The sequence below is a fragment of the Oryzias latipes genome, chromosome 2, assembly GCF_053564925.1.
Source record: "Oryzias latipes strain Hd-rR chromosome 2, Olatipes_Hd-rR_3.1".
Classification (NCBI taxonomy): Eukaryota; Metazoa; Chordata; class Actinopteri; order Beloniformes; family Adrianichthyidae; genus Oryzias; species Oryzias latipes.
Genome location: NC_136238.1, coordinates 42,351,078 through 42,423,166, shown reverse-complemented (window position 1 = coordinate 42,423,166; position 72,089 = coordinate 42,351,078). Strand labels below are relative to the sequence as shown.

The 72,089-nt window shown below is 41.9% G+C and overlaps 2 protein-coding genes across 3 annotated transcripts; both read left to right on the top strand.

Annotated features, from left to right (window-relative positions):
• Nucleotides 1-31,196: 31,196 nt before the first annotated feature.
• Nucleotides 31,197-57,158, top strand: runx1 (RUNX family transcription factor 1). Of its 2 annotated transcripts, none has more exons than XM_078944007.1 (8): nucleotides 31,197-31,302; nucleotides 39,388-39,536; nucleotides 39,611-39,721; nucleotides 43,129-43,285; nucleotides 50,082-50,186; nucleotides 50,641-50,859; nucleotides 56,073-56,219; nucleotides 56,311-57,158. In XM_078944007.1, the coding sequence occupies exons 1-8, from the start codon at nucleotides 31,212-31,214 to the stop codon at nucleotides 56,856-56,858; spliced, it is 1,527 nt and encodes a 508-aa protein (XP_078800133.1). In that variant the 5' UTR covers nucleotides 31,197-31,211; the 3' UTR covers nucleotides 56,859-57,158. The 2 variants fall into 2 exon arrangements, with proteins under 2 accessions (XP_078800133.1, XP_004086077.4); XM_004086029.5 differs by lacking the exon at nucleotides 31,197-31,302 and adding an exon at nucleotides 36,072-36,306.
• Nucleotides 57,159-61,081: 3,923 nt separating this feature from the next.
• donson (DNA replication fork stabilization factor DONSON) lies at nucleotides 61,082-71,508 on the top strand. The gene is made up of 12 exons (XM_011494495.4): nucleotides 61,082-61,641; nucleotides 63,135-63,200; nucleotides 63,279-63,479; nucleotides 63,552-63,730; nucleotides 63,815-63,890; nucleotides 63,960-64,062; nucleotides 64,147-64,231; nucleotides 65,932-66,063; nucleotides 67,267-67,465; nucleotides 68,421-68,490; nucleotides 68,606-68,736; nucleotides 70,760-71,508. Exons 1-12 carry the CDS (start codon nucleotides 61,207-61,209, stop codon nucleotides 70,892-70,894), a joined length of 1,812 nt encoding a protein of 603 aa, XP_011492797.1. The 5' UTR covers nucleotides 61,082-61,206; the 3' UTR covers nucleotides 70,895-71,508.
• Nucleotides 71,509-72,089: the final 581 nt, after the last annotated feature.

The window sequence follows — 72,089 nt, the reverse complement described above, 5'->3', positions numbered from 1 at the left end:
AGGATCATCAATGAACAACTGTTTTGGGTGGAGACTTTTATTTTGTAAGTGGCCCTGCTGCTTCCTGTTAGTTTGCGCCATTCCTGTAGCAGGCATTGCTTTCGACAGTTTGGAGTAAAAACTCCTCATAAAGTTCCAAATAGGACTAGAAATGTTATGTTAGTACGCTAAAATGCCCCTCCCCATCATTACTGCTTTTGCTAATCGTCTAAAATACATTTTAAAATCCAAATACGGTACTTGGAAACAAGCTAGCTAGCTTTAGCAGGCACTTGGGCTAGCATACAAGGTAACTAAAGTGTTAAGTTTAGCACTAATTCCTTGTGTCATTTGACTATATTTTTCATCTCTCATCTTTATGTTTATCACTATCAGGTAAACAATATTGAACAACAAGCAAAGACCCAATGATTTAGCTAGAAACCACACATTTGAGATTTGGACTAGATCAATGTTGAAGGCTCAAGGAGAATTCCTTAAATGCAGTGTGGCTGATCGGGAAAGTGCAGGCAGCTGTGACTGCTCCTCAGGGTCCATGGAAGAATGGGCGGAGTCACAGCCAGCGAAGAAGCTAACTGGTATAAAGTCCCATTCCTATAATGTTCTACTTCAGTTATCATGGTTTCCATTCTATAAGGCACAATATCTATGGAAATCTGAGCCCACCAGTAGTTCATCCCAAAGAAAAATAGAGGAAAAATAGAGGAAGGCGAGGCGTCCATTATGTGAGAGATGACACCCAACGAGGAATCCATTAAGTAAGGAAAAATGCTGGACAAAGTGTTCATTATTTAATGAATGATGCCCGATGAGGTGTCCGTGATCAGAAATTAATGGATGATGCAAGCATTGTCCTACTTATACCATGGTCACTTACGGAAGAAAGAAATAATAAATACATAATAAACACTTTTATAGTGCTATTCTTTTTCACGTTTACTTTGTTTTTCACAAGAAGCTAACTATTTGATTGACACGTCCTGCATTGCAAAGACTGAATCTTAAGAAAGAAGAAAAATTGTCTTGCAACCAATAAATTATCGTATTAATAAATTCATTCATTCGTCATCTTCTAAATCAGTTTTGTCCCAATCGGGGTCACGGGGCTGCTGGAGCCTATCCCGGCCACTCGTGGGCAAAGGCAGGGGACATCCTGGACAGGTCGCCAGTCTGTCGCAAGGCCACAAATCACACACCCATTGACACGTTAGATTAACCAATTAACCAATGGAGCATGTTTTTGGACAGTGGGAGAAAACCCACGCATGCTTGGGGAGAACATGCAAACTCCCCACAGAAGGGTCCTCCATTGGTGTTCTGTTTCAGGTCCCCCAGCTGGGACTTGAACCGGGGGCCGTCTTGCTGTGAGGCAAGAGCGCTAACCACTGGACTTCTTCAATTACTTTTTTAAATTTTTTTATTTTTGGAATTTTTTACTTATTTTTGAGGAGGTCTGTTTTTGCATTGAGGTATAGTCCAACAAGCACTGACCTTTGCTATGCAGCAGAGGAGGGAAGTGGAATATATGCCAAACATCATAATAAGTGAAAGTTACTGCTTATTTTTGTCCACATGATGAAGCACAAGTTTGTTTCAAAGAAACAAAGTCCACTGTTTGTAGGTGTCTATCAACACTTTTTAATGGACACCTTGCAGCAGATCAGAATCGAGTGTTCGTGGTATAAAAGTAGAGATTTTTGGGTTTCCTTTTAGTTTTTGATGTCTGTGGACCAGAAAAAGCTACAGAGAGCGGCGTGGGACAATAAACCACAAAGACATTCAAAGAAAAATGATCATAAAACTGTTCAGGGAGATAATGAATGGGGGAGTAAAGGGTTGTTGCTTTTTAGTGGTGGTTAAAAGACGATCAGCCAGGCTATGGACGGCCTATAGTTTGAATGCAAACACACTAGATCTTTACATTTTATTCTGTGTGTGTGTGTGTGTGTGCGCGTGCTCGCAGTGCAAGTTTGAGATAAATGTCTCCTGAAGCTTTAACCTCCCGTCTCCGTCATCCATTTCTCAGCCTCCTCCTCCTCCTCCTCTTCTCTGTGTTTGTGTCCTTTGCCCACTGCCGTGGTCTCCGGTTACCCTAATGGTTCCCAAGATGCACTGTGGCTTTGTGGGAGCGGTAAGCCAAAAGGATGTGTGTGCGCGTGTGGTCAGCAGTAGGAGGTGATGCTGTCATTCTGACACATGAGAGGTGTTCCATCAGCAGCTACAATCTGAAGGAGCCACTTCAAAGGGCACTCACACACAGAGTTTAGCCCCGCCCCCAGAAACTGCTGCCCGCCTTGGTGTGGACACAGACAGTTTGACATCACCCTAGGAACCTCCTCATAATTGCTCGTGTTTTGTGACTAAAAGAAGCTCTTGATGCAGAAAGTTGAAGTGTTGACTTTGGTTTTTCATGTTTTTTCTGCTTGAATGTAAAGTTTTTTAAAAAGGACAAATTATGAAGCCTTTAAGGCACAGAACTTTAGGTCCACCCGTTGCCCAGTGGGATCCAATTAATAACCAGTTTAATAGATTGTATGGAGTCTTTAGAGATCAATAACCCAAAGCTTTTTCCCTCCAAACGCAGAACCCAGGATGAGTGGGCTTCGTGGGGGAACTGAAGACTTTACAGCAGGTTCTGACCGGGGCAGTGCAGTGAAACCAAAGCCACAGATTCACCCACAGAGGGCAGCTGTGGTGCAGTGGTAGACCTCCGACTGGTAAATTGCAGGTTTGGTTCTTGCTTTTGACACCAATACCCACATTGCTCCCAGAGGTTATGAGGTGGTTATCAGAGCTGCCATCAATATACGCATTAAACACACGTTAGTGAACGCGCTTTAAGCATTCGGCGTTCACACTTCACTGTCGCTACCCCATAGTAACGCATGTCCGGCACCTATGATGCAAATTTTGCTCCAGCTTTTTTCCTTCACATCTCTATTCCAAAATTCAAAAAATTTGGTGCACAAAATGATCACTTTTCAAACGGTTGGTGATTCCAAGTTATGGAAGGGACGCTACTCAAATGTCACAACCAAATCCAAAGCCCTGAATGGTCAACTGGTTTAACTTTAAACAGCTAAAGCTACTTTAATGGCAGCATGATTTGTACGTAAACAGTCTTAGAAAATTGCTCACCGAAGCGTGAACACCAGGCTCTTGAACGTGGAAACCCAAACCCTGCAAACAAGTGTATCTACATAGACTTTTCAGTGTAAGTGATCACTTAAACGGGCGTTTCCAAGCGCTGTGTTTACATAGCATGAAACTAAACCCAAAACCTTGGGCCTTGAAGCAAAGTAGAAAAGTACTACACAAGTATACGCCATTTAACATCAATGTTTGCTTTTACGGTACTACCCGTCTCGTGATGCACCAGGGCTCCGTAATTTGTTTCAAAGTGGGCGGGGCTTGGCATAATCAGTTTACCCAACTCTGCAAACGTCACGTTTTGGCGCACTAGTGTTTGGCAAAATGCTGTATATATAAAAACGGTGTCAGGTAGGGCAGCTTTTTTGCGTAATGGAGTAATCTCATTAGTTTTTTTTTTTTTTAGGACCAAACCCTGAAGACTGGTGAAGGATCTTATAAGAGCGGTTCACGAGATGAGTGCGCTCCTTTGGTAGAAGTTCATTCATGTTTCGGGGTCGGGCTGTGAGCGGAGGAAATCCTCAGGATTGTGTGATGTTTGAGAGCGCAGCTGGGTTCATTGTGTCTCACATTCCTAGATGTGGCGGTGCGTTTTCCACGTCAGCTGCAGAAGGATTGTTGAGGAGTAAAAACCTAATAATTTAGGAACACGGCAGTAGAGAGCCTATCTTTCGTAATCTGGCAGCTCGAATCGTGGGTCACGGTTTCGTTGTGCGTGCTGATGAAGGGGTTGTCGTTGCAATGCACTCACAGGGAATTGTACTCGCGTCTTATAATCTGGTTCACCCCATAGTGCAGACAATTTTAATAATTACTACAATTATATCAAAGTAAATGGCTAATTTACTAATTTCTGTAGACAAAATCCACATTTTGACGTAAACCCAAGTAGTTACGTTCTTTTGGAAATAGTAACTTTTTATTTTAGAGAAATTCTAAAATAAAAGTTACTTTTCGTAAAATGTATTCAAGGTCTTTCAGCACAAGAATTGAGAAAACTAGCTGTGTTTCCATTGACTATGAAATTGTACAGTTCAAACGTATATTCAAGTGGGGGTTTTGTGGCTGTATGAGACCTTCTGAGACGTTGGCAACCCTCCTTTAACAACAAAATTAGCAAAGTTAAAGTCCAAAAAATAAAGTTGGCAAAGCAAATCAATACTAAATAAAATCAATCTTTGTGCACAAATAAAAATATGACAAAAAAAATAAGATTAAACGAGAGAAATGTTAGGAGAAAGCTTGTTAAGTTGCTTTTCGAAATCCCTTTTTAAGTCATTATTTTGGTAAAAGACTAAAATTAAACTATAGATTAGCCTCTCACTTACACTCTGCTGTATTTATTTAATAATCCAAACTTGTATTTCGTTTGAAACGGCAGCCATGCTCTGCTTAAGGCCTATCTGAGCCCTTTCGGTGCTTTTATTTTGACAGCCGAGAGCTCAGACTGCAGCACATTAGCTTTCCGTCGATTCTCGTCCGTCAAAGCTTTACGGCGTTGATGTTTATGAAAATTATGCCAAATCAGCATGATTGCAGCTTACTGATACGCTGTTTTGGGTGTGTGCATGTTTGGGGGGGGGGGAGCTGTTCGATATGTTTGGCCAAACTAATTACAAACGGGAGGGGGGCCGTGGCATCGATGGATGAGTTTTTAATAAGGTGAGCTGCAGTGAATATGCAAAGCAGAGCCGGAGCCGAGGCAGTTTGATTACAGCATCGATTTTTGATCTAACCTGCCATCAAATATGAATAAATATTCACATATTAGTATTCGGGGGGGGGGGGGGGGGGCACTGAAGAGACGCGCGGTGAAGATCTATCCGGTTTCTGAAACTTTGCTGGATTTCATAATTGTGTTTATTTTTTCCTTAAAACCAAGTTTTTAGTGAACCTTGGAACATCTGGGCGGCCGTGGTGCAGTTGTAGGGCGGTTGACCTCTGATCGGGAGAGTGTCCTTGGGCAAGACGCTAAACCCCACCTTGCCTCTGGTGTGAATGGGTGAATGGGCCTGTGACTGTAGAGCCCCTCCGACCTTTGAGGAAGGTAGAAAAGCACTATATAAGTATACGCCATTTACCATTTATCATCTAGAACTGTATTAATAATTGGCTAAGTCCCAAAAGTTCTTACAGGTGCATCAGAGCTGTTTTTGGGGGGAAAAATGGTCAAACCTTTACGAGTCACCCAGAAGGCTCACAGAAGCCACAGTCCTGTCCCCCCAACCGAAGACGAAGGGACGTGACCCTCTCGTCCAGCAGAGGACGAATCCGTAAAATAAAATAAAACCGCGTATCTGTTAAATGATCAAATGTCAGGAGTTCAGCTCAGGAGTTAGACCACACTGATTACAAACCTGATCAGAATAAAAACGATTCACATAAACACACCATTAGAAAGACTCTGATCCGATCAGATAACATTTCGTTCCGATCAGGTTGGGTTATGCTGACGGTGTGTATGCGCTGGAGGTGGCTTTTGAATGTAGAAAAACGCTGCTATGCGCTCCAAACAGTCCAGATAAACCGCGGCTACAATCGTGGGAATTCATGTTACTAATCGTGTCCAGAAAAAAAAATGGCTGATGTTGTTCGCGCGTAATTCTTGCGGCCAAGTTGCACATTGCTGCATGTATTTTAAGTGACTCCCAAGCTAAATGTTGTTGCTGGTTACACGTGTTAACCTAACCCTAGCCCTTCCTCCGGGTCCGTGCGGCCAAGGAAAAATGTTCTGCACTGGCCGCACATATTTCGAAAATTATGTGCGATTAGTCACTTTCATTAAAAAAATATAGATGTACGCCGATGACGCCAATCCAGGCACCTAGAACCTGTCTGCCATTGGAGGGGGCTCCTGGGATCACTCAAGCCCTTAAACCCCTCCCCCACATTAACGTGGCAGGTTCGAGGAGGGGACCAATCTTCACAATAGGGGCATTTTTTTCCCAATTTAAAAAAAAAATTGTATTTGTTTTTATGCAGTCTCCTTTTCAATCTGCTGAGTAATAACTAATAAAGCTTGCTTTGGTGTTGATTGTTTTTGTGCCAACCTTTGTGGAACCCGAATGAATGACAGTTGTTCCCTCCAGACTGTAGTTTTTGCCTGTGGACCGGTTCCTGAGCCGTACCCACTCCCACATCCCCCCCTCGGTAAATGTCTCTGAGTTTTCCAGTTCCAGGACTGTGAATTAAGTGACCTTCTGCAGCGTCCACCGCAAACATTTAATCTGTAAGTAAAACTGATGTGTCAACAAGTACGCGGCCCCTCTGTTTGGCCTCTCTCCCCTCCCCCTCCCCCGTTCCGCCTGGTAATCCGATGCTGAAATATGTATCTGAGGATATTTAATAAATTATGTATCTGTTATTTACTAATGGCCCCATCGACCACAGGGACCCTGCATGATAGGGTAACAGAGAGAGGGAGAGATGGGGGTAGCAGAGAGGACAGGAAGATGATGAAGGGACAAAGAAGGAGAGCCTAAAAGGGTTTCAGTCATCTCTGGAGGAGAACGATGCTATCAGTGTCTTTTTTCCCCTCTCTAGCCTTCCTTCATTCAGTGCTTCATGATGTCGATTTGTCATGTGAACAGTAGTGAATATGTGTTATTTTATGCACAATGCTAGTTAAGGGGAGGAGCTACAACAGCGTCTGATGAGAGTAGGCCACCCCTGAGCAGAACTGTTCTTAAAGAAGTGTTTCTGCACTATGTGTGCCACTTACCTTCTTAGTGAAATGTACCAGCTCTTACACATAATCAATAATGCTGACTTTGCACTTTTTTGTTTGTTTTTGTTGTGGTGAATCCAAGAGTATCAGGGCAGCCTGTGCCTTTCTCCCTTCTTCTCCAGTGTCATGAAATGCTTCTTGATGTGTTTTGTGTATATTTTAGTCAGGCAGCTGTGATTTCTCCTGGATGTCTTCCCCTCCCCCGAGGTTTCTAAGAGAGTCACAGCTGTCCTCAATATCTCATTAGGCTACTATATAAAGGTGTGATCTTTGGGAATTCTGTTTTTGAGCATCCTTATGACTGAGTTTTGGGTTCGTTTAGTTCTGGTCCTGAGGTTTATTAAACCCGAGATATTTTGAGAATCTGTGTTACGTCCTTCCTACATCTGTGTTAACTGTGTTGGCTTGCCGTGACATTCAGTAACCTGTGTTCTAGACTTCACTGGAGGAATGTTGGGTGTCTAGAGAACAAAGGATGGTCCTAGACCAGGAATGGGCATCTTCTGCTCAAAGCCCAATGTGTTTGCACAATTTCCAGATATTCTACTCATGACTGATTAACTGGTTCCGGTGTGTCCAGCCAATTAGAACATGCCAGAGCAGGTGTGTTAGAAAACATGCAGGGACGCGGTCCTCGAGGCCTGGGGTTGCCCTTCCCTTTTCTAGAAGTTTTCTCCAATCAGGGCCTCATAGATTGTCCGGACAATACAGGAAGATCATGGACTAAATTACAAATAATGGGAGAGCTATGTCTGGTAAAACTGTCCACGTTTGTAGACTTGTCAAAGTTGGAGTCACACGTAGGACTTCAAGCGCCCTAAACCACCTGACAACTCCAGACTTAGCTTCCTGCGACATCGTCCTTTAAGACGCCAGAAGGAAACCAACACAACAAAATTCTCCATCATTGACGCTTTTTTTTTTGACTCCCACAATTTGACTTTTAAAAAAGCTCAATGTTTGCACAGGAATAGTGATGTCACGTGTAAAGGGGGTTAGTATCTGCTAAAGATTTCTTGTTTGAATGCGCATGTGTAGCAATTAGTATTTGTTTTCATATTTTTCTGGTTGGATTAAGTTGTTTATTGGCTTTATTTAATGGGAAACAAAAGTAATGCTACGTTCACACCGGGTTAGGAAAAGCGTGTTCGAGTGACCACTTCCAATAAAAAATCCATGTAAACATGTGTTCAAACTCTAGCGTTGACGTGTTGCTTTGCAAGTATTTAAGTCTGTTTTTGGGTTCTAGCTACAAAAATTTGGGTTTGGTAGTGACATATGGACAGCATTCTTTTTAAATCACAAAAGTGTCAACAGGTTAAATACAGACCATGATAGAGAAATTAGTAATTCCAGCAGGAATTCTATCATACCAATTTTTTTTGCGGTTACCAATCCTGCAGTTAAATAAAATCCCTTAAAATCCCAGCAAATTATTTTTCTTTTGTTCTGTTGTTTTGTTATTGACTTGTTTATTGGCTTTATGAAGTAGAAAAGATGGGTAACTTATTAAAACAGGTTTAGGTTTTAAACAAAATTGCAGCTTCTCATTGAAAGTTTCTTCTGAACCTCTATACTTCCAGTTCCAGTTACTTCAGCAGACTTTAAACTTACTTTAGTAGTTTATCCAGCTTTTTCCCCAAAGAAATTTAAGCTCCTTCAGGTAGAAGTTATGCATATTAAGCCATTGCAGCTACAACCTTCAGCAATTAAGCAATCAAGCAAACGTCAACAGGAAATGCAGTTTATCTATAATTTCAGCTCTGCTGTTATTAAATGCTTCAGCCTTCCAAGTCGATCCCCCTCATGTCCTAAAATAACGCCTGCAGTTTATTTTACACCCACACCAGGAATTTTTAAGATTCTAAACCAAATGTTTGAACGACTAGAAGCAGAAGATGACTCGTTACTGCTGTATCTGGCTTGGTTGTGGCCCACAGCCGTCGTGAGTTTTATTACTATGGTATCTACTTCACTCAAACAGGACAATTTAGCAAACCACTCTCACCAGAACAACATCCACAGTCTGACTGGAATGACAGAATGTATTTCTGTCACAACGTTATAAAAATGTTATAAGAAGAACCGTATCGTTATTCTACACTTACTTAAAACACTCAACCATCCGATGTAAAGTCTGTTAACTCCTGATAAAGGACACCTCAAAGGGCATTATCGCGCTTATACCATGGTCACTCACAAAAGAAATGTGTATTCAATTAATTTTTCATACTTTCATTGAGTTATTTTTGAGGTTCAAATAGTTTTTTCTATGTGCACTATTTGATAGGTGGTGCAACACTTTGTCATAACCGCCTTGACTGTGGCGGCAAAGGAAAGCAATATAAATGTTGATGGTCATGATAGGTTAAATAAATCATCAGTTCAGAGAGAAGGTTCACCTTTTTACCGCTTGATTTAGTCCAGATGATGAAGCTAAAGTCTGTTTCAAAGAAACAAAGTCTAAATCATGGGTGTCAAACTCCAGGCCTTGAGGGCCTCCTGCTGGTTTTCTAGAGTCCCTGCCTTATTTGCTGCTGATTACCTGCATCAGGTGTGTTTGGCCAATAATAATGGCAGGTTTTTGAGTACTTGAACTTCTTTTTTTTGGTGTACATTATCACTGTGGTATATCACTTTTTAATCCAAACCCTGCAGCCAGAATCAGAATCAAGAAATTGAAACAAAACATAGTATAAGTTTGTGTTACTTTTTGGACCAATACAATTTTTTTGGTAGTTTCATTTTAACCTGATGTATGTATTGTATTATGTGTACGCATTGACAATACTGACATATTCATATATATATGTAGATCTTTATAGATATAGATTCAGGCCTATTGTATGCCAACTGTTTAACAGGTTTAAATTTCGTTGATGCTTATAGCTCACTGGGCTCCGATAGAATAGAATAGAATAGAATAGAATAGAATAGAATAGAATAGAATAGAATAGAATAGAATAGAATAGAATAGAATAGAATAGAATAGAATAGAATAGAATATACTTTATTGTACTTGTCAGCAGGAGTTAAATTGTGGGAAGCTACAGACCTCCTCTTATGGCGTTTTCTCTCAATGGTAAAAAAGAAAATCCCAAGTTTAGCTCCGGTACAAATAAAGAAAGAAGTTACTGTCAAAAAAGTAAAATAAACAAACAAACAAAATGCTAACGGAGAGACACAGACGTATACACTTGGGACCAATTATGGGATGTACCGTGCTCTGTTTGCTAAACTGCAGCCCTGGCTGATAGTCATGCTCTGAATGTGCAGACAGTCCTCTCATTAGAGGGCATGGAGCTCCTATTGTTCAGTGTCACAACAAAATGCTGCTCTCACTGAAGGCTGCTGCGTTTTTCTCATCAATAAAACTGACTTGACACCTTCCAGCCTTCGTCGCTTTAATCGGGATCGACTATTACCGGTTTTGTGATGTGTTATTGTGCTCTCATCTCCTCACTTTAGTGAAGATCTTGTTTTTATTGGGCCCTAGTTCTCCGCTTATTTAGATAAAACCCTTGTACGTCTTCTTGTCTTAAGGCTCATTTATTTTCTGCCACTACTCATTTCTATTTACCAGATTTTCCGCACTATAAGGTGCACTAAAAAGCCATAAATGTTTTTTTTAAAACTACAATGCGCCATAAAATTCAGAGCGCTTTAAATATGGATTAATGAGGTTCAGATTTCTGATGTTGAAACGAGTTTGAGAGGCACACGGCGCTCTGTCAAAATGTTTTGTTACATTGTTATTGTGAGTACGCTAACATAGCTAGCGTGTAGCTAAGTCAGACTGTGTTTATTTACGTCAGTCACAGTAAAATCAGTCTGTTTTTTTCATGTGTTGCAGACAAGGTTGGGAGTTGATATAGTTAGAGTAACCTTTGTGTTGACGGAATCTGTTTTTGTATGTGTTGCAAATAAGGTTGGGAATTACAGGTGTTGTGAGGACACTAATTGCAGCTAATGTGGCTAATGTGGCTAATGCTTCTAATGCGGCTGACATGTTGCGGTGTTGGACTGTTTTCTTACTATATGTGTTATGTTTATACAAGGTTGAGAGTTAGGGTTGTCACAGTAACATTTGTTTTAGCAATATTAGTCTGTTTTTTATACATGTTGCAAACAAGGTTGAAAGTTACAGGTATTCTGAATGCGCTAACTTGGCTAATGTGTAGCAGACTTTTTTTTTTTTGCTCTGATTTGTGTTGACAATGGTAATCTCTCTGACCGTAAATTTTTTTTAAATAATCACCAATGAGCAGGTACTGCATGTCTGTAACGTTGCTTCAACCCATTGACTGTGTATAAGAGGAGAGAGCATGACGTTATCCGTAAAAAATAAGTCCCTCCCGGTTCTAACCAAGTAAAGCCAATTCACAGAAGTCGCCGTGTTGGAACTAGAAACCATCAGTGAGCAGTGATTGGTCTGAGTCATCGTTTCTATGGTAACCACTCTCGTTAAGAGGAAGCTTGTTAGAAGGCCACACCCCTACCACTTTAATCTGTCAGTCAAATGTTTTGAACGTTCGATGTGAAACCACTTGCTTTTATTGAGGCATCTGAATGGTCAGTTTAAAACTTAAATAACTCACGATAAAGAAAAAATACAATGAAAATTAGAATTAGTAAGAACATTAAAAAAAAATGATATCAGATCAAGAAAGGTTCTTCTGACCAATAGAATGACTGATTAACAGCACTTTGTTTCTCTATAGACGTCTCTGAGATTTTGGCTTCTTGGAACTAGAAGGTACTTCCTGTTTGAAACACCAGGGAGGGAGGGGCCATTTAGGCAAAATTCTGACTTGGAACACACACAAAAATGATCTCCAATGTCAAAGAAGGAACTTGATTTGGGATCAAAAACAGAATAAAAACTTCTCAGATGTCATCCGACATTGCAGTAAAGAGGAAAACAGAAGCACTTGACACTTGTTGCAGGGATTTGTTGGAACAAGAGTAGTAGCGTCTATGTCGTGGTTTTGTTTGTTGGTGGACTCATAGGCTAAATGTATATTTTTGCAGCTGTTGAATCACACAGACTTGAGCAGATGTGGTGGGTTCTGATGTCGTGGGAGCTCTGTGGGGGGTAGGCAGAATGAGACGGCATGGAAAAATGCAAACAAAGGGAATCAGCTGTTGGAGACTTTCATCCAGGCTTTTTATTTTTGTCCAACTCTTGTTGTAGCTTCTGTTCTGCAATTTCAAAAGAATCGCCCCAGTTGGATCCCCTCAGTTCTGTGGGACTGGGCTGGTTCAGATGTGTGTGGTCTTCACTTTTCCCTCTTTTAAAATCTTTTTTATTAGCAGTCAGCTGATAGTCCTTTCATGGTCTTAAAGGAGACTCCTCTACACAGATGATCCCTGCGTTTTATATCGATCTTACGCAAAACCAAAACACAAACTGTTATACTGTTCTTCATTTTGAAAAAAAAAAATCTATTCTATGTATTTATTTATTTGTACTTTAATGAACACAAAATCACTAAAAACGACATGGCTACAACTGCCCCCACAGAGACGGATCTGCCCAGGATCCGGTTGGGTCAGCTGATCAAGTGCCTCCCACTCCTTTCTCCCAGGATGCTGGGTCAAAGGTTGACTATTGGTTTCTAGTTTTTTTTCTGTTTGCTAAAAAAATAATAATAACAACTTGTGGTGGCTAACTAACCAAGTACATTGGAGAAAATGAGTATTTGATCCCCTGGAAGAGTTCTGGGTCACCCGACTCTCCTAATTAACCTGTCACCTGAATTGCAGACACCTTTTTGAATTAATCATCTGCAGAAAGACATCTGTCAACATGGGAAAGTTTAAGAAGCTTACAGTGGATTTATGGCGGAAGAATGTAAACCTGAACAAGACTGGAATGGACTACAAAACCATCAGCGAGAAGCTGGAGGTTAAGGTGATAAATGTTGGTGCCAAAATACAAGAACATGACCTTTAATCCACCCTTAGGCCTGGGGTTCCAAACCAGATCTGACCTGGTGGGGTTTCCATCATCATGAGAACAGAGGGAAATCAGCCGAAAACAACACGGCAGGAGTTAGTTGATGATCTCAAAGCAGCTGGAACCCCAGTCACTAAGAAAACCATTGCTGAGACGTTAAACCACAAAGTATCTGTGTACGTACATAAGGCCCAGTTTATACTTTATTTTTAAAGTATAGTTGTTGAGGCTTTTAAACTACAAAAAATACCTGATGTACCTCTTACCACATCATGCCTACACCATTTATTAAACACAAAAGTATTAATATAGATGTAAACATTTTCAGAAAAACTTTGCACATGAATAGAAAACAGCTTTATAGACATATAAAAGAGAATCTCACAGATCCCTGTATGTGATGGTATAATATACCAAACCACTGAAATGATGGAGACTATGGTGTCATCAGATTTGAAAAGAATGAACGGCACTCAGAAGTTCGTCGCAAGCAAAACCGGACAACTTTATTATGACCTAGACCGCACGACTGCAGTAGGGACGCGATGGCCGATCGCTATAAAGTATAAACCAGCCTCAAGGCTTCAACTGTTTGTTTAGAACTAACATTTCAAAGTAGAAAATCGACTGGCAGGTAAATTGAGAGCATCGTCTTCTGACTCATCTCTTTTGGCCACAGAGGAGTTTCAGTGGAAAACAAACCCGACTCACCGTCAGCTATGAGAGCAGAGCTCCCGCTATGTTTGTTTAGACATCAAGTAGACCCAACCGTACTTTCAGAGCATTATCCATTACATTTTCAGAGAAATGTGGTTAAATTCCTTCTTCTTGTGTCTAAATAAAACACGTTGAGGGGATCCAGCACCGAACTGCGTTTCTATCACACATGTGCAACAGTTTCTAGAAATTCTAGAAATGTCAACAATTAAATTAATTTTGCAATAACGCAGTTTGCATGAAATCATAATTATGTGAATAAACACAAACCGAAAAGTCATTCAAAAAAAATGGCGACAGATGTGAACAATACTTTGATTGACAGCACATCCGATCACATTTCTGCCACGGCACTAGCGCTCATCATCATCTATCAAAAGAGACATCTGCCTCTTATTCAGGCCATGGAGTGGCGAGCTCCTTACACGTGGGAGCGACTACGGTTTAAGCCATTTTGGGAAATGGTGGTTGGTGGTTTTACAAAGGAGCTGTAGATCCAACAATTCCACATGACACGATGAACTTTTGATGAGCTGTATGAGGCTATGTGATGCTGTGGGACCTTTGGTGGGGCCTGCTGTGCAGCGACCAGGCAGCCAGTTCCTTCCAAGAAGTGCATTGCCATCTGGTTGTTGGTAAAATGTCTCGTTTAATTGGAAAACGTGTTTCCATTGCAGTTTTTTTTTTTTTTTTTTTTAATAACTTGTCCTGTCCAACAGATAGACAGATGAGAGCTGAGGGCCTCTTGTGTTGGACATATTTTACTTTAACAAGAGGGGTTATTAATCTTCAGACAAACCAAAGGTATGTCTGAATAAACCCCTTTTGTAATTGAGGCAAAACTTTATTAATTTCAATCATGTTTGAAAATCTTTGGTGTTGGACTGGACGGGGGGGGGGGGGGGGGGTAGGAGGGTGATAATAGGAGGGGAAGGGGGGTAAGACCATGAAGCAGCATAAAGCAACAAGTTTACTGGTTGTTAATCATTATGGTAAGGTTCAAATGTAGTACAAAAAGGGCGGGGCCTATCCACACACACACTCAAATGTTATAAACACACCTGCTAGCTGCAAAAATGTCCACCTGTCGACATGTACACAAAACAGATAGTGTTCACACGCATACTTATGCCCTACAACCAACTAGTGTGAAATATTTCAGTCATTCAATCATGCAAACTGTTAGTGCAAAGGTGAGCTAACACCTGTGCTCAGGTGAGGTTTTATGTTCTTCTAAAATGGATGGTGGAACATGACAAGAAGGAGGGAGAGTGCCCAGCCATCCCCACCCCAAGACCCCCACCGCAGCAGCAGCGGCAGCCGGAATCCCCCCAACGCCACACGGGAACCGGCAGGGAACAACTGCCGCCCGGGCGACCAAGCCCGCCACCCAGGCCAGGGCCAGCAGGACCGCCGCAAGGCCCCCAGAGCCAGAGAGCAGGGAGGCACGGAGGGAATGAGAGCGCCGCCCCAGCCCAACCAGGAGAGCAGCCCCCCCGCCGCGCCGGGAGCGCCCAACGCAGGGCCCCACCGGAGAAGGACGCCCACAGCCCCAGACGAGCACCCCACCACCACCCAGGAGTTCCGGGCATCCCCCCGCCCCCACCCCAGGTACGAGCCAGGACCCCCCAAGGGAGACCCGCTCCGCACTCCAGGCAGCCATCCGCCCGGCCCACGGTTGGTCCAGGGAGGAGCAAGGCAGGGGCCCGCCGCCCCCGCCCAGGAGGGGGAACCCCGGGGAAAAAAGAGGGCCCACAAGGGTGTTCCATTGCGGTGTCGGTGTTCCATTGCAGTTTTGACAAATTTGTTCATATCGATACGCCTCAAAAACCACCTCCTCCAAGCACAAAAACGTTTTTGCGATAAACGTGTGTTTTCCAAAATTACATTGTGATTTATTATCGCAAACCCAATTTTATAGTCAATGGAAGCACAGCTACTGACAGAAATATTTTTTAAAAGTTCCCTTACAGTAAACATGCATATGAAAATGAAAGGGCATTTTCGACTGACTATTAAGCTGCGTTCAAGGCGCCCTCGGCTAGGTACGTTCAAGCGACCACTTCCAATGAAAAGTCAGTGATTCCGGGCTTCCGTGTTCAAAACTCTCATGTTCACACGTAGCTCTCGTGTACGTGAAGCCAATTTTGGGCTTTACGTAGACGAGAGCCCGAACATTGAGTCCCAATTAAACCAAGTCTAGCGTTTACCAATTGGGGATTTTGATTCGGTAGTCCCGAATGAATGATGTCCCTATTAATTTTCGAAAAGGGGCCAATCGTTTGAAAAAAGTCAGATCATGGAGGACAAGCAGCCTGACAACGTTTGTTGATCAAATACAGATAAATCAAGGCTTTTGACATTATGGTAATCCATGTCTGCTATTGCAAGGACGCTAGCAATGAACCCAACCGTTTTGCGCTCAAACTCCACATTTCACACCAAGAATCATCGGACTGTGGGTGGTGAACATGCGCTAGTAAACAGCAGCAGAAGAAGAAGCCCCTCCCTGGTTGTCCAGTGTGAACACTGGGCTAAATGAGCTAAATGCACATTTATTGCATTTACCTAGCTTTATGCGACTGATCCCCAACAGTTATTAATTGACCAATTTTTTTTATTTTAACCAGTAAACTCCATTGTTGTAAAATGTGGTACTTGTTTAAAATTTAGACTATTTTTTACAGAATCTGCTTGAATACAAAAAATGGAGAAAGAGAATATTTGGTGGGATACACTCAATATTTCCCACTGTGACCTGTATTGTAAAAACTCGTCAAAAAGTATACAGTTTAGGCGCTAATAATAACATGTAGTTTTCAGTGTATGCCACCACAAAAACAATGACAGATCTGTCGGTGGCTAACCCACAGGGCATCTTCTGGCTATGACGGCCAAAACTGTTAGTTTGGCAAATGGTGGAGTGCAGTCTGGCTCATGTGGTCTCACACAAACACTCACTGCTGTTGTTGTGTGGAGCTCCCAGAGTTTGATGCTTGAACACACAAACCACAAACACACCCAACGCCGTCTCCGCCGGTCTCATTCAGTCTGGCTGCACTTCCTTCAGCGGTGTAAACAAATGGTTTGAGGTGCTTAACACAAACACACACACAGTTTAAAGCCACAACACAAGATGAAGACAAACCCGACCAAGTCTTCCACCTGGACATGACCGGCACAAATGCTGCAAAGCCACCGGTGTAACTTGAACCGAACGACCACAAAGGAAATGAGAGTGGAGCATGACAAACGGCACAATTTATGAAAGGTCCATCACATGAAGAAATTGAAAAATATTTTTTGGATGCCTCACACTCATGCACATTTGGTTTTTGGATGAATTTTCAGAATTACCCAAAAAGGAACTATGACATTTCACACTATCAGTGGTCCCCAATCCATGGTAGTGAAAAAAACCGAACCCACAATTTTTGTTTTATTTTGTTTTATTTAAAATCTGATTCTGAAGGAAGTCTTATTTTGAAAAACTACTGGATTCTGCCCACCACATCTGACTCATTCTTCACGCTTGGTGACGTATGGAAAATCCATCCGCTCCTTTCATAAAGTTGCAAAGTTAACAGAAGACAAATGTGTTTGGAAAATTTCTTTATGCAAAAAAGAGTCAAAGAGCCCTTTCACTTCAAAAATGAAAGCTGCATTTACCTGACAAAAACCAGGAGTCTTTTTTTCCAAATATGGATACATTGTGACAGTCGTTCCCACAGACCATAATGATAATACAGAATATTCAGTAACTGGCTGTCAAATGTTACAAGGATGCTGCTAATAAAGTTGTTTACAGTTTTTCTCAGTCGCTTTAGTACAATTCTCAGATCAGAATGAAATTCCCCAAACTATTTGTTCAATCTTCACATCATGATGTCACTTGTGCACATCATATAAGCAGTTTCTCACTTCTTTGAACAAATTGCAGTTGCTTTGGTACATCCATGCAAATGATTATGTACTATTCTCTGCTCTTTGCTACATTATCAATTGTTTATGTCATGTTGATCAAAATGTATTATACAGTTCACTCTGCAATAGTCTTACTCCTCAAAACACCTAGCCATTAGTTCATCGTATAAGTCATTAACTGCAAAATGGTTGACCAAGTTGTCATAATGTGACAAACATATTTTGCTGCATTGCAAGAGAGGATATTCGCTGTGATGTGGATGAGAATTTGTGTCCTAACATACAGGAACGACAAGAGGTGTAGGAAGACCACACCAATTCCTACTGCACTGCCTGTACTGTTGGACAGAATATTGTCCTATCTTTTTTTCCCTTTGTGTAACTGTTTGCAGTGAGTTTTTTCTATGTTGGTATGACATGGTCTGTCAACAAATTACAATATGAACAATAAAAGTGTAAATGGGAATCTTGTCCAGTCTCTTGCAATCAAACAAAAAAGGTGTAACTTACATTTTACAATAATTGTCATCCAAACTTTAGCCATAGTTTACATCAGAACCTCCCTCTAAAGTACACAGTTATATTGACAACATGACTAAGTCATTTGACTATCTTATTCGTAGACAATGACACAAGGACTTGACATTCTGATGGCACTGACATGTTCAATGACATAAAGACTTAGTTTGGAGAGATGAACCAAAGATTTTGAGCAAGTTATAGGCTTTTGCAAGGAATCCATAGTGTTTTGCTGTTTGTACAAATTGTTTTGAGAAATGCACACACGTATTTGGAAACTTCAATTCTGATCTGAGAATTGTACTAAAGCGACTGAGAAAAACTGTAAACGGTGGATTCATGTTTATTATTTTATTCGGAAAATACCAGATGTGTGCTGTGGACCGCAAAAGTCAGATGAGACTAAAGTTGGTGTCTGATTTTTTAGCTTCCGCTGTAACAGCTCATCACCCAAACCCGCCATATATGGACGCATGGGTCAGGACCCCCTTTTGCGTCACATATTGATGCTTTGGGTTAGACAGATAGATAGATAGATAGATAGATAGATAGATAGATAGATAGATAGATAGATAGATAGATAGATAGATAGATAGATAGATAGATAGATAGATAGATAGATAGATAGATAGATAGATAGATAGATAGATAGATAGATAGATAGATAGATAGATAGATAGATAGATAGATAGATAGATAGTTGGATAGATAGATAGATAGATAGATAGATAGATAGATAGATAGATAGATAGATAGATAGATAGATAGATAGATAGATAGATAGATAGATAGATAGATAGATAGATAGATAGATAGATAGATAGATAGATAGATAGATAGATAGATAGATAGATAGATAGATAGATAGATAGATAGGTCACCAGCAGACTTTGGTTGATGTTATTTATCCTTAGGATCCTCAGGAAAAACAGGGAATACAGTCTCTGTTGGGCAGTCTCTTTTTCAGCAGCTCACTGGTGTTCATACTCTAGGTCAGGCTCTCCTCCTTATAGACTCCCAGGAAGCAGAGGTCTGCCCCCCTCTCTACGCAGTCCCCGCTGATGAATAGTGGCAGTCTGTCTGTCTTCTTCTTCCTGTTTTCTATTATAATCTCTTTGGACTTTGATGTGTTGAGGAGGAGGTTGTTGGTTGAACACCACATTGACAGTCGTTCTACCTCATCTCTGTCGTAGATTCGTCCCCATCAGAGATGAGCAATCCAGGGCTTCTGGTTGGGGTAGACCCGGATCTGTTTGTCCACCGTGACTGTGTCTATGCAGTTCTTAATGTAGTACAGCAGGCTGTCCGAGAGCTCTTCCAGGTCCTGGTGTGAACGCACCTCCCAGTCTGTCCTCTCTAAGCAGTCCCGCAGCCACTGGGAGGCATCTTCTGCCCACGTGGAAACAGTCTATGTGATGGTGGGAGTTTTTTTCCTGAGTGGGATGTATGCAGGAATCAAAAGCAAGGAAAGATGGTCAGACTGGCCCAGGTGAGGTAGAGGCCTGGCCCTGAAGCCCATTTTGATGTTGGAATAGACCTTATCCAGGGTGTTGTTTCCTCTTTTAGGACATTTAACATGCTGTTGGAATTTAGGCAGAGCTGTCTTCAAGTCTGCAAGGGTAAAATCCCCAGCAATGATCTGCAGGGCATTGGGATATTTGGTTGCTAATGCTGGCATGAAGAAGTTCAATAGCTGAGTTAGCATTAGCATCTGGTGGGAGGTACACGGCTGTAACCAGGACTGCAGTAAACTCCCTATGGGAGATTCAACAGTCAACATTCAAGCACCAGGCTGCTGCAACATGTTTTTTTCTTTTGGGAAGAGTGCTGCATTCAATAAACAGTAGTAAATATTACCTTAAAATATATGGCGTCTGAGGTGGCTTATTCAAAGATTTGAGCAGTTACTATTCCAGTTTGAATGACATATAACTGATGATTATGAGTCTATTGTGGCTACTTAGTTCACAACGACCACTTGAATAGTCGGAGTTTTCATTTTCTGGTAGTAATGCACCAAATGCCCCGAGCCTGAAGTCCCCACCCTCATCATTCTGATTGGTCCTTCACCTGAGCCCCACCCCCAGGCGCCAGAAAAGGGACCTAACCTTGAGCCAAGAGTCAAAACTTAAGATTTTTTATGTGAAACTGAAAAATAGGTGAAAATTTGCTTTCAACTTAAAAACAGTTAATTAGAAAAACAAGATAATATATTTGATTTGCAGATAACAACATTTACCTTTTAAAGTCTATTCATTTTTTTTTTTTTTTGCGTTTCAACACCAGTTTAGTTTTCAGTTTGAACTTGTTGAAACGTTTGACCCCATTTTGGCTCCACACAGTAGAGGTGGCCAATGGTATCACATTATGTACGTAGATTTTGCAGCTGCAGTGCACACAAACCTACTTTTCTATCTATTTTCCTCAGCCTATCAGATGGTTAAAAAGTTAATAATAACGAGATGATGTCGTCAAAAATCCAAACTGCTTCCTTTGGCGATTCGGCGCCATTGGGAGCAAAAGCCGCCGTTCTGCATCCATCTTGGCTTTCACCTCCTCTCAGCTTCGCTACAGTTCCCCGCTGACTGTAAGCTCCTCCGAAGTCTTGAGAAACCGCCAACAGCCATCTGACGATCGATGATCATCTGGAGCTTTTTAGGCGTCCCCAATCCCCTCCTTCATTTATTTTTTTCCCCCAAACCGCACAGCCTCCTCTTCCTCCTTAATGGGTCGAGCGTTCCACGCACGCCTCTGAAGCCCGGTGTGACATACGTCCTGAGCCAGGCGAGGCCGGGTCCCCTCAGCGCTGCGGTTGACAAAAAAAGTCATGGAAAGTGTTGCCTCCCCCTTTTCCTCACTCCTCCTCACCCGCGCTCTTCCCTCCTTCACCATTTGTCACCACATTGTGGTTAACAAGTGAATGCAAAGTGTTGTCTCCGCGCGGCCTGTACCCATTAGCGACCGTCTGTTCCGTACGCTGAATTCCAGCCGACGACGAAGCCCTCTGATTTATTCATCGTTCGTTTGGGACCCGTCGTGTGGTCGGGATCCGGGGTTCACGCCGCCCTGCTCCTGCGCCGTCCTGTAATTGTAATGAAACATTTGTGTTCTGCAGATTCTTCTGGGCTGCTTACCATGCAGGCACTAATGCGAGCAAGATTAGAGCCTGAGGGGTGTGAATGACTAATAAAGTTTCCTCGTCTGACTGTCGTGTAGCAGGAAAATGACCATTGATCAACGTGACCCCCCCTTCTTGGCCGTGTCACCCTATCACTATGTACATTCTGCTCATATTGCACCGATGAAAATTGGTCATACGTGAATTTACGTGGAAAAAGTGAGAAAAGTAGTGGTAGTATGAATAAACCAGAGAAAGAATCGGCGTAAAAGCCAAAATTCATTAGTGATTTGTGCATTAATTACGTAGTTTGATCATGATATGTGCGCCGTGTACACGATATAGAAGTTAGACGTTGGTGGTACACGCATAAAAAGTCTGTTAGACATACGTGGAACGATCACGGAAAGAGAGAAATTTGTGTATGCATCTGGCCAAAATCACAGTTGTGTAAAATTTTCGTAATAATTTCGTAAAAACAACATAAAATATGCGTAAACTAAGTTATTCTCAACTGACCAAAAATTTGGAACAGCTCAAAACCAAAATCACCAGTCACCAATCACAAATGACGAGCGCAAGAAACACCTAGGTATTATGTATATCACGCATGGATCACGGAAGACCGACTTTTAAACCGAGTCAATTGTCCGCATTAAACAGCATAGTTTCCTTCTTGCTGCTCTTGTTTAGTGCCTGTTTGTTGGTGCCAGTGTGGGAGAACATATAGTGACAGGAACAGGTGATGTTGGTGTGTTGTTTTTTGAGCGGTGGTGTCCTCCTTGAACATCTCCCCTGAAGTCCACTTTGGCTGAAACAGTCATGGATGGTCTAATTTAAAACAGAGGATCTTCAACCTCCGACGTTCTCGAAGGAGTTTCTGGACATTTGTATGTAATTTAGTTTGTCATCTTCTTTTTCTGCCAAGTCAAGGATGGTTGACCACTGTCCTTTGGCGTTAAGTTTAAAAATAAAATGTGCAACTGTGTACACAGGACTGCCAATCTGCTTGGAGTTGGTGTTATCGCCTTTACCTTTACCCTGCTTGTCCAGTAGTTCATGTTCAAAAGCGATTTTGTACAAGTTTTTACATGGTCAGAGAGATTTGGCAAGCCAAATCGCTTAAAAAGGGGAGTGGCTTGAGTGGGCGTCTTTATCCAGAGAGTGGAACAATTAAAAAACAGCAAACACTGGAAGGTTGTGGGTGTGAATACAACTGTACACAATCACCAATGGCCATAAGGTCACCGATCACTCTTTGAATTATCGCAAGGATCCAAACCATTCAGAATAATTGTTAACTTGTCCTGTTCGGACACAAATAGTTCCTTCAGATTTCTATCCGTCTTGTATTCTCTTCGGTTTTCTGTCAGAACAAATTTCTTGACTCCCTTACAACTTTTATTAGCAAAGTAATTCTTCATCATTTAGTATTTTGCTTGGTGACAAAAATACTACAGCGCTTGTGACAGACCTCTGGTCCTGCTGGAACCTGCATCATTAAAAAAACAGTCATGCTGATTTAGTCACTGAATAGGAGTCCACCCTTCAGCTGATGCTTCAGGCTGAAGGACTGGGGAAAAACCTTTAACATGGAAGGCAGCATAGCTTTTAAAGCACTCTGTCTCCAATTACACAGACCTTTGACCTTCTTTGGACATGTCCTGGTCATAAACCTGGATGCCGTCGTTTACTCTGAATTTCTACATAAAGTGACAGTGTGGACAGAAACAAAGGTGCAGGTTCTTAAATTATCAGTTAAAGGTCCTGCAAACCAACTCAATGGTCTTGTGGAGGAGCGTCCAACCCAAGTCTGGAAGGTGAAACTGATGGGACTTGAACTTTTAATTGGGAGTATGTACCATAATGTTAATAAATCCCATGCTTCAAAAATAGGTCATGGTGGACTTTTGGATTAAATGAATCACCATCTAGCTCAGTGGTCTGCAACCTTTAACACTAAAAGAGCCCACAAAGTCCCACATCACCATATAGATCACATGTGTAAAACTCAAGGCCTGGGGGCCAAAAGAGGCCCCCCATGTTATTTGAGAAAATTTTCTTAAGTTGATTACATATTACATAATTATTTGTAGCTGCAGTTATTCAATGTTTCCAGGTCTTAAATGTGTGAATGCTGAGAAATTGTTGTCATCAAACCATCAGTTGGATGCAAAGCTGTGTGCAGCCTTTTAGGGGAAAATGTTACAGCTCAGCTTTCTAGCTCAGTTTTATGGTATTTTTCTTTATTCACTTGGACAATTTGATCATGGGTTTTAATAAGCGGACAAAATCTAAAAGGAATTATGCTAGAGTAACAAGCAAACATATGTTTTCTGTGTAACTGAAATTGTCATTTAAATGTTATAATAAATAAATAATGAGTTATCTAACATTAAGGAGTAGTTACAGAAATCAGAAATCAGAAAAAGCTTTGTTGCCAGGTTCTGTAGAGCGCACTTTACAGAGCGAGGAATATGACTTGGTGTTGGCAGGTGGTGCAAGAAAAAAGTGCAATTTATTTTTTTATTACATTTAGTTACATGTAGAAGTTTTATCTTGCTCTTTGAGGACAGCCGCTATGCTGATGTGGCCCTCAGTGAAAAGGAGTTTGACAGCCCTGATATAGATGAAGCAGTAAAAAAGCCTCATGTGCCTCAGGTTGCAGACCCCATGATCTAGCTTCAACTATCGTGGACTACATTCGATTCGCTAGCTCCTTCCTCTGAGAGCACTCCAGTTCCATCCTGGACCTGTACTTCACAGCTGCATTGTGGGTATTATTGGCATCTCTACTTGTTGATTGGACTGTATTATCAATCAATCAGCCAACCAACCAAATAACTGATTGGTCTGTTGGTCTATCAATCAGTTCATTGAAGAATACATTTCATCAACACGAGTGCTTGAAATAAAAGAGATATATTAACAGGATAAAACAATAAGACGTTACTAAAAACAAGTGACTAAAGCAACAACAATCAAAAGACAGAAAAGAGATGGTGGGAAACTCTAACAGTGGCTGATAGTTTAAGGAGGCAATGAATCTATAAAGAGATATAAAGATGGAAAGTAGGAGTATGACGATCTGAGGAAAGTTGTTAATGGAATCGACCTCCACAAATATAAAATGAAATACATCGATGATGATTAATCTGGAAAAATACTGTTTGGTTTAAGAAACAGTAGGTTTGGGTAGGTTTAATTGTTTGTTTGGACACATATTTTGTTTATTGATTATCTTAAGGAAATAGAAGGAATCTGGAAAACTTCACTAATGACTAAGAATCATATCATAAACCACAAATTATTATATGAATTGAATCGTTAGTAGAAAGGGTAAAAAATGTACAAATAATACACCATAAAAATTATGACATTTTTATTACAGCCTCTACCAGTTTTCAGGTCATTACTTTATCTTCTAAGTCTCCTCTCTTGGCATGGTAAGGCGGAACAGTTGAACGCTAAAACTGGTCATACTTCACATTAAAAAAAACAACAACTTTTGTCAAACGCACAATAAAATGTACAGAGACATCACGCCATCAGTATTTGGGTGCTGCTGAGAGTTTTGACGTAAAACATAAAATATCGTTCTTGTCTTGTGGCCGTGCACGGACATGTCTTTACTGTGTGTGTGTGCGCGCGCACGTCCATGCCCGAGTGTTAAAGGTTTCTGCTCTAATGCACCTGCTTATCCATTCATACTGCACTAAACAGCGCCAGAGGCACTTCTATCTCTGTCAGATTCTCGCTGACTCTCTGCTCCTGCATTTTATTTCCATTTCTCCACTGAAAGAACAAACATTTAACTAACTCTGACAGGGTGCATGATTGAATAGGTAAGCTCTCCATCCACCTCCCACCCTTCCTTTCTCCCTCCCTCCTTCATTTCTTCTGTCAGAAAATCAATTTTTAGTTTAGCAAGAATAAGACGGACTTCTCTCATCACAGAGGCCAAACTGAATAATTTAACACCAGCTCACACAAATAAAAACATGGCTTGGACGGACACAATGGGGCCATTTTAATGAGGCTTTTCACAGATCTACCTGAAATTTTAATTTTCGTCAGGACCCTTTGAAACTCTTTTATGGTCACTTTGGGTTGATCAGTAGGTGGTCCACATTTAAACACCTCCTCTGATGACCCAGATTGACCAAACTGTGTCATTTATTCATTTTTATTTAACTACACAAACTCTCAGAAGGCTGTTAAATTTGGAAGATGACGAAACTTTTTTTAATGTTTCTGTGACAGATCTGCATGAAATTGATTTAGTCTTGCCAAATCCGTCAAGCTCTACTGTGAGGTGGATCTTCCAAAGCTCCACCAGGAGAGCCTCGTTGGGTTTCTACAGAGTGTAGCAAAAAAAGTGTACATTTAGTGCCTGGGAAGCAACCAGCACAAAGAGGTAGAGCAGTGTAGCATTAGGGGGTCTTTACTTTTAGATATATAGAGAGATCTCTATTTGTCCTTGTCATGCATACAATGAAGCTAAAAGTCCTTTCTGGTTAGTGCAACATTCATACATTAAAAAAAGTAAACAACTTACTAATAAACAGTAAACAGTCTTGTCTATTTTAGCAAACTGGACTGCTCTCCGAGGAAGGAGCTAGCAAATCGAATGTAGTCGTTTGCACATCTGGATCTTCTGAGCTTCTGTTGGACAACACATTTTTTGCATCCCTCTGCAACCCAACCTTGTTTAGATTAGAAGTACAGAAAAAAATGAACTACATTCCAGGCCTAGATTTGGTCAGCCCCACTATGGGGTTTGGCTAGAATGACGGGGGGGGGGGTGTGCTGACAGTTTGGGGTCATAAGATGCGTAGAAAACCATGCTATCATCATCACATCAGTTCATCTATAGTATATGGATGTTCTATAAGTTTTACATTACTGACACTACCCCCTGCATTTACCGGGCTTGGGACAGGCACAAACAAGACACTAGTTTGTGCCCTGTTCAGGCTAGTTTTATTTTTTATGCCTATCTATTTGTCCATCCTTATCATTTTATTTTATTTGGGATGTTGTTCTTGTTGTTTTGATTATTTTTTTGTCCTTTTCTTTCTTTAGTAAATTGTGGATTTTTGTGGGCCATCACATGTGGGGGGCATTGCCCGCCCCCTTCCCTATGCCTACATACGACCCTGCTTCATCCACCACACAGCAACAACTGGTTCCTCAAGCCATCAGGCCGCTGCCTTTACTTCTTTTGAGGTCTGCTATAGAGACACCAGCTGGACACTCATTGGTCTGCCTGAAAAAGGTTTTGAACATACTCGAGAAAACACATGATGACAAGACAGACCTCTCACTTTGGTCAAAAACCATTTGGCTAAGTCAGTGTTTTTCAACCTTTTTTGAGCCACGACACACTTGAACCTTAACAAAAATCCACATGCATTTTTGTGATAATTGTGGCAGAAAAAGCTGGAAGTTGCAGCTGTTTTTTCTAAAAAAAGTCATAAAAGTTAAGTTAGAAGATTTAAAAACTGTTTGATGTGTGTTTGTTGTGGTCTTAAGACGTTAAGAGGAGAGACTCATTGTGTGCCAAGACGCTGTAAATTTAACCGAATGCATCATGAGAGATGTAGTGCATAAACCCGCCGAACGCAGAAAGACTAGCGTCTCTGAGCTTCATTTTTTTGTTTACTTGTTCCACGGTCTGATACCGGATTCTGCGGAAAACTACACCGCTAAAGACGAGCTTTAGCTGGTATTTTTGTTGGAACTGAGAGACCAGAATCAGACCAAGGAAGTGAAGACTTTAACCACTTCTGATTGGTCAGACTGATGACATGTGATTAAGCCTCCAAGAATGATTGGTGGAGACAGTTAAAGGGGCGGGACTTTTCCAAAAACAGCTGAAGCTACGGCTAAATCGCGGTACTGTCATTTTGATCACACTGTCTTTAATAGAATCAAATAAACACAAAGAAAAAAGAATTTTACAATCTTTCATATTCCTAACTCCTCAGTGTTTTATCAGGGCCTGTTTGGATGAACAAAGAGCTGATATCCTGGAGATGGAAATTTTTTTTAGATCAATCGGCCTTATTTTAACCCTGTGGCACTAAACTTTAGTTCCAGTTCTGTCGTTTGTTGTTAATCTTCAACCATTTTTGCATTTAACGAAATACCAATGGACTCTGTAGCAAATTTGCACTGATATGCAACACTTGCATGTTAGTCACAGCAGTGACGTATTCATACAGTAAATGTAAATGAGCTGATTCTGACACAGAAAGAGGCCTTTGCAGTCATTTAACAACGTAAAGCCACTTTTGTCCGCGTTAGAACCAGCTCATTTACATTGACCAGGTAAACAGTCAGAGCTTTATGGTGTGTCAAAGAGCGTTTGTCAAAGCCAGGGGAAGGATTTACAACCTGCCTCCTGACTAAATCACAATAAACACAAAAACAACGACCCACTTAGAAGGGGTCAAATATTATTAATGAAAAAAGTCCCCAAATAAAGTCCAGAAGATTCTGGATTTTAATTCAAATTAGTTCAATTAATTAAAACAAAGTGTGTTGGATTTCTGTTTGCTTGTTTTGTTGTGCTTTGCACATATTTCTAAAGTCTTTAGAGAGCAGTCACCATGCATAAGAACCTTTCAGTCTCCTTTTTATAATCTCCAGGATTATTTTCAACCTCAAACAATCCCAAACTTTTGTCAATTGGATTGCTTGGACTCTCAGAAACAACCCATGCAGAACCTCTTCACAGAGATTCCACTTCCAGCAGATCATTACAACAGAAACACACACGTCCAACAAGGATTCAGTTCAAGAAGGAAATCTAAACACGGCAAAAGTGAGCTTTGGTGTTTGATAGTAATGATGCAGACTTCATCTGCTGTGTGTATATGTGTGTGTGCGTACGTGTGTGTGTGTCACTACTTGGTGCTGCTGCTAACTGATATGTCAGAAAATCAATTAATTACTTTAAACCAGCAGTTAACTGCATCCGCACAATACAGCCCATAAATTATGCACAAATTGTGTGGATCGCCGTGTGTGTGTTTGTGTGTGTGTGTGTTAACCAGAGGCGGCTGTTCACTCCTCGGTTTCTGATCAATTGATGGCTGGTTGGGACAAATCTACTGATTAGTTGTTTGAATGGACTCAACATGTTTGAAACAACCCTTGATTGAGTCTTTATTCGTTAAGCTGTTGAAAGAAAAAAATGAAACAAAAGTGATTTTTTACGTCTCAAATCTGGTCACAAAAGTACAGCAGACGACATTTGTCCTCAGTTAGTAGTTGTAATTGCGTATTCCTTCATGCATCTGTCTCTCAGCTCAAATCTTTAACCCTTTAACACCTGAGACGTCGCAGGTGACGCCAAAACAACACACGCCCTTTTTAACCTACTGTAATCCTTCGACTTTTTACCCGGTTTCAAGAATCAGAGTCCTGTTATCCTGAATAACGTTAATTGAAATGTTCGTCAATTGCGATTGGAAGTAATGGTTTATAGGTTGCTGAATTTTCTTGGAAAGGCACAGGATGGTGGAATAGGTGCAGATGTGGTACCAGAGACGAATCCACCCAGGACCACTTCACACTCCATCCATCACTCATTATTTCCCACTTCTTTGTTACATCTTTTGCAGTGTGTGTGAGGACAGTCAGGACAGTGTTGTGTGTGATGGAGGGGTATTGATCCCTGCCTTCCTGCTGTCACTGGCCTCGGGGAGGTCTCATCTGAGGGCAAGATGGGGACAGACCGCCTCTGGCACAGAAGAGGAGGAGGAGGAGGTTGGTCTTTTTTTCTGTTACACTTCAACGCCCGTCTCTTTTTGTTTTAAAGTTTCAACCCAACGTGTGTACCGTCACTTCACAACTGTTTAGATCCATTATTTTTAATTGCAAAGAGACAAGTGGTTCTTGAAACACCATCAAGCACTGTCATCCATGTGGCACCACCTGTTTGAGTTCCATGCTCAGGTGTGGGCACCGATGGTTCCTTCCTTTGTGGTTGGCCGGACCAAACTGACTAAAGGAGACAGCAGAGGGTGCTAAAAGAAAACCAGCGGGACAATGGGCCAAAAGATCTAGTGTAGGGTTTTACACTCATGCCCGTCAGCTGATCAATACAACCTCAGATCCCTTTATGGTACCAAGGAGATCCATGGGGGCACCTGGGGTCCAGTGCATGGCTTCAAGGCTACCAGTTAGGGGACATTCTTGGGGATCTTCCCACCCAGGATTAAACTAAAGTTCCTGAAAGTTTTACCTCAGACCCTTCAGTTGTTATTACCAGTTAACCACCACCTTCACTTGCATCTTCTGCAATGTCACTTTGTCAAATGTGCACATATGGAAAAAGAGAACGTTCCACTTCTCACCAAATATTTACATTTTTTAATCCCTGGTGTCCTGTAGATCCTACTCATATTCATCAAGCTCATCCAACTGACCTGTACCTGCAGGTACTTAAAGTGCTGGTCACAACTGCTGTCTGGAGTTGAAAATACCTCCCTGAGCAAACCTGTACAGGTAACGCAGGTGACCCACAGGAAAAATCAAGACCTCTCAGTGTGTAGAAAGAAATTCTCTTTCACATTTCTCCTACGGGCATGCTACGGGCGACAGGTCATGGTGAACACTTACACAACATTTAAGGGGGAAGTAGGTGAGACACAGGTATGTTTTACAAAGTTTTCCTTTTGCAACCTTTACCAAATCCTGCAAACTCCGCAACAAGTCTGTTTTGCTGTTCACGTAATAAGTGCGGGTATTTGTGCACAGCCTACTAGGCATCCTACTGCCACTCAAACATCACGTGCACACCCCTTGCATGCAACATTTGCACACAGTGAGAAACCAGGCAGTACTCACACCTTACTAACAACTACAGCGTGGTGTAAGGAACCGTACAAAACCATCACCTGTATGTCATAAGTGTGTGTAAGTTCCATTAGCTTTACGATGCACTCGCTACTCAAGTCAAAGTTCAAGTCCACTGTTCCCGATTTCTCTCCTCGCCACTTCCAGACTTCTAATTTTCTAGTTTCCAAATATTTGTGTTTTTTAGATCTTGCCAATATTTTTTTTTACTTACATTTTTTAGGGTCTTGGTGGTCAATGGTTGGCCTAAGTTGGAAGTGACCCTGTGATAGACCCGGACCACCCTGGTGAGATATTGGCTGACCTGACAATGCCATAGTCTCCCAAACAGATAAAAGACTTGACAGAGGAAGAGGAAGGTCTCGGTTTCTTCCCTGTGGGCGTGTAGAAACCCCAATGGATCATAAATGTTCCATTTAGTTGATTTACTGGTATGAAAAGTCCTACAGAAGGTGAAATATTGGATCAGAATCACTGAAGAGCAAGTGCAGATCGTCCTAAACAAGGACAAATACTTGGCAAGGTGGGTAAAAGAGGGCCGGTGCAAACAGGAACTTGCTTGAGGTGAATGATCGGAACCGAACGGACGGACGATCATTATGATAAATCTGAATGAGTTTAGGTTTTTCCATGACACAGGCGTCATGTTAGTCACCCTGAAACGGCGGGTTCTGCCTTATTCTGAGACTTAAACGAAGCCTGCTAGCCTTCAATGATGAAGAGGAAGTTGTCTCTGCATGCTAAGGACGTGTCAAACCCTGAAGTAGCCTCCTCTTCTCCCTGCAGCTCCAAACACAGAGGGTGAGTGCATGTGTGCTCATCATTGGAGGAGCTAAATGAAATTAACAGTGTTGAAGAGCCTGAGGGCAGAGTGGAGTCGTGTCCCCTGTGGCGATGCTTTAGAGAAGCAGCGCATGAATTCAGCTTGACTGGCTCTTCTCCTTCTTCTCCTATTTATGCTCCCTTACTTTTTCTACTTTTTGCTAATATGTACAGTGAGACGGGGAGGGGGTGAGGAGGTGAATGGGGTGTATAAAAGGAGGGAGACGAAGACGCAGCAAGAGCTTTTTCTTGCTGGTTAAGACGTTGTCCTCTCCTTTTCATTCTTCTCCGTTTCGTGGTTTAATGAAAAAAAGTGTTTACTGTTTTTCCATTTTTTAATCCTTGTTATTCTTTTCCGGGTTTTTACACCCCATCCTTTCTGGAAGTTTTTCACCTGTGACTGGAGTATGAACCCTGGGGCGTTCAGCAACTCAGGCCCGTTGTCCTGGGCCATGTACCTCATGAGGAAAGGTCAGACAGGCGCCGGCGCCCTCTTTGGTAAAGATCTTTCTCATCTGCATCATTTGTTGGTGTGTTGCGTGTTTTCGCCTTGGCATTGAGGTTGATATGTTACCTGAGGTGGTCAAAACGTGTCTGCGGAACGCTTTACTCACAGGACATTCATCAGATTCCATCACATGTTGTCGCTGGAGCTGCCGCTCCATTTTAGTCCTTCAAACATGCTATGTCAAAGGCTGAAGCTGACCAAAGCCACAGTGATACCTGAACTCCCACCCGTTCTTTCCCTTTAGAAAATAATCCCAGTTGACTGTCTTTGCTCTTGTTCAGCTTTCCTGGTGTCTTGTTCAATGGAGACCAAACTTTGAGAAAGAGATCCTTTTCTCAGCTGGTCTTTGACCTGATCTGCCCAGAGGTCCCGGGACACTGCCCGCAGTCAGTCAGGCTGAGCAAACAGAGCAGCATTGCTGTTTCCACTTGGCATGTTGGGTCTGAGCTCTGTCCATTTAGTAGAACCCATGAGATCATGGGTTTACCCACAGGAGATTCCGTAGGAACTAGCGCCGTTAGCCTTTTGTTAAAACCTTCATGTCTGCTTGGTTGGTAATACGAGGTAGGTAGGCATTTACAAGTAAGTAGGTATAGGCAGATAAAGGTATGTATAGGTAAATAGTAGGTAAAGGTAGGTAGCTAAGTAGCTAACTAGGTGTTAGGGATGCCAAATTGCTTGGTTTGAAACCAAACTGCATGTTCCAACATTGAACCGAATCATGGGGGAAGTGGATCATTGCATCTTTATTGCATATCTACTGTTGAAAGTTCCAAACACACTTGTTGCCTTAAATTTAAGAAGGATATATTATTTATTGTTTTATGATATGACACCAAACTTAGAATGGGCATACTGAAAGTTTTTTCTTTAATATTACTAAAATATTAGCAAATTTAATTATCAATTTTCTGAATTTTTGTATTTTATGTTGTTGTTTTGTGTTAAATTATTCCATGCATTGAACCAAAGAAAAGCCATACACCAAAATTTAGGGTTGAACTAAATTATGGGGAAAGTAAATCGATAAATACATATTATGGGTTGGTTGGGCAGTAGGGTAGTTAGGTAAGTAGGTAAGTGCGTAATGGTAGGTAGGTAGGCAGGTAGGTAGGTATAGGTCGTGAGTAGGTCGTTATAGGATGGTCGATAAGCGGGTGGGTATACGTCAGTCAGTAGGTAAGTGGGTACAGGTTGTTCAAGAGAAAGGTAGGTAAGTATGTGGGTATACGTCGATTGGCATGTAGGCAAGTAGGCAGGTGGGTAGAGGTCGATCAGTAGGTAGGTAGATTAGTATGTAGGTGGGTTAGTAGGTAGGTTGGTATATAGGTCAGTTGGTAGGTAGGTAGGTAGATAGGTAGGTAAGTTGGTGGGTATTGATCAGTCAGGTACATAGAAAGGTAAGTAGATAGGTGGGTATAGGTTGGTAGGCAGGTAGATGGATACTTTCTTTGTCATTGCCACATGTGCAATGAAATATAAAACACGCATTTTGGTCAGTGCGTCATTTTAAAAATAATATTCATTCGTTCATTTTCTATTCCGTTTTTCCCTTTCGGGGTCACGGGGCTGCTGGAGCCTATCCCGGCCACTTGTGGGCGAAGGCAGGGGACACCCTGGACAGGTTGCCAGTCTGTCGCATTTATTTATTTAAAATAATAAAGAAATTAAAATGGAAATTTTGGTTTGCATCTGTGAGATTTGATTGTGGCTTTCGGCTGACCAAAGAGAGTCCTCTTGTCTTCAGAGAAATGATTGGCTTGCTGTTGATTAGCCCCCTTTCCAGCTGTAGCAGGTGGAGTTTTTACTGTTTCTGTACTCAACAAACAGCAGAAGACAGAGGAAAACCGGTTTTGCTAACAGTCTACAGGACTCACGTGAAGTGTAAAAATCCTCCATCTGTGGTAGACATGATGCCCAAAAACACATCCTACAGGAAAGCTTTGAGTAGAATAAGAGCTGAAAGGCTTCAGACACTGACAAACACCAGATGAGCTCCCTTCAGATGATGCCAGAGGCCACAGTTTGCTTTGGTGGTTGAGAGTTTGTGGCTGTTAGAAAAAACACCAAAAGCTGGCCTTTGGTTCTCCTCCAGCTGCTGTTGACGAGCTGGAGGCAGAGGTTTGCTGCTGAGGAAATAAATCTCCGGCAGCATCAGTAGCTTTGGCGATGCGATCAGGTGATGATGGCCGTGTATTGATTATGGATCAGAGAACAGCTGCGTCGTGTTACCAGCTCGCCAAGCTGAATGCTGCCGGGGTGAAATTCAACCCGTCCCTCCGTCTTATTGTTTCTGTTCGACTTCAGTCATGATTCATACATGTTAAGTCCAGAGTCTCTCTCCTTTTTGAGTAGTTTCACTTTGATCTTCTGTTCATTGGAGTTTTCTTTTGCGTCATCAAACTGATAAACTGCTTAATTTTCTTCAACAATTGAAGAATCAATAAAGTCTTTCTTGCCTTGTTGGGGTCTCAAAACCAGCTTAACTCAGAACTTTCATCCTCAACATTTTGGAGTCTTTAAATATATCCAGTCATTGACCAAAAACAGCTCCTGTGATGCTATGCTCACACCGGGCTTGTGTTCAAGAAGGTACAATACGCGGTTCCACGAAGTGCATTCAGCCTGTGGTGTTCACACCGGACAAGCAGGGAGTGGCACGACGGGCTTCTTCTTCTTTTGTTTTCTACTGTTTGCTAGAGCATTTGCACCACTTACAGTTGGGTTGTGTCCAAATTCTCAGCCTAACCCTTAACTACTAAAAAACTATATAGTGTGGCAATTTGTAGTGCCGCAAATTTTAAAAGCGATTCGGACACCATGCACATTGATAGTTTATCAAAAATATACATTTAAATTCCTTTTTTTTTTTGGTAAAAACTGTTCAGACACAATGCATTGTGGTCTAAATTAGCCAATCTAGTAAGCATCAATGCACACTGGTTTTTCCAGGTTAATCGATTTTGAAATTGTAGATTTGGACAGCGCTACAAAATGGCTAATGATGATGATGATGATGATGATGATGATGATGATGACTTTATTAATCCCACAATGGGGAAATTTCATATATCTGTGGCAGCAAAAAACAACATTCAGAAATAATCTATATAACATCAAAATAGGACATAAAAAATGACATTCATATTAAATTATTAAGAATATTAAATGAGTAAAAATTATAATTACAATTATTATTGAAATTAATATCTAAAATGAGATTCATAATAAATAAATACATAAATATTAAATACTACTACTAATAATACTACTACTACTAATAATAATAATAATCACAATAATAAAAATAAAATATATACAAAAACTATGTAGTCAACTGCAAATGCTCGATTACTTATGCAACAAGCCGTTGTCAATTCTTTTTTTTTTTATTATAAATTTAAATTGTAAATCTTGTGCTGAAGTGTAATGGATTATATCGTGCACTATATAGGGGTTAGGGTGGGAATTCAGACATACCCTTGGAATAGTCTTGGTGTAAAATTTCAAAGTGGTTCAAATCTTGCGAATCTTGCTCCGGGTTTTTGGTTTTGCAGCTCAGTTACGAAATTTGAAAGACTTCATGTCCTGGAATTCTAGCCGGACATAAACCGCAATTGTTATAAACGGTTAGCATTTCCATGTCTCGTAAAGGTCGTCATCCACACGTAACTTCCAAATCCCCAAGTCCCTGATTGGTCTAAGTTTGGATGTTTAACGTTGACATAGTCAAAAGTTCAGCTGGTTGAACTTTCAGTGTGCGGCCAACGAAGACCCAGTTTCTACATAGAAGCCTAGAACTGACTTAAAACTTGCATAGCGACACGTAGCAGCCCAAAAATGTGTATATACGTGTGTTGACATAAACTTTGCATTGAAAGAGGCAGCTTGAACACGGGTTTCTTCAACAGCCATCAGCTGTGACAAGAATGTATAGATGCAAGACTAGTATCGGGTGGCTACAGTCCAATACTCAACCTGAAGAAAGAGCGTCTAGCGCCTTCAAGAACTTCACATACCTGGTAGTTTTCATGAGGGTTTGTGGTGGGATAGACTTAACGCTGAGAAAACGTGAACCTCTCCAGTCATGAAGAGTGTGAAACACTACTGGAGGCCCTGATCCCCCTTCCTGCAAATCCCCTGGACCAGAGACGAAAAAAGTAGAGTCTGATGTTGAAGACAAGATCTGTTGCCTTTCTTTAGAGCGGTGACCAACATGGATGCAAGAAGAACAGAAGAAGGACGTGTGGAAACTAATATTTTTCCATCAAAACAAGACAAAAAGTAGAGAACAAGCCCGACCTACATCCCGAGAACATTTGTTTTAAAACTGAAAGAAAAGAATTGACATTGTTTAGACTTTAAACACAATTAAATGTTAAAAATAATTTAAAGAAGAACAGAAAGTCGTCGCGAATTCCCACAATTATTAGCAATCTGGACGTGAAATCAGCTCCATACAGGAAATAAAACAGCCTAAATTAGACTGCCTCCAGCTGTGCGTGTGTGGTATTGTGCGCGTGCGTGCGGCAGCTTTGCGCCCGCGCTTCCAGGTTCCACTGAGTGGTTTCGAAGACAGACTGAGACACGCGGCTGCTTTTCTCTGAAGTTTCCGCAAGTGTTGCCCCCCTCCCTCCCCCTGTCCTCCTCTCACACAAGCCCCGCCTCTGCCCGCACGGACACGGCTCTGATTGGTCCGTGCCTGTGAACAGGCCGTCCCCTCATTGGCTGGGAGCAGTTACGGGCTCAGAAGATGCAAATGCTCCGCAGCGCCTGGCGGCAGACCGGCAGAGACCGAGTTGCTCGCGGGAGGAGAGACTTCAAAGTGTCTCGCGCCGCTCCTCTCCGGGTCCGCGCGGGCTGCTGCCAGGATACAGGAGCGAAGCGGCGCGTGGGGATTTCACATTACAAAGTGCGGGTGGAGGACGGCGTGACACCGCGACTGCGGAGCGTGGAGAGCGACCAGATGGTGTTTCTGTGGGACTCCAAGTACGGTACGAGCGCGAGCGCCCTGTGGCCAGCCGCCTGCCTAAGACTAAGAGGCGCGTGGGGTCACTCCTCACCTTGGCGCGCGGGCGCGCGCGCTATGGCTTACTTTGGTTGCGGCTCCTCTAGGGTTCGGACTGGGGTTAGGTTCCAGGTGTCATTGTGACCTTAAAGGACGTTTTTATCTGAAGAAAATTTCAAATCCGGTCGTGGGTCACGTGACAGAACACAGACAGGTGCACCTGCGCTCCTCTGTGCCGAGGAATGTCCGCGTGCGTCCTCCAAAAGGTGCCCACCTGGAGAAATATTTAATTGTTTCTAAATTAGGGTCCGAACCCGAACTGAAACCTTTTGAAACGCAGTTGCGACCAGAACAATTTCAGCCCTGTCATCAGCTGAGACATGTGCAGTCCAGTTCTGGAAGGTGTTTTTTTTTGATTGACAGCTGAATGATGGCTGTTCTCCACCTTTTAATTAATCCTTCTGGACTGTTCGCGCATGAGCAGTTAAGTCTGAATCTATACATCAAAGAGTAAAAAAGGCCCAAGAGGGTCATATTTTTCAAAATTTCTGTTGAAATCGTTACACATTTTCAGAATATTTACATGTTAAGATGTCATTAAGATCAGTTTTATTTGAAATTTGTTTGAAATGTTTCTCCCTCCAGTCTGGACAGTTTTGTTTATTTATTCCAATAAAAAGAAAAATTTAAAATAAGAAGAAATAAAATCAAAATAAAACATTAATTTTCATCAACTTCATTGTCTGTTACAATGGATCCTAAATTTATTTTTGTTCCATTATATAGTAATTATGCTGATATAAAAGCAGGTAATCCTAAATGTTATAGTTTACCTTAATTAATTGGTTGCTCTCGTAAAAATAAATGGAACTTCTTTTATTTTTTCAAAATAATTAATTAATTAATGATTACTAAAAATGTTTTGCGATGCGTTCAGGTTATCTTTCTTTATTTTCTGATTACAGATGTTCATCTATTCTCTCTATTGGTCTGGGATGCAATGCACTGAATTATACACATAAAAGTAGAGTTGTGTTTTTGGAAACTAAAATATGTTTCATTTTATTTTTTCTCATATGATCTGGAACAGACAAAGAATCGTTTTCAGGCTTTATTGTTTAATTTTTGAACATTAAACAGAAAAATCTGCCTTTGCTTTTTTCCTTTTCTTTACATTTTTTGTGTAAATTTAAAATATAATTTATCAATCTAATGAGACGATTTATCAACAATTTTTTTTTGGAGGAACCAACATCTGCCTCACAAAGTTTTGGAGGAATGTCTGAAAGAAGAAAAAAAAAGTAATGAAGCAAAAGAAAGTATTTTAATTTGCTAACCGTTTGGCTTCAGCTGAGAAAGTGTAGATGTCTCCCACAGTCCAGCGGTGCTATTTTCACATTTCAATCCAGACAGTCCGTCAGATGATGTCTTGCAGGATGGAATCAGATGATGACTTTAACAAAAAAAAAATTCTAAGAATCTTTTCCCAAACGGAAAAGCTGCGTGAGGGTCTCTGCTCGCCTATTGGCTGTACGTTTCATTGTGTTAGATGGTGTGTTTTAGCGTTTAGTTAGTGTGTTTTAAATTAGTCATCGTAAACTCTTTAAACCCTTAATTTATTTCAGGCTTTGAAAAAAAAAACACTTACGATATAGACGCTAAATTAAGGTCATTTTGGAGCCGAAGTAATTTGACTCACTTTGGGATTCATATGCTAGAAGCGGTCAATCGAGGACTGTCACCTGACATTTTAAGAAAGACCCTAAAGAGGATTTAAACCCAACATTAAGTCTAACCCCTCCATTTTTGTTTATTTATTTAACCCTTAGTAGCCTCTGCACTCACCAATGCGTTTGCCAACCACATTGGTCGTTTGCGATGCCGTAGGACTGACACCAACCTACTGTTAAATCGTTTTTTATATAACATTTTAACGTGAAAGTTTCAAATAGGGTATTAGCCTCAAGAGTTCTGTTTTTAAAAGAAAAGTAGGAGGAGTCATGACAGATAATTATGATGCTTGGAATAAATCAGTTAAATAGTTTAATTGAGCTATGCATGTTTTTAAAAAAATACGTTTAGACTTTCTTTTGACCTTTGTATTTGCTTTGTTTTTGGATTTAAACATTTTAATACTTTGGATCTTTGTTTAAAAAAAACAACAGTTGGATCCTATTTTTTTGCCTAAAAAATGAAAACATTACAACACAATGTTGAAGCTTATAAATTCACATGAATCGAAACAAAATATTTTTTGTGTGTGAAAAATATCAAATTTAATTTGGATTTTTCTTTTTGTAAAATATTGAAAACAGACATGTGGAAAAAGAGGCTGTTGAAGATGTATTTCAAACATTGTGTTACTATTTTAAATGATTAAAATCATAAAGAAAAAAGCAGTTACTAAAAGTAAATTATCAGAGAAAAAACGTAGAAAAAGCAGAAAAAAAGTTTTAAAAAACTGATGCTTCGTAGTCATGTGACGCAGGTTCCAGAACACGTTAAACAGGGATTATTTTAGCCTAGGATGTACACTATGGACTTTTGCTAAATGATGCTAACGCACGCACCTGCAGTTGGAAGTGGTTTGATCCGTCGACATGGTGTAAATCTCGCAAATTTCGCTCTTGGCTTTTTCTTTGATAGTTAAATTCAGACAAATGACAAACTTGGTGTTCAAACCGCAATTAATAAATGATTTCTCCTTCATGAACAATTTTCTAACCGTTAGCACTTTTGTGTTTTAGTTGCCATCCGTACATTGCTACCAAAGCCAAGTCACCAATTGGTCAAAGTTTAACTGATTTAACTTCAACGCGTGTTCAGTGTTTTGTACATAGAGCCCAATATGGAATTAAAAACATGAGTAGTGACATGTGATCACAAGCGTGTTTAACGTGGAAGCCCATAACGTGCGCTTACACAGACTTCAATGAAAGCGTTAGCTTGAACGTACGATTCGGATGTAAACAACAAAGGTTCATTTCTTCAAGACAACCGTATTAATTTGAGTTCTTCTGATGTCGGTTTGTTTGCGATGTTAAAGACTTTTGTGACTTCTTCCCAGACCCCGCGCCTGCCCGGCGGTACACGCCTCCCTCCACGTCCCTGTCCTCGGGGGGGAAGATGTCTGAGGCCCTGCCGCTGGGAGCCCAGGAGGCCGCCCGGGGGGCAGCGCTGGTGGGCAAACTGCGCATGGGTGAGCGCATGGTGGAGGTAGGATGGTACGCAGGAACGTGGGGGGACAAGCCCTAGGCCGGGGAGGTGCCTGATGGGTGCTGTCGTTTCAGGTGATCACCGACCATCCCAGCGAGCTGGTGAAGACCGACAGCCCCAACTTCCTGTGCTCCATGCTGCCCACCCACTGGAGATGCAACAAGACGCTGCCCATCGCTTTCAAGGTCAGCAGGGTTCATTCAGTTTAAAAATGACACGTGTCTGTTGGATGTCTGATGGTTGTGCCCATGAGCAAAACCTAAAATGAACCCACTCTGATTCCATCTGCAGCCGAGCAGAACTCGCCGTCTCGCTGCAGTCCATCCTCGTCTCTCAAATGTGAGAGATTTCCTGTTTTTCCCCCACAAAATACATTTGTGGAAAAGCAGCTTTTAGCTGCCATGATTGATTTATCGGGGATTATGCATTACAGTTTACATTAAGAGATGCTGAAGATTCCCATAAGAGCATGTCAGTGCATCGGAACTGGACGCAGATGAATGTTTTTCCACCCTATGAAGAAATGCCACTTTGCATTCTGCCGTCTGTCCTGACTTTGAAGTGACAATGTTTGTGTGTGACGCCACCGCCGCCGCAGAGACTTCTTCTGTTTGGCACGACAGCTCAGTCGCGCCCAGGATGCCCTCCAAAGATTTACCTGACAGGAAAAACCACCTGTTCTTTCTAAGCGGACGCTGCCGGTTCCTCGTCTTGACTCTGACTTTTGCTGCAAATCTGGCAGCTGTTGTGTCCACAAGAACCCAGATGATACCACAATCTCCACGCGTGTGAAGCTACCTTCACACCGCCCTCATTCAAACAACCACGTCTGATGAAAAGTCTATTTAAATGTATGTAAATGCACGTTTTAGAGTTCCACGTTCTCGCATTCACAAGAAGTTCAAGCTCTATGTACAAAACACGTGTCTAGTCAACAGGTACAAGTTAAAAGCCGGGACTTGGATTTGGTAGTGACGGATGGGTGATGTGCTTTATGAGTCACGGAAGTGCTAACCATTTGAAAATAGATCACGAAGGAGAAAAATAATAATGGCAGTTTGTACCCAACCATAGTTTGACGACACCAAGTCCTGTGGTGGACATGCGCTAGTAAACAGCAGAAAAAGATGATGAAGCCCCTCCCTGAATACCCAGTGTGAACATCATGGCCTACATGTCTTGAATGTGCGTCTCATGCCTGGTGTGTTCGTAAATTAAGGGCGGAATTTCATAATAAATGTCTCGTTAGGACATAAAAATATTATTATTTTTATCCTGGTTTATTTTGTCGTCATACATTAATCAGATTAGGTATTGAATGTACTTTTCATACATTACCATTGTGGAGTTGGCCCACAGTATACTTGTGCAGTACATAAAGAACCAAAGTTGAAATGGAAAATTGTTATATTTGCTTCCATTGTATTAGCTGTTTCAGGGACGGGTCGTTTAAGGATATTTGGCTGAAATATTTCAGTTATCGCGTTTTAAGTCAATGATTTTCAAGGATTTAAATTTACACTACAGTGTCAAGGGTTGGTTATTCCCCCCTGGGGATGTGAGACTAATCGTCATTTTTCAGTTTTTAAACTAAATATTGTTGACAATCCATAAACCCCTAGTTCAGATCTCCTCAATGGCTGCTTGAGAATATACACATTCATTTAATCTTTTATAAGTTCGTTATTGTTTTAGGGCAGTTAGAATCACAACAACATGTAAAAATACAAAGCTGACAGAATGAAGCAGCGATTGACATTCATGTGTGATGTCATATATTGCCTTTACAGTTTTTCTCAGTCGCTTTAGTACAAATCTCAGATCAGAATTGAAGTTTGCAAATACGTGTGTGTATTTCTCAAAACAATTTGTACAAACAGCAAAACACTATGGATTTCTTGCAAAAGCCTGTAAGTTGCTCAAAATCTTTAGTTCATCTCTGAAAACTAAGTCTTTATGTCACTGAACATGTCAGTGCCATCAGAATGTCAAGTCCTTGTGTCATTGTTTACGAACAAGACAGTCAAATTACTTAGTCATGTTGTCAATATAACTGTGTACTTTAGAGGGAGGTTCTGATGTAAACTATGGCTAAAGTTTTGATGACAATTATTGTAAAATGTAAGTTACACCTTTTTTGTTTGATTGCAAGAGACTGGACAAGATTCACATTTAACACTTTTATTGTTCCTATTGTAATTTGTTGACAGACCATGTCATACCAACATAGAAAAAACCCACTGCAAACAGTAACACAAAGGGAAAAAAATATAGGACAATAATGTGTCCAACAGTACAGGCAGTGCAGTAGGAATTGGTGTGGTCTTCCTACACCTCTTGTCGTTCCTGTATGTTAGGCCACAAATTCTCATCCACATCACAGCGAATATCCTCTCTTGCAATGCAGCGAAATATTTTTGTCACATTATGACAACTTGGTCAACCATTTTGCAGTTAATGACTTATACGATGAACTACGGTAATGACTCTGTGTTTTGAGGAGTAAGACTATTGCACAGTGAACTATATAATACATTTTGATCAACATGACATAAACAATTGATAATGTAGCAAAGAGCAGAGAATTGTACATAATCATTTGCATGGATGTACCAAAGCAATTGCAACTTGTTCAAAGAAGTGAGAAACTGCTTACATGATGTGCACAAGTGACATCATGATGTGAAGATTGAACAAATAGTTTGGGGAATTTCATTCTGATCTGAGAATTGTCCTAAAGCGACTGAGAAAAACTGTATTGACATACAGTGCAATTATTTTGTATAATTTATAGAACACCGTATGTATAGACGGTTCGCTAACCCCAGAGGTATTAACAGTTTCGTGGGGCACGGTAACAAAAAAAGACAGGTGTTTGTAGGCGGTGTATGTGAAACCATAACTGTTTATTTATTCAAGTTCAGTATCGGCCGTCTTTCTGCTTTTCCCACTGAAATCACTGAAATCCTACACTACTCACCTTGTAGTGCTGTCCCAAACTATAATGCCAGAAGCAAATGCCCTAGAAATTCCCCTTAAGTGTGCATCAATGCTCACTAGATAGGGGAATATAGACAACAAGGATTTGCTAAAAAAAACATTTAAATGTATTTTATTTTAATAAAGCATCAATGTTTTTATCATCAGAATACAGTGGATTCAGAATTAGTTGTTGTAACCTGATAGTTAGGGAGAAGGGTGGGAATTCTGACGTAGCCTGTGACTCTTAAAGTGTCTACTGCGATGATGTAATGTGTTCAATTCAATATCTTGTTGTTGAATTATGCACCTGTTTGTGTTGTGTTCATTTGTGTTTGGACTTATGCGTATTTATGAACTGTCACCAACAACTTTAAAATGGTACTACATTCGAAAACAGGTTAGGATATGACCTCCTTGTACATTGATTAAATCCCTAAAATTCAACATTTACATGACCACAAGTGTGTGTGATCAAAAAGTGTACATCTGCTGATGTTGATAATACATGAATATATACATCTACATTTTCTTGAATTTATTCCTGTTTTATTTTTGTGATTTGCGCTTTTATTGTCTTGTATGATTCAGTTTCAAACCCCTGTTTAACCAGGTGGTCGCCCTTGGCGACATCCCTGACGGCACCTTGGTGACGGTGATGGCAGGAAACGACGAGAACTACTCGGCCGAGCTTCGCAACGCCACTGCGGCCATCAAGAGCCAAGTAGCCAGGTTCAATGACCTGCGCTTCGTTGGGCGCAGTGGGAGAGGTGAGCTGAGCGGTCACAGCCGTGCTCAGAGGTCATGTCAGGGTTAAAATATCCAACCAAGCCCTAGATTCTGAGATTTGTCAAGGCTTTGTAGAGTCTTTGGTGTGACCCAACCATGAGGTTAATAGTCTCAGGTGAAACTTTTCAGTTAAGCAGCGGTAAACGTTGCTAAAAAAGTGTCAACGTAAGTGTCAGGGATTACGACTTGGCTTGTGTAAACGTATTTGAAGTGTTTTCCACAAGTATACCGTGCAGAGTCCATAAAGTAGGGGAAGTACATCTGAATAAAAACTGTATTCACGCAACTTCCTCCCAACATCTGGTTCAGCGTCTGCCTCCTCCTGCCTCACCCTCCCACCCGCGTCAGTCTTCAACCGACACACCCAACTGCAGTTACTCCACATCAGTTATAGGCAAATGTTTCAACCGCTCTATTTAAAGCAGCAGACGTTTGCAGAGACTCCATCAGCTCTGCAGTAAAGAAAAAACAAACAAACCAAGACATCTACTGCTCAACCTGACAGGAAGTAGCTGAAGAGCTGTCACGATTGTTGTTTGGCCTTTTTTAGTGCTGTGGTTGGCCACTGTGAGTATTATTAATTCATCCACGGCCACATTCAAATGAAGTGAGTTCAAATAGCAAAGCATTTGTTTACATTCAAATTCAGCTCTACTCACTACAATCTACAATGGGATGAGTTTTCCCAGCTTCATTCAACAGGATCTGAAGATACAGCTGCAGACTGTTCGCAACAAGCAGGCCGTTGAGCTTTGAAGCGTCAACGGCGACGAAGGAAAAAGATGGACGAAAAGACATCTTCTTGTCCTTTGGTGGATTTATTGGGAGCAAAAATGTATGGCTAAAGAGCAAAGATGAACAAATTAAACTAAAGTCTGTGACCCAGAGTCACTACGTACATCTTGCACATATTGCACGGATGGAAATATGTCATATGTGAAGATACGTGAAAAGGTGAGAAAGGATGTGGTCTTTACGTGAAATTTTCACAGATGTATCAGGACTGAACCACGTTAAAACCACAGGATAAGTACGAATAAACCACTCAAAGAACACGTAAATCACCATACAACATGAACCGTGTGTAATTATTGCGCTGCTAATATCCAATTCATTATTGATTCATGCATCAATTACATAATTTGAACGCGATCTGGGCGCCGTATACTCGATATAAAAGTTATACATCAGTGGTTCATGTGTGAAAAGTCTGTTAGACATGCGTGGAACCGTCATGGAAAGCCAAACATTTGCATCTCATAAAAATTACAAAAAATTGTGTAAGATTCACGTAATAATTGCGTATAAACTACATGAAATACATGTAAACTACGTAATTCTCAACCAGCCAAAAATTTGGAACAGTTTAAAACTGGATTTACGTAAAGACCCATCGGCCAAAACCCCATTACAGAAATCTGAGCACATTGACGAATGACCAATGCTAGAAACACTCATGAATTGTCACTTATTAGTCACGAAACTTTCATATGTGGAAAATGCACAAAATGTACGTTGACACTGTGTTTCACAGACAAAAGACCTCTAACTTTGAGGTAATTTTGTACGAAAAGTAGAAAAACAATTCTAATTCTAGAAAACCTTGTCAGTGCTACTTTAGTCAGCTTAAGATTCCTACCTCTAAACTATTTGTGTGCATAAAAATAGCAAAAAACCATTGATGAAGCCCACATTCATTTCTGTACCTCTGGAGTAAAGCTACATACACGCCGACCATGTGTTGGGCGTTCGAGAACTTGCTGAACATGCATTTCAATACTTGCACTTACAGTTGGACGTTTCTTGGTGTGAAATGTCAAACAGTGCTAATCTCGTGAATCTTGCTCCTGGCTTTTGGACAGTTGACAATCCGGTGTTTTTAAAAGGACACTACCCAGACGTCCCTACCAAATCTGAGTTCCCGTTTGGTTTCAGCACACTTTTGTTTATCTTGAGCATATTTAAGATGAAAACCCGAGATAAGGAGAAGAGACGACATAATGCAGGCAGGTCAAATAAAAATACTTTGCGTTTTATTCAACGTGTTAGGGTCCTAAAGTTTAAGAACGCATGGACAGTTTGTATTTGCATGGTGTGTTTCATTTCAAGCACCATTCTAGAGGTACACCTTATCACACCTCCACCCTTGAGGTTGGCGGGTGTAAATAGAAACTAGCCTTATGCAAAATAATAGAAAATAAAACTCCATGGTGGAATTTTCCGTCCCACCACAGACACTTTGAATGTGTTTAAACTGAGTGCCTGGGTGTGTGGGCGTTCTTCTCATCATCCACAAACTGGTCGCAGACGCACGTTCGATCCAGGTTCCTGCAAAGAAGACACCAGTCTGACAAACTTGACACTCTGGAGTAAAGTTCTAGGCCTGCCTTACTGTCACTGGAACGACAGTTTGTCTAGCAAAAACACAGCCTCTGTTGGTAACCGAGTCTGACTTGGAGTGTCAGGAAGAGGAAGTCAACTGGAAGCATCAGCATTTGCATATCCACTGCGTGCCTTGCTCAAATGTTGATATGTTGGGAAAGAGGGTGCCCAGCGCTGCGTACAGAGGAAATTCCATTTCAACTTCATAAAGAATCCAAGAAGAGGCTTGTAATCAGTACAGTGGTACCCGTGTAGTTCTGATCAAGACCTCTCATCGTAAATTTGCTGGCCCCAGCTTGTGGAATGCACTCCCTATGCAGGTTAGGCAGGCCTGTTCACCGAGTGATTTTAAAGCCAAGTTGAGAACTCACTTGAACCTATGGGATTTTTTTCTCCATCCAATGGTAGGGGAGCGCCCCCAGACCATCGAATCACAAGATATTACAGTGCACCAAGAATCAAAGTAAGACTGATAAAAAATATACAGTCTTTCTGCCATCACTGAAAGAGTGGCGCAAGCACAGCAAGAGTCTAAAACACTCCTCACTGAACCCAGAACCAACTGGAGGTCTCTCCCTCTCAACCTGTGTTCAAACTGCAACCTTGGACATACGCAGATATTGTTTATGGCTCACAAAAATACAGCTGTACTTGAAGTTATACGATTAGCAAGGTGCTACTGCTTTAGCATCTCCAGCTTTGGAAATGTCGGTTCAGTTACCAAAAGGAGAAAACCGATCTTGTGTAAGAAGATAGGTGATGAGTTGTGAGGCCTGGTTTGCAACCACAACACGGTCACCCATTCTAAAAACTCTGCTGGTTCAATTCTAACCAGATGAATCTTCTACTGGAAATTATGTCCCTTTCTCTCTTGTCAAGAAAGGTCTTCCAAAATCATCTTTCCCTTACTCAACTGAAACAACAATAGACCATCAGTCTTTCCTCCAGGTCTTTCAATATGACCCCACATGGCTTTCCTAACCCCCACATGGCTTTCCTAACCCCAGAGACAGAGGTGTTCACCTCTATTTTTAGCTGTTTGCCATTGGCTCTGCTCTGGGCTCCTAATATCAAACCTGAACGTGCGAAAGATGCTTTGAAGATGATCCATTTCGGTCGTTCCCGTCTTCATTTTGGAATTCTGTCTTGACCTTTTCCTTAAGCGACCAGAGTCCCTTTTGCACCTATCATACATTATCTTCTTTAGTTATATTTTTGTTTTGATTGCTTGAAATAAACCAATTCCAAATCCAATTAATAATAACCACTAACAGGTTCTGAGGCCCATTCAGACCAGACTGTGACGGTGTCTGATTTTTGATCACCGCGGTGATGAACCTACAGGGGTGTGGTATCGCGGTCAACCGGAGCCCCCCCCCAAGATTGACTGTGTGTGTGTGTGAGCGCGCTGCGTTGTGTGTAGGACTAGGAGGACGGAGTGCGGTCATGTGTGTTGGGTTGCCTGTTGATTCTTCTGCAGTGGACCGCTCTCTAGCTGCACGCTCTCTGGTACAGACATCTTCTCAGAATATTATATATTGCCCAGGACGAGCTGGGCCCCAAATGACACTGCAGACTCTTTGTCACCTTTCTGGTAGCCATGAAGCCTGACACCCATGAAGAACGCAGGGCCTTTGTTCATACAGACACGCAACTTTGCGCTGCACAAAATAGTTGCTAAACAAAACATGTAATGATATTCATGGAAATCTAACAGCGCGCGTTCATGTTTGGTGTAACGGAGTTAAGGAGAACAGTAATACCCCCCCTCCCCCAACACAAAATCCTCCAGCGGGCAGCCGTGTCGTGCACTTAAGAACGCACGCAGCTTGTAATGGAAATGAATAATTAGAACGCAGTAAATTTGTCGTATTTCCTCGCAAGACAGAAACTTTTTTTGTAGAATGAGGATGTGTGTGTGTGTGTGCTTCTGAAACCGCACAAGTGTGTTTGTGAGAAGAGGGAGTGCATGCCGCTTGCAGCTCTAAGAAGCAGTGACAGTAGGCGGGTGGGTGGATGCGGGGCGAGAAGGAGAAGAGTGATACAAGGTTTCCCCCAGAAACCCTTGAAGTCTGAACACAGGACTAGCAGAAAAAGTAAATTATCAGCAAAGATGAATGTGTTTAATGTGTTTATTATAGTTCCAATCAGGCACCATGTGCAGAACTTAAAAAAAAAAAGTGCGGTGATGCGGTTATCGTCACAGCCCTAGACAGGACAATACCTAACCTTTCTGATAAGCACCGGACCGCTGACATTTGCATTTGCTCACTGACATCTACACCTTTGTTGACACACCTCTGAAGTAGTCAGCACAGAAATTCTCATATCAGCAGTTAGAACCCCCAGTGACACTGTCTTTTTGTCTGTGACCTGTATCCTGTATTTGAGTTCCTCACACAGAGATAGTCTGACTTCATTCCTTTCCTTCCCTTACCAAGCTTCCACCTCTCTAGATGTTCCTCCACCTGTTCCCTGCTAACACTATAGATCACAACGTCCTCTACAAACATCATGAACCACAGAGATTCCTGTCTAACCTCATTTGCCGGTCTGTGCATAGTAGACCTTCTCTAGATCTACAAAGACACACTCCAGCTCCTTCTGACCTTCTCTGCTCTTCCCCAGAAGCATTTTCAAAGCAAACACTGCATCTGTGCTTCCCTTTCTCTGCCGGAAACCAAACTGTTGCTCACAGATGTTAAATTCTGACCTCAGTCTTCCACTTATCTTTCCCATAACTTCACGGTGTGACTCATCTGCTTAATTCCTCTGTAGTTTCCACCCTTTTGCACGTCTTCCTTGTTCTAAAAATGGGCACCAGAGCACTTCTCCAAATCTCAGGTATCCTTTCACTCTCCTAACATCTTGTCGCACAGCCCCATCAGAGATGCTATAGAGCAGGATTTAGTGGAGTCTGGAACAAAGCCAATCTTGTTGATAAGTATGCGCCATTGTGTTTCCGTCACTCGTTAGCGTTTTAGTGAAACAAAACAAATAAAACGGAAAACCTATATCTCTAAAAAAGAAAAAGAAGTCATAAAGGAAAACAGACAACTCTTAAAGAATAATATTGCTAACTCTCTCCTTTATCCTACTCTTTAGGACACAATCATGGACAACATTCACCATCAGCTGTAGGCCTTTCCATCTTTGCACCTGGTCTTCTAGAACATCCATCATATCCACCAGCTGTCTAATACTTCTCATTGTAGCCCAGATATCCTCTGTCTAACTTTTTATGCCTTTCTTTTTCTGTCTTTTCCTCAACCAAGAGTTGTTCCTTTTTCTACTGAGCCCCTGCAGGGCAGTTACTGTTAACTTGGGCTGTATGTTTGCTGACTTTCTAGGTTTAGTTTCATAAATGAAAAGGCTTTTTTGGCTTTCTGTTGCCCAAAGGTTCTTATTTTGGAAAAGGAAATGGGTTCTGGATGCAGTTAGACGCACCTGTAGGTGTGCCACTTGGGTCTGAATTCTCCCTGCTTTATACACGCCGGGCATGTGATGAACATCCAAGAGGCTTTCAGCATACGGTGTTCACACTGGACTGACATTCAATTGCAGTATCAAACTACAGTTGGGAGGGTTTTGGTGCGAAATGTCCAAACGGTGCAAATCTGGTGAATCTTGCACCAGGCTTTTTCTTTCACAGCTCTGTTCCGATTTGTAAAAGACTCGATATTATCAGGCACAAACCAGAATTATTATTTTTGCCTTCATGATCAATTTTAAAATGATTGGCACTTCCGTGGCTTAAAGAGGATGTCATCCACGTCACTACCAGATCAGAGTCCCTGATTGGTCAAAGTTGAACTGGTTGAACTTTCAACATGCATTAAGTGGCGACGTGTGTTTTGGACGTAGAACCCTAAAATGGTTATATAAACGTGCATAGTGACGTAAAAACGCAAGAGTTTTAAATGCAAAAACCCCGAACTGTGTATTTACATGCGTTCCACCTGGTTTAACTTTACCATCTGTAAAGTGGCTGTGCGTTTTGGATGTAGAGAATCGTACAATCTTGCGTAACTACCCATGAACGCAATCTGTTGGAAGTGGTTACCATGGTAGCAGAGCCTGACGTGAACGCAGCAAAAGCTGAAACTGTTTTTTAATTCCAGTCCATGTCCACAAACCAGTGCAGACAAACAGGCAGACATCGAGCAGATATGATTAGGAGGTTTCAGGAAGATGGTTGAATTGGAAAGAGGCAGAAAAAAAAGTTGTTCTGATCTGAGGTAGAGTGGATGGACGAAGCCAGGAGAACTTTGACGGTCTTTTGCTAAGGTTCCGTTGAACCTGCCAGATCAGAATCAGCTTTATCATGCTGGGTTTTGCTTTTTGGTCTTATTCTCCTCTCCGATGCTACCTTTGTCTTCACCTTTTGTCTTCCAGGAAAGAGCTTCACTCTGACCATCACCGTTTTTACAAACCCTCCCCAAGTGGCTACGTACCAAAGAGCCATTAAAATCACTGTGGACGGACCCAGAGAGCCCCGACGTGAGTCCGCTTCACTAAACTGCCATATTTATCACAAGTAACCATATATTCAAGTTAAATACGACCGAATTCACCAGTGGGGATTGAATTGCTACATTAGTCAGTATTAGCCAATAGATTTCCCTTTGTTACAGCAGAAAGTCTTTTGAAATGACAAGTCTTTCTGTCAGATGTGCTCTAATTGGTTAAGTTCATTCACTAAAGCAGCACAGTTCTGCATGTGAATTCCACTCTTACACTCTGAGCTGAGAGTCAAGGAGGAAGCTGATGCAACAGGAAGTTCCTTTCATTCAGCTGCAGATCGAAGACCGAATCTGCTGGGAAATGTAATGCGTTTATGGTAAAATGCTGACTGGATGAGGCGGGAAAACACCTTCAGCAGCTCAGTTGGGCACAGATTTCCATCAGTGGAGGCTTGAAAGCTAAACTCGGTGCTCCTTTTGTCCCCTTCCAGGCCACCGTCAGAAGCTGGACGAGGTCAAAGCCGGCTCCCTGGCTTTTTCCGAAAGGCTGACGGAGCTGGAGCAGCTGAGACGAACCTCCATCAGGGTGACCCCTCCCCACCACCATCACCACCACCACCACCCCCACCAGCCCTCTGCCGGCAGCCGCCAGTCTGTTGCTCTCAGCTCGGCCAACTTCTCCAGCCCCACACACACTCAGATAGCTGCAGGTGAGACCTCGATCCTCAGGAATACACTCCAAAGCGTGAATGAGTTCAAAACACCTGGATGAGGTGGGTTTAATCAAATACAACCTGTGCAAACTCAATGCAGGGTGAATATCTTCAAGACCCACCCCACAAAATAGCTGCTTTTTGTGTTTTTAACAGCTTGAGGCCTTTTTTTCTCCTGTCAGCAAACAAATTAGGCTAAAAATGGCCTTTTTGATTATTTTCTATTCAAACTGTTGTAATTCAGGGGCAAAGGGCGGCTGAAAAAGCATGTAGGAGTGACGTAGAAGCTACAATCGGCGACCACAAGCTCCCTGTTGTGGTCAATTCCAATGCATTTTTTTGCAGACAAACAGATCCTTGTACGTCTTTGTTTTCCTCGTCTGAGCTGGAATCTCGGTTGTGAGGGGCTGTAAGCTAGCAGAAACTATGCTAGCTCTGCAGAGACTATGTCCTAGCTCAGTGTTTGAGTGCAGAGATGCTCTTTTTCGTAATAAAAAAGCTTCAAATTACAGCTTTATTTCTAAGTTGCCCATAAATTTTCCAACTCAAGGCAGTACATTTTTTGAAGTATTTTTTCTCCCCCTGTTCCTCTCCTGGGACCCAGACAAACCAAAAACTCACAGTTAGTGGATGTGACTACAGCCTAGTGGGTTGTCTGATTCAGACATGGGACTCAGAGGTGCAGGACCGTTTGTCTCCTCATCTTTGCATAGCGGATCAGTATTTCCTGGTGTTTCCTTGCAGTAAAGTGTTGTGAATACTTCCCAATGATAAAAACAAGTGGACTTCATTGAAAGGGAAAGATGAAACATTCTCCTGCCCATACACACTAATACTAAAGCTGGAAGGAGTGTAGAGTAGCACAGTGTGTATTGGTGTGTGTGTCATGTGTGGCATGTGTGCAACCTCATAGTTCCTCCTTGTGGTTTCATCAAGAGCTGTTATGGTTTGGAGTGTGGGGGAGTTGTACGAGCTGTGGTTGCCATAGATACTCTTTGTGGTATGGAAACAGAATCTATTCCCCTTTTTTTTTTTGCTCTTTCAGTGACAGTAATGTCAAACGTAGCGATCTGTTTCTATATACACCAAAAAAACTAGCATAGTAAATACATTCATTTTTATAACTTGGAGTATTTGTTTGTCCAAAATACTACATGGGTAAAGAAAAGTCAAATGGAAAGATGCATTTCAAAATCACCTTTTTTCTACAGTAGTCAGTTATATTTTCAAAATAAGAGTAAAGGGCTCAAAAAGCTATTTATTAGTGGGCTGCGTTGATTGAAAGAGCTCTAGCCAGGAAGAAAAAATGTGACTGTTCTCCTCTCATCATTTCCCAACAAAAACATTTGCCTGATGTTTTCTTTTTGCGTTGGTACTAGAAGTACATCACTGTCCCTTTTGGGCCTGTTGAATAGTCAATGTGAACCACCTCTTTGTTGGATTTAGACTGGTGGAGTACTCTCAGTTGCTACACGATACTGACACATGTCCACCGCCTACAGTTGGAAGAGTCGTGGTGAGGAATGTCAAAGTGGTGCAAATCTCACAAGTCATATAATTGGACGCCTGGAGCAATTTCTCCTCCAGAATCAATTTTCAAACGTTTTGCATGGTCTAAAGGGGATGCATCCATTGGTCACTACCAAATCTGAGTCCCTAATTGAGTAAATTCAACTTGTAAACAATCATAAAATTTGTGTAGCTATGCTGGATAGTTTTGAACGTGGAAGCCCGAAATATTTATGTACGTGCGTCGACTGAGTCTTTTCACTGGAAGTGGTCGCTTGAACACGTGTTGCTGAAACCGGTGTGGATGTAGCTTTAGGGTCAAGGTCCTTTTGGAAAATCTCTTTCTCATCTTAGAACTGGAACACCGTCAACGCCGCTTCACAGGCCGCTAAGTACATTTAATGCGTATTACACGGATGAAAGTGGGTCAGGCCTGAATATACGTGGAAAAAGTGAGAAAACTGTTGTTGAAATTTTCCCAGATGTATAACAAATGAACCACATTAAAACCATGGAAGAAGTATGAATAAACCACGCAAAGAACACGTAAACCCACACGTCTGTTATTGAATTTTTTCACTTTGACATTCAGAGCCCTGGGCAGAAATCATGTCAGCACCATGGTCAGCTCCCACCGTTGCCCCTTAGAATGCTTTATTTTGATTAAACTTTCAGATTCCCCTGGTTCGCACCAGGTCTAAGTTACCTGCTAGGCGTCAGCTGAGGGGTCCCCCATCTCGGAGGGGGGCCGCAGCTGGGGAGATCTGCTAGAAGGGCTCAGCATGAGTACGCCATACCTGGCCGCAATCTGTTTCTATGTACACTAAAAAAAACACCACACACTCAGCATAGACTGCTGGAGGGATGACATTCATCAATGTCATTCATCGATGTGCACATCAAATGAAGAAGTTAAGAAACACTTATTATAACGCATGGATCATGAAAGACTGATATTTAATACGTGTAAACTGTCTGTAGTGGCTGTGTGACACAGCTGTGAACTGGGCTTTCTAAAATTGTTTAAAGGCAAAGTAACAGAAGTTTGTCTATAAAGTTCAGAGCATAAAGAAAGGCACAGACATACTTAATGTAACGTCACACTTAGACGCAGACACTCAAGGTCCTCTCTTTGTTTGTCATTATTACTATCAAATAGAATGTGATCAGACTTGGTTTACAGCCACATTTAATGATATTGCATATATTTGGGGGGAACAAACAACATTTCATGGCTGTTTCATAGTTTGTGGGATTCTCAATAGGACCCTTTTTTTTTTTTTTAGAATAAGTGTCCCCCAGATAATCTCAATTTTCCAGTTTGGCCACTGAAACCATCATTCCCACTCGCCACCTCCACCCCACTCCCCATCTACTACACCGTGTTTGGTTGACACTGAGAGTTGTGGACTTCATCTAACCCAGGCCTGCTCATTTTTGGCTCTGCTTGCTGTTGATGACCTGGATCAGGTGTGTTTATGCAGTCAGGATGTGATCTGGTTGAACTAATCAGCAGCTATTGGGGCTTGGAGATCAGGGTGGTAGATCTTGAGGATCTATTGATCAATTACCTTCTTGCTTTAGCCTGCAGGCAACATTTGGGGTTTTCCTCATAGTCTCTCCTTCCTCCCACTGCTCCATGGATCATATTTGGGGAATACGTTGATAAAACTTCACTTTTAGTCCAGTCCACTATTTACTTTCTGCCCATTGTGGCCGGTTGAGAGGTTAAAAAAAGTGTAGCACAAAGAGGGAAAGAGGAGCCTCTTTGCAGTTCCGTCTTGACCGTTTTTTCTGATCCCGTAAAGTGAAAATACTAACAGGAAACCGTTATTAGGCCACTTAAGGCCTCATTCTTTCTCTTCCTCCTTTCTTTCCTCTCCTCTGGCCTGTTTGTCATCGCTGCAAAGCTTTCATTTCTCATTTAATCTCTTTGGTCCTCAATTTCACTTCTCCATTTAAAAAAAAGACTAGGAGTTAGAAATACTGTACAGCCCAACTGGAGAGTTCTATTCAAAACCTCTGTGTTGGAGTGGTTCATTATCCGTGTAGAGCCTAAAAAGCAGACTTCAAGTTTAAGTAGAAACGGAGTCCTTGAGAGTTTTTCTGACACATCAAACATATTTAAGGTTGTCGAATCAGCGGATGGCGACTAGTTAGACCAGAAGCCACAGGTTCAAGCTGCTTGACTGTCACGTCTCTTCAGGTCTCTGTGGAGCAGCAGTTTTTCTCGCCGTCTCTCACTCTCTCTCTCTTTCTCGCTCTAGCGGCTCTGTGTCTGAGTGAAACCCCAAAGCAGCTCAGAACCACCCAAAAAAATGACTACGATAGAATACTGGCAGGATTTTGTATTGACAAATTTTCTCTTGTATCTCTAACAGGAATTCATTAATTTTTATACAAAAAAAAAATTAAGGGCAGTTTTAATTACGAGACAAAAAGAGAGATGCTCAAACTCCTCTAGGGCCCTAGGGGTGCATGTGCCTGTTCAAGAACATGGAATGGAGTAAACACATCAGCCAAGTGAACTGTATTTTGGGGTCAGACATATCACTGTGAGCTGTGGATTACCTGGTTTAAGTCCACCTTAAAGAAATTACAGTGAAGACTGGAACTATGCAGATATGTGGATATCTTCTTCTAAATCTGTGCTAAATTGGATCTAAACCATGTTTGCACTGTCCAGAGCTTAGAATTTGGTGTGGTAGACTCCTTTGTGATATTGCCCTTGCCTTAACCTTGTTAACCCTTTAAAGCTGCAAACACGCCGGGCACACGGAAATGTGTGCAATGTCAATGCGGCGCTAATCCCGCAAATCTTTCTCCAGGTTTTTTCTTTCACAGCTCTATTGCGATATACGAAAGTCTTGTTGTCATAGAATTCCAGCCGCACAGCAAAAGGCAAATTTGGATTTCTCCTTCATGATCATGTTTGCCACAGTTCGCACTTCCATGTTATGAAAAGGATGTACACAACACTACCAAATCCAAGTCCCTGGTTTATCACTGTTCAACGCTGTAACAATTTAGGATCAAGAAGATCAACCAGTTGAACTTCCAGCATGCAATCAATGAACGCCCGTTTTGTATGTAGATCCAGCAACCGGACTTCAAACTTCAGTAGCAAACCATGAACGCAAAAGTTCTAAACGCGAAATCCCAAATTTCAGTTTGATGTGCGTTCACAAAGTCTTTTCTTTGAAAGTATCCACTGATACGCGCGTCAACCCAACCAGTGTGAATACACCCTCGGGGATGGCATATCAGCGCAAGTTTGGTTTGCATCAACGGTTGAAGAGTTACGTTTGTTGAAAGAATGCAAATATTTGCGCTATAGACCCGGAACTGTGAGGGAGTTAAAATAGACCTTAATCTAGAGGAGATAAATCTCTGACTTGATGTTTCCTCCCCTCATTACTGGTGTTTTTGCTTTCTGAGGCCAACATTGATACATTTAAAATAAAGCTCCTCTTTTGTTTCTGCTCTTTTATCTTCTACAACATCATTGCTGAATGTCAATTTTAAAGATTTTCCTGCAGTTTAATGTCAGACTTCGTCAAAACAAAACATGTTAGACCGTAAGAACGAGGATCCAGAAAGACTTTCCCAAATCACCACTAAACACGGACAGAGTCCATATTTTCTTACAACTCTGAATGTTGCCCCTGAACAATCAAATATTATTTCTCTGTCTTTTCTAGAGTCCAGACAGATGCAGTCATCTCCATCTTGGTCCTATGAACAATCATATCCTTACCTTGGCCAGATAACAACTTCCAGTGTCCACGCAGCCAGTCCGCTTTCACCTGGTCATTCTTCACTAAGCGACCTGTCTTCGCGGCTAACAGGTAAGGCGGTGACATCACACGGCTTAAAACCCCAACTAATTTTTAATAATTAGTTTTTGATAATTAATTTTTGATCTTCCCCTTTTCACAGGTCCTGACATTGCCGCCTTTGGTGACCCGAGGATGGCCTTAGAACGGCCTTTTACCTCATTAACGTCCCTTCCTGACACTCGTTTCTCTGACCCCCGTGTGCACTACCCTCCTACAGCAGCTGCTTTTACCTACAACCCAACTCATAACACCGTCTCGAATGGCGCCCTCGGTATCACCATGGCAACGGCCATGGCAACCACACCGACGGGCAGGTACCATACCTACCTCCCGCCTCCCTACTCTGCAAACACACCGCATCAGACTCAAAATGCCCCCTTCCAGTCGACGTCCTCGCCGTACCACCTCTACTATTCCGCCACCACCGGCTCGTACCAGTTTTCAATGATGGCAGGGGGGGGAGGCGGCAGCGACTCACGGACACCACCGAGGATTCTGCCGCCCTGCACCAACGCCTCCACAGGCTCCTCCCTTCTGCACCCCTCACTACCCAACCAAAACGAAGGGGTAGATGTTCAAGTGGAGTCCAGCCACAGCAGTTCTCCCAACAACATGGCTGCAGGTGAAGCTGTCTGGAGACCATACTGAGCTGTTGAGGTGGAGGTCATGTAACAGCAGACACTTGGAGACTAAGATCCAACTAACATCATTACAGCCCACTGAGTCACAATCAGTGGCTTCCGAATAGACTGGGGCCTCACAGTAACTAACCCTTATGTTAATAGCAAGAGCATACAACAAAATATCACCAAAAAAACTTTTAAACACAAAGATCGTTTTGTTCTTCCTCCTTCCTTCCTTTTGGGTTTGTCGTTCGACAGCACCTTTCAGAACCATTCCAGATGTGTTCGCATGCTGCAGATGTAATAAAAAACAAAACGAAACAAAGCTTCTTTTATTTTGGAGGTATCCTTTCGAAAATGACCAGTCAACCAGGAAGTTAAAAAATAAATGGTTAATGGCGTTTTTTTGTGCCTTAATTAAGGCCCAAAGCGCTTTACGGTCCAGTTCATTCACTGATAAACGGTCCACTGCCATACATGGCGCCAACCTGTAGCCACCAGGAGCAACGTGGGGTTCAGTGTCTTGCACAAGGACACTTCAACACGTCAGCGGTGGAGACCACACCTGCAATCTTTTAGTCAAAGGTTGACCACACCACCTCTGCACCATAGCCACCCCAGAATTACTATTTAATGCAACATAAAAAATCCAAGCATCACATTTCATTATAGCTCACGACATGGGTAAGGTGGTCGGCATACACACACTGTGGTACTATTCCACTGAGTAGAGCTCTGATATAAACAACCACTCTAATAAACATAGATCAACGCTTTTTCAAGTGAAAAAAACAAACAGCAATGTAGTTAAGGAGGTTGCAGTCAGGAATGACAGAACGCTAACAGTAGCCACAGATGTTAACTACACGCACCACATAAAAAACTGATCAAACACCCTAGAAATCAGACTACATGTCTCACAAGTTTATCAAACGTGAGCAATCAGAACATTACGGTTGGATAAGCTTTGATTTTAACTACAGTGGATGGTAGAAGCTACATGTAGCCAGGGAACTTATACTTTCTACCATGTTCACATCCACTTAAATCCCCATCCACAGTTCAAGTCTGAACTGAAAGGAAAGAGTTTCATGCAAGGAATAAGTTTGTCCAACATTCTTATGGAATCACTCACAACCGCAAGTCAATGTTCAATTACAGCAACAATATAAGGACTCCAAGAAATGTCTATCAAGGTAGAAAGTCATGTGATCCACTGGTTGGTTTGTAAATATTTACTATCAACAACTGGTCCCCATCTTGTCTCGTCCTTTCATCTCTCCTAAAGACACATCACAGTTATATATTTTTCGGATAATATAAACAAATTCTCTGGGGGCTCTTTCATGATATTTTGATACTTTCAGTAATTCACTACAGGAAAATGGATTTCTTTTCTGATTTTTACACAACAGACTCTCAGACTTCGATTGAACCAATCTGGTCTTTATGTGACACATAAGTCTTTAAAAAGTTGTCAAAAATGTTTGAAAATAATTGAATCTGCAGGCCCAAAAAGAGTGTAGACTTTCGTCCTCATCTCTGTTCCACGTTGATGACCAACCCAGATCATAGAGGTGTATGATAGTCTGGTAACACCAGGTGCTCTGCACTAAACATGCTGGAGATGCACTGATTCCTCACAAAATGAGGTGAGTGGCACCATGGATGGAAGTCATAGCTTTCCACATGATGTACCTGGTCATACAACCTTTTACTTTGTCAAACTAAAGATGGAACTTTCATTTGGTCCAGATGGGATGGTCCACCCTTGACCACAAGGGTGTGCATCACGGGACAAGTCCTTGAACATGTGTCCCAAGTCAGGGTTAGAACATACTAGTGCAGGACTCACATGAAGAGCATCCCGACTGATAACATCACTGTTTGAATTGACCATTTTATATGCAAATGTCCAAACAAAATTGTGGTTAAACCTCAAAAGCTACCGATCAAGCGCTCATGGGAGAGGAAGAGGAGGACTATAGGGAGGAATCTTGGTAGAGGTACTCCCGACATATCGAGGCAATCTGAGCCTCAAAAGTTTAGAAGGACCCACAGGGTTCCCTTAGGGGGCTTACCAAAACCCCCTGATCTTAAATATCCCTAATACATCAATGCCCTCAGCTAAGTGATACTTAATTTTGATATATAAAGTGCCATCCTGTTGGTTCAGATCCTTTATTGTCCATGCTTGATCCTTCTGTTTTGGTTTGTGTTTTTGTTTCTGTCTCACTTTTGATTGGTTCTGTGCAAGCTGGTTGTTGCTTCTCCTGGAGACCGTGCCCCCATGGGTCTTTTCAGGCGTTATTCTGAAATCTGTTCTTTTATTTGTCCTTTAGTTCCACAATGTGCCGACTTCTTTTATTAAATCCCTTGAAAGTTCTGGATTTGTTTGAGTCTGTCCTTTTGGGTTTCCTTCTACCATATCACCCTCTTTTTCAAGCTCTTTTGAGATTGTTCCAAGGAAAGTCTGCTAACAGGTTGATAGTTTTCAGTTTAGGTTTGATGTTTGTAGAGAAGACTTTTAGAGATATATACCTCAAAGTGAGTCAATGTTTTTCCTCATTCATGTACAAATACCAGTGGATGACCAGGGAAATTTGAAAAGGCGTAACTGTGGTTTGACCAGTATTTTCCTAGACTTTGAGTGAATTGATATGTGTGTTACATGCAAATATTCACATCTGTAGTATGTGCAGTTCCTGTTATAACAGCCCACAGTGGAAATTAACAGGGTAAAGGATAGGCCTGCAACCTCAAACCAATGAAGTCCAGCTAAGGACATGTTTGAATAATGTTTAGATTTCATGTTCAAAGTGTGTTTATTGATGTAGGAAGTGAGGTAAGTGGGACATGTTTGAATTAGAATTACAATAAATAACGACTGTTTGAGTTGAGATATTAGATGTTACTTTGGGTACCAGGTTTAGGTCTTGATTTTAGGGTTTGAAGCTTTTGGGGGCCGGCGACACTTGTAATCACTCAAATTATAGCTTGAAAGTCTGGAATCACACAATAGGGTTTTGATTTTCACATCAACGGATTAGTCACAGACCATGTAGAAATGTTTTGTTATATACTTATTCACTTCTTTGGTAGACACTTCATCAAGTTGCCCTCAACGTCCACCTATTTATCTGGGTGTCAACACATTTATACACGCTGTTGTGGTTTTGTGCATGTATTTGCTTTAGTACAGTTTTAGCATTAAATCATTTGACTACATAACTGGACTGAGTGAACACTCCCCCCTGGTGTTTTAAACAGGAAGTACCTCCTAGTTGCAAGAAGCCAAAAATAAACAGCTGTTACTCAGTCATTCTATTGGTCAGAAGTAACATTCTGGATCTGATACCTTTTTCTGAACATCTTCTTGCTAATCCTCGTTTTTAAAATATTTTTTCTATAGTTATAGTTGTTCAAGTTACAAACTGACCAATCACTGCTGATACAACATGGTAACGGCGGAATCGCAAAAAAAAAGGGAAAAAAATGACTGAATGGGTAAAGGCTCAAACAACTATCACCACATGTATATGACTTGTAACATAAACCACACTGTTGCTGGTCCTACATCGGTTTTAGCTTCTTCTTTTTATCATTTTTTCTATCTATGTTTTTTTTGTGTATTAATCTTTAATCTTTCCATTTTTATTGTTATTATTTTCCTATGTCCTATGTTGCCGTCTTGCAAAGTAATTAAGAACATTTTTGAGCTATAATTTTATATAATTTTTGGGTGAATTTTTCCAAACATTCAATTGATATACAACAACAATAAAATCAAGTCAAAGGTTTACCCACTGTGTCCACTGGACCTGCAGCTTTGGTAAGCCTAATTCTGGCAGAAAAAAATAAAATAAAAAGACTGAGATACATTTTTTTATCCAGTAAAGAGGGAAAATATATCTAATTGGAAAATTCACTATTAGTTTCGAATTAACCCTTGTGCTATCCTAGATGACCCCACCCTTACATTGAGGTGTTCTCCCTACCATGACAAAGGTGGAAAGATTTCATGTAATCCATGGACACCAGTGAAGATCACAAATCATTGAAGAAAAAAGGTTCAGCGCACTGTTTAGTGGGTCTAGATGACCCAACTCCCAATGTTAAAGTGGCTATGATAGCACAAGGGTTATAAAGAAAATTAATTGTTAATATTATTATTTTTCCTGCACTGTGCATCCAGTCCGGCAGGTGGCGGTGTTACACTCACAACAACGTTTCACATTTAAAGCGAAGAAGAAGAGTTTCGGCGCCAATTTTGTAAACAGCAGAAGTTTTAGAAGCTACAGACGGCTAGCAGTTGGTAGCTTTCATATTTATTACATTTTCCTCGTTTTGGACCTCGGTTCCGACCTGCTGTCATGACTAATCCCAGTGGATATTCGCCGAGCTTCAAGCGTCCGGCGGAAATCCTCCGCATGAGGCGGAGCAGAGCTCGAAGCGTCGGCGGACTCCTCTCCCCGTCCAGCGGCCCGGACTCCTCCGAGAACCCCGGCCAGACTCGCTCCTCCCCAGGTGAGATCCGGCCGTTCTCCCCGGGCCCGCGCCTTCTCGGTCGGAACAGTCCCGCCCGGAAACGCAGAAATCCTTTCGCGAGCATCGAAAACGCGCACAGCCCGATAAAGAAGAAGCCGCTGGTTCTGAAGGACGACGGCGACTCGTTCTTCTTGGCGAGGAACTCGGACCTGGTTTCAGAGAACAAGTCCGTGGAATCGCGCTTGACAGACCGGGAAGGGTGTCCGTCCGGGAGCGACTCCAGCAGCGGTTCAGAACCGGACCGGAACCGGGACAGCCAGGTGCGTTTTAACTTGGACTTCCTGCTGCATTTACCAGCTTAGTTCAAAAAGTTTAGGAACACATACACGTCTAGTTATTCAATTTGGTTTTGTTTTGTTTTTTCTTACACAATTTATGGTTACCTAAGAAAAAGCTTCATAATTGTTCATCCAAGCTGATACAACGCCTAGCAGGTGATTTTATTTGTGATCCACTGGAATGCACAGATATTCAGCCAAAATAACTGTCCTATTATTGCAATGTGTGTCTTTTCAAACTACTTGTTACCCTTTTTTAAACTATCCCTGGTAACTTGTTTACTGAGCCACTGAAATCTTGTTTATTTATCTATAGGGATTTCTTTTATTTACTTACTTTAGTAAACTTCTCCCAACCTTATTTTATACATATATTTGGTGACTTGTTTACATTTCTACTAATGTTTGTTAACTAATTGAAAGAAAATAGTTGACTGAATTAGTTTCCTTGTTTGATTTGTTTATATTTCACTAACTACCTGTTACCAGACTATTATTATACTGTATTGTTTTGATTTGATTTGATTTGATTTGATTTGAAATGGTTTATTTCAAGCAATTAAATAGAAATAATACACAAAAGCAATACAATCATCAGTTATACATTCATACAGTAACTGATCAAGCTTAGGATAATTAGACGTATTAATAAATATTGCTTGAACTTGTGAATTAGAAATATCTTTATTTGTCATTGTACATGTACAACGAAATTACAGTGACAATTGTGACTTGTGTACTTTTGTAATCGGGTTTTGTTTATTCTTTTTCTTCACTTACTACATTTTATTTATATGTTTAGTAACTTGTTAAATTGATTTTCGGGTTTTATTACTTTTTTCTTTCTTTTTTAAAATTATTCTTTTTTATTTTAATATATATTCTAAATGTAAATATTATTTATTTCTCGACAGCTAATTGTATAAGGTAATTTTAGAGACTTGTTTACTTACATATTCTAGGGTTTTGTTTATTTATTTTTAACTGCTCGTTTACTCCGTTGTTATGGCGACTGTAGTTTTACTGTTGACGTCTAGATCAGCTCTGACAAGCAGCTGGGTTTTGACGCACATTTGTCAGGAGGGATCACGTGACCTCTGACCCGGCCCTGGGAGCCATCCCGCTCCTGGGCTTCATAAGGCTGAATCCTAACAGGAATTCCTGGAAAAGGAGCATGCTGGGAGCTCAGATGGACCAGCATCTGTGTGTCCGTGCAGAAGCTGAGCTTCTGAGGTTGAGGATTTTGGAAATGGCTTTGGCGGCGTGCGTCTGCGTGGATGACGCTCTAATCTAAGACTGCAGACCTTCAAGACACTTTTACACAAAGCAGGATGACACGAACACACTAAAATGCACAAAAGACCAAGATGTTTGTGCTATTTAAAGGTTTTTTGTATTTTAATAACGAGCTTCCTCCTTTTACTTTGACCAAAAGTTTTCCCTTCGTGCTTCAGCTGGCCTGTTTTCTCCTGCAGGAGCGACTCCTCGACCAGGACTTTCTGAACGTGGAGCAGGAAGCTGCTGAAAGGCCTCTGCTCAAGGTCTGATGCCAGATTTGCCTTTTCTAGAAAACTCCACATCCCACCCGACATCTGAGGTGATTCCTCTGTCCCCCACAGAGCCCCCAGGCCATTGCTCCTGCCTCCATTGCCCCTCCCACCTGCAGGGAATACCCAGCAGACTGGAGTCTGAAAACCCGCCTCCTCTTCACCTCCCCGCTGTCGCTGACGTGGACGGAGCAGCCGAAGGCTCAGGAGGAGGCGGTGGGGCTCAGCAACAGCTGCAGAGCTCAGTTCAGCGCCCCCCCACTGAGTCTGCAGGTACGAGGAGGTGGTGGTGGGCGGGGAAAAGTGTGTGTTGTGGTCACCTGACGAGCGTCTGTGTGTCGGCAGGACCCCCAGTCCTGTTCGGACACCCGCTGCGCCTTCCAGCAGAGTCTGGTGTACTGGCAGCACCCGTCCCTGCCGTGGCTCTCCCTGTTCCCCAGGATCAATGCGGAGAGGAACTTCTCTGGGAAGGGCGCCCCCTGGGCTCACGATGCAGCGCTGCAGCAGAGCCTGATGAGGGAATGGTGAGGGCAGCACACCGAGCAAACTCCAGCCTGGAAGGGGGAACTCGGATCTACATCACACCTCTGTGTTTCTTCTTTTGTCAGGTCAGCCAGCCTGTCGTCTTTGTACAGCCTCCTCAAGTCCAAACGCTGTCCGTACTTCTACGTCTGCTCCTATCAGGTAGCGCTCCTTATCTTGACGTTTGTGGCGGGAAAGCCCTTCCTGTCTGATCTGTCTGCCGGCTGTTAGTTCACAGTGCTGTTCAGAGCCGCTGGCCTTGCAGGCTGCGACAGCATCACCGCAGTGGTTTCTCCTACGACTCTGGGGCTGAGAGAAGCCATGAAGGCTGAAGGTGAGCCGTCTTTCCTCAGCCGTTTTTCCTCCTCCCTTTCCAAGGATGTTTCCTTACCTCCACGTTCATCTGTTTCCCACCCAGGGATTGAGTTCAGTCTTCCTTTAGTGAAGGTGAGGAAGAAGCGGCTGGACCTGCAGGACGGACTTGACGAGGAACCAAAGCGGGCGTGAGTGTTGATCATCTTTAGCTCTTCATTTCTGTCTCATGTCCGATTGACACTGATCCGTCTGTGGGGCGTCTCTCTTGCGTTTTGAGTCCGTCTCACTGCCGTCAGTTTTTTTCTGTACATCATCTCTGTTGGATCTGAGATCTCTTCCCCCTGGATTAAATGCGTGGTTTGTCCCACTGCACTTCTGTTATGAGTAGTTGGTCCCTTCAGGCCATCTGTGTCTGGAGCTGCTGTAGGGTCGGGAGATTAACCCATTCATTTGAATTTGTTGTTAGATGATTTATTTTTGGGAAATTGGGATTTTATTTTCCGTTGTTTGTAGTAAAGGGCAGATGCAACAAGGAAAGAGGGGCTACTTTGCAAGGCTGGAAAAAAAAAACCCACTAGCGTCACGCGCCGCGAGAAGCGCCCCCACCAGATAACTTTTGTTAATAATTTTTTCCTCATTTGCAATTTTTGTTAAAGAAATGTACAGGAGGGAGAAAAATCGATTAAAGTAAAAAAAAAAATCGAAATTGGGATAAAAAATTCAGAGATTTTACTTTTTGGCCATATCGCCAGCTCTAGGCTGCTTTGTGAACAGATTGATGTTTACTAGAGCTGCACGATATGAGGATATTAGTGATCAATGTTGCCATGACGATATAACTTGCTATACATGAAGAAATGGCTAAACAACCAAAAAATTCGTTTCCATTTCAGTTTAATGTAAATAGGAGTCAACATATCTTAAATTATACTTCACGTGACCCTCGTCTATGGTGGCGAACATCTAACATAATGGGGCTCTATACAATTGGTCAAATGCATAAAGGGATTGATTTGATTCGTTAAATACTTCAACCTATCATCAGATTGTTTTAGCACATTTATTGTTACCATTTACTGCAATTTTCCCAGACTTTTGTGATATACTAATTGCACAGCTTGATATTAAGATAACGATAAATTTGCGATTTATTGTGCAGACCTAACATTTCCTCTCATTCACCTTTATGCTCCGCCCACTTTCCCTCATCTTTAAGTGTCTGTTTTAACACGTTTATTGTTGATCCTAAAGGATCAGTCGGCCTCCTTCACCTAGTTTCCATCCAATGTTCATGGTGAGACCACCTGCCTTGACTGAGGCATCTGAATGGTCCCTTTATAACTGGAATAAGTTGCGATGAGTGTAGTGATGCAAAAGTACTTTACCATCGTATATATTACACAACAAAAGCAAACATGGTACAGTCTGTTATAACCGGTTACTGATGTTCTATGGGAACGTGAAGGTAAACAGTTTTGTTTTTCTCCAACGTTGAGAGAAATAACAAAAGTCGCCAACTGACGTAAACATTTCAATCATGAAACATACGTAGAAAAGGACTGAAAGTCTGCAGACGTGTGTATGAAGGTAATATGCCTGCTTTAAGATGGGTACGCCCTCCAACAGCCTCCAGCTGAAAATTTGAATAAAAAATGGTGCAACATTTTAGAAAACTTTTTGCAGCTTCAGATTTTCTGTGCAGCAACAATCACAAAGGGTGTGTGGAGGGACTCCTTGTTAAAACAATAGAAAATAGGGGTGGATAAAGTCAAGATCTTTAACCGTCACGGAGAAGGGGGTTAGTTTTAGCTTATTCCTGAGACTAAATGGAAATGCAGCTATTTTCCTCATGATTTGATTGGGATTTGCATGATGATCTGACATGCAGGTGTTTGAAGGAGCTGGAGGCTGAAGGAGGAGGAGGAGGAGAAGGGGATGATGAAGACGACAGCTTCCAGTGGCTGAAAGAGATGGGGGTCCAGGATAAGATAAAGAAGCCAGATGGGATCACGATAAAGCTGTATCCTTCACGTCGAGTACAGTTTGTTCTAACTTTTGGTGGCCATTGACCAATCTGACCACAAACCGTGTGCCGAACTGGAAAACATCCATTGGCTTTAGCAGACAACTGGTGGTTCAAGTACTACCTAAGACTGAATAGGAGAAGCAATGAGTCCTTGGTTTTTTGGCGCACCTTGGACTGCATCATTTGGGGAGGCCGCCAATACAAAACCCACATATCCAGAGCTACTTCCTTTCTCTGAAGACAAAGGAGTCATAGAAAAGGTCATTTGAGAAACATATTTTTTTGTATCTTCTGAACCCTTTTAATCCACAGTAATCAGCAGTAGTGGGGCTTTGATGTCACGTAGCTCTTGGCAGGAGTGGACAGGCCTGCTGTAATCCAGACCAGCTGCAACAGTTTGTTGTAATGATTTCTGATGTCAGCACTCGGCTCTCTGTATACAGAAACAGAAAATTCAGGAGCGTCCAAACATTTGGACGGACATGGACCGCCACCGTAACGTAGTGGTGGTGGCGAATCTGAATGATGGTGGACAGTCCAATGGTGGACTGCTCCAAGACGACAAGCCAAACTGATTCTATGTTCACACCTGCATCGGCATTGGGCGTTTAAACAACCATTTCCAACGAAAAGTCTATGTAAACGCTCATAAGTGGATTTTGGGCTTCTGAGTTCAAAACGTTTACGTTCATGCGGCAAGTTTTAGGTCTGTTCTCTGGCTATTTGAATATCGGATTAGAGTTTATAAAGAAAAGGCACGGAGCAAGATTCACCAGATTTACACCACTTTGACATTTAGGACAAAACCTCTTCCAACTGTAGCTGCATGCGCTAATATCACGTAGCGAATGGCTAGTATGAACACCATATTCTAAAAGTGCATTCAAGAACTCACGACATATACCTGGTGTGTATGTAGCATAAGAGAAGTCTGCATGGAGACTTTCAGTTTATCTTGTCTGGACTGACGGCACCAGGGTCCCATCCTGGAGCCAGGACTGGGACTGGCTAAGCACCTGGTGGCTAGGCCCCCTGGGTTTTGGCTGAGCTTGGCCCAAAAACATAATGGGGGATGACTTTCCGGTAGCAAGGGGGCTGGTGCAGTTTGGTTACACCCCTCCTTCATTGCCTCAAACCCGTCTTGAATCGTCTCTAAATGAAAGGATTTCGTTCCGTCTTCTTGACCACTCCCCTCAGTCAAAAGGACGCTCACAGTTTGTCCGTGGACCACAGGCCAGAGTCGGTGGTGTGTGTGGAGGGCTCACACACCTTCACTCTCATCAACTTCCTCATCAACTGTAAGAGTGTGGTGGCGTCGACCGGCTCACAGGCGGGCTTACCCCCCACGCTGCTGGCCCCCACAGCTTTCAGAGGGGCCACGCTGCACACGCTGAAGGTCAGTGTTCTTCATGTTTGCTGCCACCAAACAAAACATAATTCAATGTTTATCTGAGCAAACAAGAACATGAAGCTTTTTAAATGATATTTATGAATTTTTTTTTTTTATTTCATGAGGACTTAACGTATTTTCCATAGTATAAGAAGCAGGAGACCAAAAAAACCCTCATATAAGCCATCTGAAATCTAAGTCGCACTTCTGGGAGAATTGTGTTAGACTCCTTAACATATCTGACAAATGCTGCATTCTCACCCAACGCGATTCAGGTTTATTTGAAAGAGTTCTACAAAAACATCGTTAATTACGTCTCCATGTCAGGGTTCATGATCATTAAGCCTTTTTTTTTAACCCCGCTTTTTGAGCGGACTTCGGTTTCTATGTGACCCGCTTAAATAACTTTCTTTCCCTCATTAAGCTGAGGGAGAAAATGGAAACAAAAATATTGACTCATTTCAAATAAGATGTTTTGTCTTAATTGTTTTGAGGATTTCTTCTTCTTCTAGGTTTCTGTTAGTAGCAAATTCTTATGCACAAACCAACAGCCTCCAGCTGAAAATTTTAATAAAAAAAATGTTGGAACTATTTAGAATACTTCATGCATTGATTGTTTTGAGCAGCCCTTCTGGGTTGCTGTTAGTAGCAGATTCGTATACACAAACCTACAGTGCCCCCTAGTGGTTGTTAGTGGGAAACGACCGCTAAAGGACAACCTGTTGTCAGTGGAAATAGAATGGCCTGATTTAAGTTCAAATGTATCCGATATAAGTTGCTTCTGAGTATAAGTCGCACCCATGGCCAATCTGAAAAGACAAAAAAAAAACAACAACAAAAAACGCAATTTATACTCTGAAAAATACGGTAACTGTTTAGCAAAACTGCTTAGATTAGGGGAGAAAAAAGCAGAATCATTTTATATTTTCCTTTAGCGCCATCTTTTGACTTGTTTCCCCAGAGCCGCAGTGTGAATGTAAAGAACCAGGTCAAGTCTGGATTTCAAAACGTCAGCAGCCTTGAAATTGCAGGTAGGCTGATGCCCCATTTGCTCCTCATTTTTGTATTTTCTCTCTCTTTTGTCTTCATGATGGTTGTTTTATCGGCAGCTCTGGTTTTCAGTTTCTTGTTTTCTTTGTGCTGCAGGACCAGTTCTGCCCTCCTCCCTTCACGCCATCATCGGCCTCCTCCGTTCTGCACAGAAGGGGAACTTCTCCGTCTCTCTGTACACGCACGCCCCAACGGCGGTGATGAATGTAAACGCCTTTGAACATAAAGTAAGAAGATTACAGGTCGCCACACCTCCAGGGAGTCCACTAGAGAAAGAACAGTTAAACGCCAACCTGACTAAGATCCAGAGAATGCAGAGTCTCAAAGATCAAAATCCATGAAGGAAAAAATGCATTTTAGATGTAGAGAATATCTGATGGGTGAAGCCCATTGACTGAATGTGTGAACTGGAGTGAGTAAAGCCTTGTTTCCACTGAACGGTAGAGTATTTTGAGCATTTCCATTGTAAAATGGACCCATTAAATAGTACAGAACCGTACCTCTTTTGGGGGGGGGGGTCCATTGAAAAATGGAACGGAACAGTTTGTTTGGAGCTGCTGTAGCCACCCATTGATTGGAAGCAAGTGATGACGACATAAGAAAGCACTAGTATAGTGCTAATGTAAGCTATTATTTCCAATGTTTGTCAGCATTCGGGTTTTTGCGATTTCCTGTGTACTTGTTCGGTCATGAGTCCATATTGAAAATGCCTGTAAAAACAAGCATGGCCTGCTCTGCGGTGGAACTGGCAATGGTCTTTGCAAACCTTGGCGACAGTGTGATGCAGGGTGAGCTTGAGGGATTCTTGTTGCTTTTCCAGTCGTTGCACGCTAGCGGTCTACACCACCAATGCGCATTGAAAACATACCGCTCCGTGGAAGCGAGGCTTAACTCAGTGGAAATGCTTGCCAGAATTACCTTCACTGTACCGTACCACCATTTACCGTACCGTATGGGACGCGACCGCTCAGTGGAAACGAGGCTTAAGTGGGATGTCATTCAAAGAAGATGGTTTACTTTGGCTCCAAGAAATTGAAGGCAATTCAGTTGCCATTTCCCCCCAAAATTGGCACCATGTTGGAACCAGACGATGTCAGTAAGCGCTGATTGATTCGCGTCTCTCTGGGTCATCATTTTAATAGCAACCATTCTCACCAATCAAGAGTGAGCTTGTTGGAAGGCCACAACACTTCTGCTTGAAAGGGGCCCACACGGAATCTATCAACTACAAAAAGAATTATCAAGAAACAAACGAGGATTACAAGAATATGTTTAAAAATAGGTATCAGATTAAAAATGGTTATTCTGACCAATAAAATGACTGAATAATAGCTGTTGATTTCTCTATAAGATTTGAGTGTCTTGAAACCAGCAGGTACCTTCTATTTGGAACCCCCAGGGGCGAGGAGTCACTCAGTCCAGTTCTCAGATACAGTCATGGATGAGAGCAGTGACCCAGCAAGATCACGATGTTCTTATTAACCACATCCAATACAAATGCTAGAAATGGTCAAATCCCAGAAACTCCTGAGTGCATCACATGGCATCTCTACATGAACATGGATGGGGGCGGGGTTACTCGCAGCAGTGGTAAAGCAGGTGCGCACTTTGGTTGGACTCCTAAATAACAAACATGTTTCACTAGGTTTTCTTAAAAATGTTACAAAAGTATTGGACCGGGACTCAATATTGGCAGAAAAACAAAATAAAATGAGTGGAAATTGGAATGGGGCACAAAAACTTGGATTAGGACATCCCTAGTTGCCATAGAAATGACTCCTACCGATTCTGACCAATCACTGCTTACTGCCGACATTTGGCTCCAACTTAGTCGCGTTCATATAGCTAAATATGGCGACTACATTGGCTAAATTTCCTATAAACGGATAATAGACCAGTTTCTATGGGTGTTGTCACACTCACTACAGTTCTCGTATACAGTAAACAGTCTTGACCAAAAAGGTCATTGGTCTGTACTTATCTGAGGAAATGCAGCCTATGGTTCATTTATTGAGGTCAACCATTAGCTTGGTTGGAGATTCTTCTCTGGAATCCGAACCTCTGCTTCACTGAAAGCCCAGTGGGATCAGTTGGGTGCGCTGTTCTGGCCTCCTGAACCAGCATAGCCCCTTTTGCTGAATCAATAAACTTTTGCCTTCAAAGTCAACAGCTGAGTGTAATAAAATGCTAAATATGATTAACGATCAAGTCTTGTCTGGTCTGAGACTGTTGCGCTTGGGTTGTTTGCAGGACACCACAGTGGATCTATCAGGCATCGGCCTGCCCCCCACCTCGGTGGACCAGTTGCAGCAGCCCCCCAGCTTAGGCCAGTCTGCCCTCTCTCACATCTCCATGAACGACTACAGTTACAGCTGGAGGAGCTGACTGGAGCCATGGTGGGTCATCCGGTAGTCCAAACTCCAGAAGACCAGATTCTTTGGATCTTTAAGGACTAAATGAGAAGACTTGTTCTATATTCACAAACTTTCATTGATGGAATAGTTTCAATAAATTCTTTTAACTTTTTTTATGCTTATTATATAAGTGGATAAGTAAAATAATGGACTACTAGGTCATGTGGACAGCGTAGGAATACGAGGTAGTGATGTGGTTGAAGTAACATCATGAAGTTATGGCCGCCTGATCGATTCATGACCATGAAGGCTCACTCAAAAGCCCATCTACAGTTACTTAAGTAAGGGACCATGACCTTTGAGGTGTCCGTTATTGGAAATTCACGATAATCTCTCATAATAAACGCCTCACTTAAGAAATCACCTATTAGTAATTTAATATTTTTACAGTTAATATCTTTCATAAGTACCAGACTATTTGATATGTGGTGTGATGCGTCATCATGGTAACAACTGCAGAACCTACCTCTTGCTCTGCTGCTGCTAGTGTAAATCAGGAATCCTTTAATGTCATTGTTATAGTAGAAGCTTGTAACAACAATCACCTGCTGTTTGGACAATATAAAATAAAATAATTTAAATATATATATAGAGAGAGAGAATAAAAAGAGTAGAACAATAAGGAGAATTTGAGGAACTATGGATACATACATGTGTTGCTCATAACCATTATTGCACTTCCAGTAAAATGCTAAATATTGCATATGACTGGTAAACAGTTGTTAGTTTTTTTGTAAAGCTCATATTGTTAGAAATTGGACTGCTTTGGGGAAAAACTGTTCTTGAGTTTATTGGTGTGAGCCTTGTGTAATCTGTACAGCCGGCCTGGTGGTAGCAGTCGGAACAGGTGGTGGTTGGGATGGTGGGATGTCCTCTAGGCTGGGCAGGGATGAGCCCAGGATCATGTAGTTTGGTAGCTCACCATCAAATGGAAGATCAAAGATGGTACAAAAAAAAACCTGAACGATGAGCAAGACTTTGGGGTTAGTTACTATAAACCCAATGGAAGCATTGAGGCTTTCAAGTGTTTCTGGCGTCCTGGTATGGCCACAGCAAGAGAAACAGCAGGAAGCAGCAGGCAGGAAGTGCACCCGCCTAGCGGGACTTATATGCACATTGGCCCTTTCACAATGAGGCCAGGTGTTCACACTTAGTCAGATTGCAAG

Coding starts and splice junctions, on each gene's coding strand:
- runx1 (XM_004086029.5), top strand. CDS start 36,072: ATGCTCCGCAGCGCCTGGCGGCAGACCGGCAGAGACCGAGTTGCTCGC. Junction 50,187..50,640: donor CGGACCCAGAGAGCCCCGAC/GTGAGTCCGCTT, acceptor GTCCCCTTCCAG/GCCACCGTCAGAAGCTGGAC. Junction 50,860..56,072: donor ACACACTCAGATAGCTGCAG/GTGAGACCTCGA, acceptor TGTCTTTTCTAG/AGTCCAGACAGATGCAGTCA.
- donson (XM_011494495.4), top strand. CDS start 61,207: ATGACTAATCCCAGTGGATATTCGCCGAGCTTCAAGCGTCCGGCGGAA. Junction 63,201..63,278: donor CTGAAAGGCCTCTGCTCAAG/GTCTGATGCCAG, acceptor TGTCCCCCACAG/AGCCCCCAGGCCATTGCTCC. Junction 63,480..63,551: donor CCCCCCCACTGAGTCTGCAG/GTACGAGGAGGT, acceptor GTGTGTCGGCAG/GACCCCCAGTCCTGTTCGGA.